We start from the raw sequence: 72,089 nt of genomic DNA, 5'->3' as shown, positions 1-72,089 counted from the left end.
GCAGAGATGTAGTTCCTCTCTCATAATAATCGCAAGTAGGAGCAGCAAGTACATTCATAATATATTCATCAAAATCATCATGTGTGGTGGTAAAACACAACCCATCAATAGAATCCTTAATAAGTGCAAACTTCTCCGATATAGTGTAGTTTGGAGAATTCAAAAAGATAATAGGACTATCATGTGTGGGTGCAATAGCAACAATTTCATTCTTAACATAAGGAACTATAGCATGTTCATCTCCATAAACATAATTCATATTGGCATATTGGCCACAAGCATAGCAAGCATCAAGTTCATCAAAAAGGGATATTTCAAATGAATCAATGGGACCATAACAATTATCATAGCATTCATCCTTCAGTAAGAACGAAGGGGTATTAAACAATGTATGAGTTGGAGGGTTACTCTCATTAGAAGGTGGGCACGGGTAGAAAATCCGTTCTTCCTCCGTTTGTTCTTCGCTCTCCTCGTCGTCTTTTTCATCCAATGAGCTCGCAGTTTCATAAATTTCTTCTTCCATAGACTCCTGCAAAATATTAATCTCTTCTTGGACAGCGGAGGAGTCCCCAATATATGGTTTAACATAGACATTAGAAGCATAATTATCATAACAATATTTAAGTATCGCAAAATTTTCAGATTTGTAAAGAGTAGCATCATACTTTTCAATCAAAGAATCAATTTCATAAGCACCCTTAAAAGCAACAAATTCTTCAATTTGTTCGATGTCAAAGTAATTATAATCACCTTTGGCATAAGAAGATACGATTCCATTATCAATAAACTCACATTGGTAGGGAAGGTGTTTCTTAGGGTCTTTAGAACAACAAGTAACATCATATAATTCACATAAATTCCAAGCATAGCATTGCATAGTATTAATTTGATGCTATAAAAGTTTCCCTTTTCTAGATAAACAATGTCGCACAAAACAAGCATTATCATCTAATAATTTTCCCTCAACTAAGCTAGTTGGGTTTTCAGCACGAGCACAAATGGATCGAAGATGATCCAAGTAGAAAGCTTCAGTAGTATGATATATTTTGGGTGGTTCTTCAACCATTGGTTTAGTAGGTACAACTAATTTTTTTGGTATTTTGCATTTCCTACCCATAAATAAAGATAGAAAACAAGAGCACAAAATAAAAATTACTTAGTGATAAAGCAAACAAGCACACACGAGAATATTCACCCCACGCTATTGCTCCCCGGCAACGGCGCGAGAAAAATGTCTTGATAACCCACAAGTATAGGGGATCATTTGTAGCCTTTTCGATAAATACAAGTGTCGAACCCAACGGGGAGTGAGGGAGTCCTGGATTAGGGGGTCTCCGGACAGCCGGATTATATCCTTTGGCCGGACTATTAGACTATGAAGATACAGGATTGAAGACTTCGTCTCGTGTCCGGATAGGACTCTACTTGGCGTGGAAGGCAAGCTAGGAAATACGGATATGGATATCTCCTCCTTTGTAACCGACCTTGTGTAACCCTAACCCTCTCCAGTGTCTATATAAACCAGAGGGTTTTAGTCCGTAGGACAACATACAATCATACCATAGGCTAGCTTCTAGGGTTTACCCTCTCTGATCTCGTGGTAGATCTACTCTTGTACTACCCATATCATCAATATTAATCAAGCAGGACGTAGGGTTTTACCTCCATCAAGAGGGCCCGAACCTGCGTAAAACATTGTGTCCCCTGCCTCCTGTTACCATCCGGCCTAGACGCACAGTTCGGGACCCCCTACCCGAGATCCGCCGGTTTTGACACCGACATTGGTGCTTTCATTGAGAGTTCCCGAGGCCCACCTCCTTGTCCCCACTCATCGATGTTGATCTCCTCCACTCGTCGATGTTGATCTCCTTGTCCCCGGGGCCCACCTCGACGCCCTCCATGTCGTCATCGCTGTCGCCTTCGACCTCATCATCATAGGAGAGCGTGATAACCTCTCCGCCCTCCGCGCCGCCGTCCTCGCCGCCTTCAACCTCGTCATCGGAGGAGAGCGCGATAACCTCACCGCTCTCCGCGCCGGCAAAGATCGCCTGCTCCACCTCCACGAGCTCCGGGTGCTGCTGGCGGAGCTCTTGCATGTAGGCCTCGGCGGCGGCCTCGGCCTCGAGGCGCTCCCACGCCTCGCGGTCCTCCCGCGCCATAGCCGAGCTCACCACCCCTGGCTCCGGTGGAACGAGGTCGACCGGACATGTGCTGAAGGGGAAATTGAGCCTAACCACCGCGCCGTGGTAGCGGACCTGCCAGCGGTCGTACTCCATGGTCGCGAGCTCTCCCGTGTGGAAGCTACCAAGCCACTAGCGGGTGTGGTCTCTTGATCTGTAATCTCAACGACCCACGTCCCCACCGCCGCTGCCAGACCTAGAGGTAGGACTTGGTCGGCTGCTGGGTCCGGGGGAGGATGGGGAAGTCCTCAAACCGGCGTAGGGGTGCGGTGACGGGTGGATCGGGGGACCGACGACGGCAGATCGGGCTCGCGGAGGACGACGGGGACACCTCGGCAGCCACCTTGCCGGCGTCGGGCGAAAAGGCTGCGATAAACCTCTTTTTGGCCATTGGCTCCTCGAGCTCCCCGGCACACAGGCAGAGGTTGAGGATGGAGGCGCCGGCGATGGCGGCGACCTACCAATGGTTTCGAGGGTTGTGTGTGTCTGTGTGAGCGGAGGTTGTGTTTGAGGAAATACTACGGCAACTGAAAATTTTACTAGGCAGGAGTAACAAGGCAGGGCTACTGAAAATTTGGATCAAGGGCAAGCATATATTTTTGAGATTGCGAGGGATGCAGAGGTGGGAGTAAAATGCTGGGGCTACTGTAAATTTGAATCAAGGGACTGAAGCAGAGCGGGAGTAATAGACATCGCACACGGTCCACACATACTAATCGTGTGCTATAAAACATTAAAACCTTCCAGGCGGTAGATATTTTCGAGATTGCGAGGGATGCAGAGGTGGGAGTTTTGGGGGAGTGAGCTAGTGTGCTTGACATGCCGGCTGTGGACTGTAGCTGATGCACCTTCTCGCGTAAGCCATAGACGTACTATATACACCGACGGTGCTCCAAGATATTTTGTACTACATCTCACATGGTTGGTGATAATAAACTGTGTGGGGTCTACTTGATTTGAATTACAAAATGGGGTCACAGTGGCAATGGACGTTGTTTGAATTGCTAGACCTTTTATCTGTAGTGAACATGCAACTACATGTGTGTCGTAAAAGAATTGGAATTATTCAGGGTTTGTTTGGACATTTTATACATTAAACTGGTTTTCTAGCCATTTCAGGTGCACAATTCAAAATTAAACTATATGCACATACTCCAGTGCATACAAATTGGTTGAAAAATCAAATCTGTGTCCTTCAGTGCATGCTTAGGTCCCATGCAAGAAATGGGAATGAATTTTTCAGGGTTCGTTTGGCCTTTTTATACATTAACTGAGTTTTCTAGGCGTTTTATGTGCATAATTCAAATTTGAACCGCAAGCACATGCTCCAATGCACTACAGTTGGTTGAAAAATCACATGTGTGTCCTTGGGTGAATTTCTAGGTCCCATGCAAGAGATGTGAATGAATTTCAAACACCAGGGCACTGTTGATTGCCGGCAAAACGTTGAGATGCCTGGTTTTTAAATTCTAGTAAATCCAAAACTCGTCTAAAATTCATGAAACTTGGCATGCTATCATGGAGCGGCATCAACATGTCATGGTGAAAATTTTGTCCCATTTGGGGCAGGTTTGGGTATAAGCTTCTCACAAACCAGAGCTTCTCACAACAAGCATGATGGTTTCGATAGGGAACGTACCACCTTTGGGTACGGGACGATATCCGTTGCCTCTTATTTCTTTCCAAAATTTTCTAGTGTCAACATAGAACAACATGAGTGTTGTGTTTAATCTTGGATTTTTTCGGGTTCGTTTGGCCTTTTTATACATTAACTGGGTTTTCTAGGCATTTTATGTGCATAATTCAAATTTGAACTACAAGCACATGCTCCAATGCACCAAAGTTGGTTGAAAAATCACATGTGTGTCCTTGGGTCAATTTCTAGGTCCCATGCAAGAGATGAGAATGAATTTGAAACACCGGGGCACTGTTGATTGCCGAGAAAACGTTGAGATACCTGGTTTTTAAATTCTAGTAAATCCAAAACTTGTCTGAAATTCATGAAACTTGGCATGCTATCATGGAGCGGCATCAACATGCCGTGGTGAAAATTTTGTCCCATTTGGGGCAGGTTTGGGTATAAGCTTCTCAAAAACCAGAGCTTCTCACAACAAGTATGATGGTTTCGATAGGGAACGTACCACCTTTGGGGACGGGACGATATCCGTTACCTCTTATTGTTTTCAAAAAATTTCTAGTGTCAACATAGAACAACAGGAGTGTTGTGTTTAATCCTGGAATTTTTCGAGGTTCGTTTGGCCTTTTTTATACATTAACTGGGTTTTCTAGGCATTTTATGTGCATAATTCAAATTTGAACTACAAGCACATGCTCCAATGCACCAAAGTTGGTTGAAAAATCACATGTGTGTCCTTGGGTCAATTTCTAGGTCCCATGCAAGAGATGAGAATGAATTTGAAACACCGGGGCACTGTTGATTGCCGAGAAAACGTTGAGATACCTGGTTTTTAAATTCTAGTAAATCCAAAACTTGTCTGAAATTCATGAAACTTGGCATGCTATCATGGAGCGGCATCAACATGCCGTGGTGAAAATTTTGTCCCATTTGGGGCAGGTTTGGGTATAAGCTTCTCAAAAACCAGAGCTTCTCACAACAAGTATGATGGTTTCGATAGGGAACGTACCACCTTTGGGGACGGGACGATATCCGTTACCTCTTATTGTTTTCAAAAAATTTCTAGTGTCAACATAGAACAACAGGAGTGTTGTGTTTAATCCTGGAATTTTTCGAGGTTCGTTTGGCCTTTTTTATACATTAACTGGGTTTTCTAGGCATTTTATGTGCATAATTCAAATTTGAACTACAAGCACATGCTCCAATGCACCAAAGTTGGTTGAAAAATCACATGTGTGTCCTTGGGTGAATTTCTAGGTCCCATGCAAGAGATGGGAATGAAATTCAAACACCATGGCACTGTTGATTGCCGGCAAAATGTTGAGATGCCTGGTTTTTAGATTCTAGTAGATCCAAAACTCGTCTGAAGTTCATGAAACTTGGCATGCTATCATGGAGCGGCATCAACATGCCGTGGTAAAAAAATTGTCCCATTTGGGGCAGGTTCGGGTATAGGCTTCTCACGAACCAGAGCTTCTCACAACAAGCATGATGGTTTCGATAGGGAACGTACCACCTTTGGGGATGGGACGATATTCGTTGCCTCTTGTTGCTTTCAAAAAAATTCTAGTGTCAACATAGAACAACAGGAGTATTGTGTTTAATCTTGGAATTTTTTGGGGTTCGTTTGGCCTTTTTTATACATTAACTGTGCTTTCTAGGCATTTTATGTGCATAATTCAAATTTGAACTACAAGCACATGCTCCAATGCACAAAAGTTGGTTGAAAAATCACATGTGTGTCCTTGGATGAATTTCTAGGTCCCATGCAAGAGATGGGAATGAAATTCAAACACCATGGCACTATTGATTGCCGGCAAAACGTTGAGATGCCTGGTTTTTAAATTCTAGTAAATCCAAAACTCGTCTGAAATTCATGAAACTCGGCATGTTATCATGGAGTGGCATCAACATGCCGTGGTAAAACATTTGTCCCATTTGGGGCAGGTTCGGGTATAAGGTTCTCACAAACCAGAGCTTCTCACAACAAGCATGATGGTTTCGATAGGGAATGTGCCACCTTTAGGGACGAGACGATATTCGTTGCCTCTTGTTGCTTTAAAAAAAATTCTAGTGTCAACATAGAACAACAGGAGTATTGTGAATTTTCCGGGGTTCGTTTGGCCTTTTTTATACATTAACTGGGTTTTCTAGGCATTTTATGTGCATAATTCAAATTTGAACTACAGGCATATGCTCCAATGCACCAAAGTTGGTTGAAAAATCACATGTGTGTCCTTGGGTGAATTTCTAGCTTCCATGCAAGAGATGGGAATGAAATTCAAACACCGGGGCACTATTGATTGCCGGCAAAACATTGAGATGTCTGGTTTTTAGATTCTAGTAAATCCAAAACTCGTCTAAAATTCATGAAACTTGGCATGCTATCATGGAGAGGCATCAACATGTCATGGTAAAAATTTTGTCCCATTTGGGGCAGGTTCGGGTATAAGCTTCTCACAAACCAGAGCTTCTCACAACAAGCATGATGGTTTTGATAGGGAACGTCCCACCTCTGGGGACGAAATGGCATCCATTGCCTCTTATTGCTTTCAAAACATTCTAGTGTCAACATAGAACAACATGAGTGTTGTGTCAATTTTTGTGATTTTTCGGGGTTTGTTTGGACATTTTTAGGCATTAACTGGGTTTTCTAGGCATTTTATGTGCATAATTCAAATTTGAACTACAAGCACATGCTCCAATGCACTAAGGTTGGTTGAAAAATCTAATCTGTGTCATTGGGTGAATTTCTAGGTCCCATGCAAGAGATGGGAATGAAATTCAAACACTATGGCATTGTTGATTGCCGGCAAAATGTTGAGATGCCTGTTTTTTAAATTTTAGTAAATCCAAAACTCGTCTGAAATTCATGAAACTTGACATGCTATCATGGAGCGGCATCAAAATGCCGTGTTATAAAATTTGTCCCATTTGGGGCAGGTTCGGGTATATGCTTCTCACAAACCATAGCTTCTCACAACAAGCATGATGGTTTCGGTAGGGAACGTCCCACCTTTGGGGACGAAACGATATCCATTGCCTCTTATTGCTTTCAAAAAATTTCTCGTGTCAACATAGAACAACAGGAGTGTTGTGTCAACTTTTGGGGTTTGTTTGGACATTTTAATGCATTAACTGAGTTTTCAATGAATTTATGTGCATAATTCAAATTTGAACTACATGCACATGCTCTAGTGCATATAAATTGGTTGAAAAGTCAAATTGGTGTCCTTGGGTGCATGCTTAGGTCCCATGCAAAAAATGGGAATGAATTTTAAACACTAGGGCACCGTTGATTGCCGGCAAAACATTGAGATGCCTGGTTTTTAAATTCTAGTAAATCCAAAACTTGTCTGAAATTCATGAAACTTGGCATGCTATCATGGAATGGCACCCGACATGTTGTGGCACTTTTTGTGTCCATTTTGGGAGAAGGCGCACTCGAATAATGACAGCCAACAAAGGCATTTTGAAAAAATAGCTGCCACTTTAATATCTCAAACGTTTGTATAATTCAAACCGTGTGCATTCTGTTAACCATTCACGTGACGCCATGTGTCTTGGTTTTAATGGTTGTAGGAGGTGTTGTGCGGACAACTGCTTGACCTTGACTGAACAGGAGGCGTGCGAGCGCAGTCCGGTCCGCAGGCTGACCGAGAGGCGTGCAAGTTGTCCTCCAATGTGCAGGCACCGGGAAGCGTGCAAGTTGTATGTTGCGCAGGCTCACTGGGAAAGGGGGCCCTTTGACTTCCATGACCGCCCGCCTTCCTCTCCATTAATGGGGCCCGAGCCGCTGTTTAATATGGCTGGCCTTACTGTTCGCCTCCCATTCCCCTCCCTCCCATAGACCTCCACCAACTGAAGGAAATATGCCCTAGAGGCAATAATAAAGTTATTATTTATTTCCTTATATCATGATAAAAGTTTATTATTCATGCTAGAATTGTATTAACCAGAAACATAATACATGTGTGAATACATAGACAAACAGAGTGTCACTAGTATGCCTCTACTAGACTAGCTTGTTAATCAAAGATGGTTATGTTTCCTAACATGGACAAAGAGTTGTCATTTGATTAACAGGATCACATCATTAGTTGAATGATCTGATTGACATGACCCATTCCATTAGCTTAGCACCCGATCGTTTAGTATGTTGCTATTGCTTTCTTCATGACTTATACATGTTCCTATGACTATGAGATTATGCAACTCCCGTTTGCCAGAGGAACACTTTGTGTGCTACCAAACGTCACAACCTAACTGGGTGATTATAAAGGAGCTCTACAGGTGTCTCCAAAGGTACATGTTGGGTTGGCATATTTCGAGATTAGGATTTGTCACTCCGATTGTCAGAGAGGTATCTCTGGGCCCTCTCGGTAATGCACATCACTTAAGCCTTGCAAGCATTGCAACTAATGAGTTGGTTGCGGGATGATGTATTACAGAACGAGTAAAGAGACTTGCCGGTAACGAGATTGAACTAGGTATGGGATACCGACGATCGAATCTCGGGCAAGTAACATACTGATGACAAAGGGAACAACGTATGTTGTTATGCGGTCTGACCGATAAAAGATCTTCGTAGAATATGTAGGAGCCAATATGAGCATCCAGGTTCCGCTATTGGTTATTGACCGGAGACGTGTCTCGGTCATGTCTACATTGTTCTCGAACCCGTAGGGTCCGCACGCTTAAGGTCACGATGACAGTTATATTATGAGTTTATACATTTTGATGTACCGAAGGTTGTTCGGAGTCCCGGATGTGATCACGGACATGACGAGGAGTCTCGAAATGGTCGAGACATAAAGATTGATATATTGGAAGCCTATGTTTGGATATCAGAAGTGTTCCGGGTGAAATCGGGATTTTACAGGAGTACCGGGAGGTTACCAGAACCCCCCGGGAGCTATATGGGCCTAAGTGGGCCTTAGTGGAAAAGAGAAGGGGCAGCCCTAGATGGGCCGCGCGCCCCTCCCCTCCCTTGGTCCGAATAGGACAAGAAGAGGGGGCCGGCCCCCTCTCTCTTTTCCCCCCTCCGTGAATCCTATTCCAACTAGGATTGGGGGGAATCCTACTCCCAGAGGGAGTAGGACTCCTCCTGGCGCGCCTCTCCTAGGCCGGCCGCACCCCCCCTTGAGACTTTATATACGGAGGCAGGGGCACCCCAGAGAAACACAAGTTGATCCACGTGATCATATTGTTAGCCGTGTGCGGTGCCCCCTTCCACCATAGTCCCCGATAATATTGTAGCGGTGCTTAGGCGAAGCCCTGCGACAGTAGTACATCAAGATCGTCACCACGCCGTCGTGCTGACGGAACTCTTCCCCGACACTTTGCTGGATCGGAGTCCGGGGATCATCATCGAGCTGAACGTGTGCTAGAACTCGGAGGTGCCGTAGTTTCGGTGCTTGATCGGTCGGGCCATGAAGACGTACGACTACATCAACCAAACGCTTCCGTTGTCGATCTACAAGGGTACGTAGATCATACTCTCCCCTCTCGTTGCTATGCATCACCATGATCTTGCGTGAGCGTAGGAATTTTTTTGAAATTACTACGAAACCCATCAGTGGCATCCGAGCCTAGGTTTTATATGTTGATGTTATATGCACGAGTAGAACACAAGTGAGTTGTGGGCGATATAAGTCATACTGCTTACCAGCATGTCATACTTTGGTTCGGCGGTATTGTTGGACGAAGCGGCCCAGACCGACATTACGCGTACGCTTACGCGAGACCGGTTCTCCCGACGTGCTTTGCACATAGGTGGCTTGCGGGTGACAGTTTCTCCAACTTTAGTTGAACTGAGTATGGCTACGCCCGGTCCTTGCAAAGGTTAAAACAGCACCAACTTGACAAACTATCGTTGTGGTTTTTGATGCGTAGGTAAGATTGGTTCTTGCTTAAAGCCCGTAGCAGCCACGTAAAACATGCAACATCAAAGTAGAGGACGTCTAACTTGTTTTTGCAGGGCATGTTGTGATGTGATATGGTCAAGACATGATGCTAAATTTTATTGTATGAGATGATCATGTTTTGTAACCGAGTTATCGGCAACTGGCAGGAGCCATATGGTTGTCGCTTTATTGTATGCAATGCAATCGCGCTGTAATGCTTTACTTTATCACTAAGCGATAGCGATAGTCGTGGAAGCATAAGATTGGCGAGACGACAACGATGCTACGATGGAGATCTAGGTGTCGCGCCGGTGACGATGGTGATCATGACGGTGCTTCGGAGATGGAGATCACAAGCACAAGATGATGATGACCATATCATATCACTTATATTGATTGCATGTGATGTTTATCTTTTATGCATCTTATCTTGCTTTGATTGACGGTAGCATTATAAGATGATCTCTCACTAAATTATCAAGAAGTGTTCTCCCTGAGTATGCACCGTTGCGAAAGTTCTTCGTGCTGAGACACCACGTGATGATCGGGTGTGATAGGCTCTATGTTCAAATACAACGGGTGCAAAACAATTGCACACGCGGAATACTCAGGTTATACTTGACGAGCCAAGCATATACAGATATGGCCTCGGAACACGGAGACCGAAAGGTCGAGCGTGAATCATATAGTAGATATGATCAACATAGTGATGTTCACCAATGAAACTACTCCATCTCACGTGATGATCGGACATGGTTTAGTTGATTTGGATCACGTAATCACTTAGAGGATTAGAGGGATATCTATCTAAGTGGGAGTTCTTTAAGTAATATGATTAATTGAACCTAAATTTATCATGAACTTAGTACCTAATAGTATCCTGCTTGTTTATGTATGATTGTAGATAAATGGCCCATGCTGTTGTTCCGTTGAATTTTAATGCGTTCCTTGAGAAAGCAAAGTTGAAAGATGATGGTAGCAATTACACGGACTGGGTCCGTAACTTGAGGATTATCCTCATTGCTGCACAGAAGAATTACGTCCTGGAAGCACCGCTGGGTGCCAGGCCTGCTGCTGGAGCAACACCAGATGTTGTGAACATCTGGCAGAGCAAAGCTGATGACTACTCGATAGTTCAGTGTGCCATGCTTTACGGCTTAGAACCGGGACTTCAACGACGTTTTGAACGTCATGGAGCATATGAGATGTTCCAGGAGTTGAAGTTAATATTTCAAGCAAATGCCCGGATTGAGAGATATGAAGTCTCCAATAAGTTCTATAGCTGCAAGATGGAGGAGAACAGTTCTGTCAGTGAGCATATACTCAAAATGTCTGGGTATAATAATCACTTGATTCAAATGGGAGTTAATCTTCCAGATGATTGCGTAATTGACAGAATTCTCCAATCACTACCACCAAGCTACAAGAGCTTCGTGATGAACTATAATATGCAAGGGATGAATAAGACTATTCCCGAGCTCTTCGCAATGCTGAAAGCTGCGGAGGTAGAAATCAAAAAGGAGCATCAAGTGTTGATGGTCAACAAGACCACTAGTTTCAAGAAAAAGGGCAAAGGGAAGAAGAAGGGGAACTTCAAGAAGAACAGCAAGCAAGTTGCTGCTCAAGAGAAGAAACCCAAGTCTGGACCTAAGCCTGAAACTGAGTGCTTCTACTGCAAGCAGACTGGTCACTGGAAGCGGAACTGCCCCAAGTATTTGGCGGATAAGAAGGATGGCAAGGTGAACAAAGGTATATGTGATATACATGTTATTGATGTGTACCTTACTAATGCTCGCAGTAGTACCTGGGTATTTGATACTGGTTCTGTTGCTAATATTTGCAACTCGAAACAGGGACTACGGATTAAGCGAAGATTGGCTAAGGACGAGGTGACGATGCGCGTGGGAAACGGTTCCAAAGTCGATGTGATCGTAGTCGGCACGCTACCTCTACATCTACCTTCGGGATTAATATTAGACCTAAATAATTGTTATTTGGTGCCAGCGTTAAGCATGAACATTATATCTGGATCTTGTTTGATGCGAGACGGTTATTCATTTAAATCAGAGAATAATGGTTGTTCTATTTATATGAGTAATATCTTTTATGATCATGCACCCTTGAAGAGTGGTCTATTCTTATTAAATCTCGATAGTAGTAACACACATATTCATAATGTTGAAACCAAAAGATGTAGAGCTGATAATGATAGTGCAACTTATTTGTGGCACTGCCGTTTAGGTCATATCGGTGTAAAGCGCATGAAGAAACTCCATACTGATGGACTTTTGGAACCACTTGATTATGAATCACTTGGTACTTGCGAACCGTGCCTCATGGGCAAGATGACTAAAACACCATTCTTCGGTACTATGGAGAGAGAAACAGATTTGTTGGAAATCATACATACAGATGTATGTGGTTCGATGAATATTGAGGCTCGTGGCGGATATCATTATTTTCTCACCTTCACAGATGACTTAAGCAGATATGGGTATATCTACTTAATGAAACATAAGTCTGAGACATTTGAAAAGTTCAAAGAATTTTAGAGTGAAGTTGAAAATCATCGTAACAAGAAAATAAAGTTTCTACGATCTGATCGTGGAGGAGAATATTTGAGTTACGAGTTTGGTGTACATTTGAAACAATGCGGAATAGTTTTGCAACTCACACCACCCGGAACACCACAGCGTAATGGTGTGTCCGAACGTCGTAATCGTACTTTACTAGATATGGTGCGATCTATGATGTATCTTACTGATTTACCGCTATCGTTTTGGGGTTATGCTTTGGAGACGGCCGCATTCACGTTAAATAGGGCACCATCAAAATCCGTTGAGACGACGCCTTATGAACTATGGTTTGGCAAGAAACCAAAGTTGTCGTTTCTGAAAGTTTGGGGCTGCGATGCTTATGTGAAAAAGCTTCAACCTGATAAGCTCGAACCCAAATCAGAGAAATGTGTCTTCATAGGATATCCAAAGGAGACTATTGGATACACCTTCTATCACAGATCCGAAGGCAAGACTTTTATTGCTAAATTCAGAAACTTTCTAGAGAAGGAGTTTCTCTCGAAAGAAGTGAGTGGGAGGAAAGTAGAACTTGACGAGGTAACTGTACCTGCTCCCTTATTGGAAAGTAGTGCATCACAGAAAACTATTCCTGTGACACCTACACCAATTAGTGAGGAAGCTAATGATAATGATCATGAAACTTCAGAACAAGATACTGCTGAACCTCGTAGATCAACCAGAGTAAGATCCGCACCAGAGTGGTACGGTAATCCTGTTCTGGAAGTCATGCTACTAGATCATGATGAACCTACGAACTATGAAGAAGCGATGGTGAGCCCAGATTCCGCGAAATGGCTTGAAGCCATGAAATCTGAGATGGGATCCATGTATGAGAACAAAGTGTGGACTTTGGTTGACTTGCCCAATGATCGGCAAGCAATTGAGAATAAATGGATCTTCAAGAAGAAGACTGACGCCGACGGTAATATTACTGTCTACAAAGCTCGACTTGTCGCAAAAGGGTTTCGGCAAGTTCAAGGGATTGACTACGATGAGACCTTCTCACCCGTAGCGATGCTTAAGTCTGTCCGAATCATGTTAGCAATTGCCGCATTTTATGATTATGAAATTTGGCAGATGGATTCAAAACTGCATTCCTGAATGGATTTCTGGAAGAAGAGTTGTATATGATGCAACCGGAGGGTTTTGTCGATCCAAAGGGAGCTAACAAAGTGTGCAAGCTCCAGCGATCCATTTATGGACTGGTGCAAGCCTCTCGGAGTTGGAATAAACGCTTTGATAGTGTGATCAAAGCATTTGGTTTTATACAGACTTTTGGAGAAGCCTGTATTTACAAGAAAGTGAGTGGGAGCTCTGTAGCATTTCTGATATTATATGTGGATGACATATTACTGATCGGAAATGATATAGAATTTCTGGATAGCATAAAGGGATACTTGAATAAAAGTTTTTCAATGAAAGACCTCGGTGAAGCTGCTTACATATTAGGCATAAAGATCTATAGAGATAGATCAAGACGTTTAATTGGACTTTCACAAAGCACATACCTTGACAAGATTTTGAAGAAGTTCAAAATGGATCAAGCAAAGAAAGGGTTCTTGCCTGTGTTACAAGGTGTGAAGTTGAGTCGGACTCAATGCCCGACCACTGCAGAAGATAGAGAGAAGATGAAAGATGTTCCCTATGCTTCGGCCATAGGCTCTATCATGTATGCAATGCTATGTACCAGACCTGATGTGTGCCTTGCTATAAGTCTAGCAGGGAGGTACCAAAGTAATCCAGGAGTGGATCACTGGACAGCGGTCAAGAACATCCTGAAGTACCTGAAAAGGACTAAGGATATGTTTCTCGTATATGGAGGTGACAAAGAGCTCATTGTAAACGGTTACGTTGATGCAAGCTTTGACACTGATCCGGACGATTCTAAATCGCAAACCAGATACGTGTTTACATTAAACGGTGGAGCTGTCAGTTGGTGCAGTTCTAAACAAAGCGTCGTGGCGGGATCTACGTGTGAAGCGGAATACATAGCTGCTTCGGAAGCAGCAAATGAAGGAGTCTGGATGAAGGAGTTCATATCCGATCTAGGTGTTGTACCTAGTGCATCGGGTCCAATGAAAATCTTGTGACAATACTGGTGCAATTGCCTTGGCGAAGGAATCCAGATTTCACAAGAGAACCAAGCACATCAAGAGACGCTTCAATTCCATCCGGGATCTAGTCCAGGTGGGAGATATAGAGATTTGCAAGATACATACGGATCTGAATGTTGCAGACCCGTTGACTAAGCCTCTTCCACGAGCAAAACATGATCAGCACAAAGGCTCCATGGGTGTTAGAATCATTACTGTGTAATCTAGATTATTGACTCTAGTGCAAGTGGGAGACTGAAGGAAATATGCCCTAGAGGCAATAATAAAGTTATTATTTATTTCCTTATATCATGATAAAAGTTTATTATTCATGCTAGAATTGTATTAACCGGAAACATAATACATGTGTGAATACATAGACAAACAGAGTGTCACTAGTATGCCTCTACTAGACTAGCTTGTTAATCAAAGATGGTTATGTTTCCTAACCATGGACAAAGAGTTGTCATTTGATTAACATGATCACATCATTAGTTGAATGATTTGATTTACATGACCCATTCCATTAGCTTAGCACCCGATCGTTTAGTATGTTGCTATTGCTTTCTTCATGACTTATACATGTTCCTATGACTATGAGATTATGCAACTCCCGTTTGCCAGAGGAACACTTTGTGTGCTACCAAACGTCACAACGTAACTGGGTGATTATAAAGGAGCTCTACAGGTGTCTCCAAAGGTACATGTTGGGTTGGCGTATTTCGAGATTAGGATTTGTCACTCCGATTGTCGGAGAGGTATCTCTGGGCCCTCTCGGTAATGCACATCACTTAAGCCTTGCAAGCATTGCAACTAATGAGTTAGTTGCGGGATGATGTATTACAGAACGAGTAAAGAGACTTGCCGGTAACGAGATTGAACTAGGTATGGGATACCGACGATCGAATCTCGGGCAAGTAACATACCGATGACAAAGGGAACAACGTATGTTGTTATGCGGTCTGACCAATAAAAGATCTTCGTAGAATATGTAGGAGCCAATATGAGCATCCAGGTTCCGCTATTGGTCATTGACCGGAGACGTGTCTCGGTCATGTCTACATTGTTCTCGAACCCGTAGGGTCCGCACGCTTAAGGTTACGATGACAGTTATATTATGAGTTTATACATTTTGATGTACCGAAGGTTGTTCGGAGTCCCGGATGTGATCACGGACATGACGAGGAGTCTCGAAATGGTCGAGACGTAAAGATTGATATATTGGAAGCCTATGTTTGGATATCGGAAGTGTTCCGGGTGAAATCAGGATTTTACCGGAGTACCGGGAGGTTACCGGAACCCCCGGGAGCTATATGGGCCTAAGTGGGCCTTAGTGGAAAAGAGAAGGGGCAGCCCTAGATGGGCCGCGCGCCCCTCCCCTCCCTTGGTCCGAATAGGACAAGAAGAGGGGGCCGGCCCCCCTCTCTCTTTTCCCCCTTCCGCAAATCCTATTCCAACTAGGATTGGGGGGGGAATCCTACTCCCAGAGGGAGTAGGACTCCTCCTGGCGCGCCTCTCCTAGGCCGGCCGCACCCCCCCCCCCTTGAGCCTTTATATACGGAGGCAGGGGCACCCCAGAGAAACACAAGTTGATCCACGTGATCATATTCTTAGCCGTGTGCGGTGCCCCCTTCCACCATAGTCCTCGATAATATTGTAGCGGTGCTTAGGCGAAGCCCTGCGACAGTAGTACATCAAGATCGTCACCACGCCGTCGTGCTGACGGAGCTCTTCCCCGACACTTTGCTAGATCGGAGTCCGGGGATCGTCATCGAGCTGAACGTGTGCTAGAACTCGGAGGTGCCGTAGTTTCGGTGCTTGATCGGTCGGGCCGTGAAGACGTACGACTACATCAACCAAACGCTTCCGTTGTCGATCTACAAGGGTACGTAGATCATACTCTCCCCTCTCGTTGCTATGCATCACCATGATCTTGCGTGAGCGTAGGAAATTTTTTGAAATTACTACGAAACCCATCACCAACGCCATGGCGCAGAATGATCATCTGCCACTAGTGTTCAAGTTTGGTGAAGTCGACTCCGAGTCAAAGGAGAAAGAAAATAAGGAGGAATGGGGCCTCATGGACATGGCCCAGAACGAGCTGGCCATGGCGGTTGCTGCCCCCGCTCCCGTCCCAGCTCCCATCCCCGCGCCCGCGCCAGCGACCATCCCTGTAGCATTGACGAGCTGGTCACCGAGCACTGTTGCAGAGCTGGAAGCCGCGGGCGTCAGCGAGGTCTCCGTGAACCCGCACGACCTCGTGTACATGCTAGTGCCAGCGCCCGTGCCCGTGCCCGTGCGCGCCCCTCCACCCACCGTGGTGTCGGCCCCCTGCGTTTGGCCGCACCCGCCACGCTCAAGCTCCTGCCCGTGCGCGCCCCTCCACCCACCAAGGCGTCGGTCCCCGTGCGTTTGGCTGCACCCGCCGCGCCCGTGCCCGTGCCCGTGCGCGCGCCCCCCTCAGCGGTATGGGATGCTGCCGTCGACCGCTACCTCTCAGCGGCGCCAGTTGCCGTCCTCCCGTGCCCCGCCTGTCGATCGCGCAACGACATGATGTTTGATTTACAAGTGAAGAACATTTTGTGATGCCTTAAAGGCTTCAACAACGGCATCCCGGAGGACGACAACGATAACGACGGCGCAGCACGCCGCCTCCGCCGCCGCCGGAAATAGATTTTTGGGGTTTAATACTATATCTCGAATTCTCAATCATATGAATATAAATTTGCTGTGTGACTGAATGAAAGATATGGTTTGAACGAACTTGCGTTTTTCTCTCTTAATGTACAGACTTATCAAACGATTTTCTTTTGAAAAAATGTCAATGGTTTTTAAATATAAAACACTCATTGCAAACATTTTAGTTAGAACACCTGTCGTGGAATTGTCACGGCAGATGTCCTAGTGTGAGGACTTAGTCGTGGAGCCATCACGATGAGGTTAGCTTAAAGGGGTTAATCAAGACAAAGGACATGAGGAGTTTATACTGGTTCGGCCCCTTGTGGTGAAGGTAAAAGCCTAATCCAGTTGGAGGTGGTATTGCTAGGGTTTCTGCCAGTGCGGATATCTCTGCTTAGACTCAATAAGCACCTCGCTGATGTAGTAAACCCGCCTTTGAACCGGATACTCCTTGCCTGCCTCCTTCCGTTCCACCACAATAGCTACACTAACAGCCCGGGCATTGGCTGTTACGTACAACAATAATGGCTCTTTATCAACAGGAGCAGCCAGAACAGGCGGCTCAACCAACTGCTTCTTCAAGTCCTCAAACGCTGCATTAGCGTCATCACTCCAGACAAAATTATCTGTCTTTTTCATCATCTGATACAGAGGGATGGCCTTCTCTCCCAACAGGCTTAATGCCGCAATACGACCCGCCAGACGTTGCACATCATTGACACACGCCGGTTTAGCTAGAGAAGTGATGGCCTTGATCTTCTTCGGATTAGCTTCAATGCCCCTGTTAGACACCAAAAAGCCCAGGAGCTTGCCTGCCGACACACCAAAAACACACTTCGCCGGGTTAAGCATCATTTTATAAACCCGGAGATTATCAAAGGTTTCCTTCAAATCATCTATCAATGTTTCCTTCTCTCTGGATTTCACCACAATATCATCCACATAAGCATGAACATTGCGCCCAATCTGATCATGAAGGCAATTCTGCACACATCTCTGATAAGTCGCCTGGGCACTCTTGAGCCCAAAAGGCATAGACACGTAGCAGAAAGCTCCAAAGGGAGTTATGAAAGCTGTCCTCTCATGGTCCTTAACTGCCATCTTGATCTGATGATAACCAAAATAAGCATCCAAAAAACTCAAACGCTCACAACCCGCCGTAGCATCGATAATCTGATCAATACGAGGGAGAGCAAAAGGATCAGCCACACAAGCCTTGTGTTAAATCCGTGTAGTCCACACACATACGCCAAGTGTCGTTCTTCTTAAGTACCAGCACCGGGTTAGCCAACCACCCAGGATGAAAAACCTCAATAATAAACCCAGCCGCCAAGAGCCGGGCTACCTCTTCACCAATGGTCTTATGCCTCTCTTTGTTGAAGCGACGAAGAAACTGCTTAACCGGTTTAAACATGGGATCAATATTAAGAGTGTGCTTAGCGAGTTCCCTCGGTACACCTGGCATGTCAGAAGGTTTCCATGCAAAGATGTCTTGGTTCTCACGGATGAACTCGATGAGCGCGCTTTCCTATTTCGGATCCAGGTTAGCATTGATGTTGAACTGCTTGGATGAATCGCCAGGAATAAAGTCAACCATCTTGGTATCATCTGCTGATTTAAACTTCAAGACCGGATCATGCTCTGTAGTTGGTTTTTTCAAAGATGTCATATCTGTCGGATCAACATTGTCCTTATAAAATTTTAACTCCTCTGTTGCACAAACCGACTTAGCATAAGCCGCATCACCTTCTTCGCATTCCAAAGCTATCTTTCGGCTCCCATGCACTGTAATGGTCCCCTTGTAACCTGGCATCTTGAGCTGCAGATAAACATAACAAGGCCGCGCCATGAACTTGGCATAAGTTGGCCGTCCAAACAGAGTGTGATACGGGCTATGAATCTTGACTACTTCAAAGGTCAATGTCTCTGACCTAGAATAATGATCATCTCCAAAAGCAACTTCTAGAGCTATCTTACCAACTGGGTACGCTGACTTACTAGGTACCATGCCATGGAAAACAATGTTTGGCGGCTTAAGATTTTTATCAATCAACCCCATGCGATGGAAAGTTTCATAATAAAGGATATTGATGTTGCTCCCTCCATCCATGAGTACCTTGGTGAACTTATACCCTCCGACCTGAGGTGCGACCACCAAAGCTGATGAGGACATCAATACCATTGTTACACCCACAGCCCCTACTGTTAGATATACTGGACCAATTACTAGAGCTCGCGCACGCCAATTAAATTACCAGGTACTTTCGTTTCTTGGTAATGATTCTAATGTTCATGAGATTATGATGCTGCCTAAATTGGATACATTTGTTTTGCTTACAAATGAAGGGCCTAGCTTGGAGAAGGATGAACATTGGAGCAAGAACACACATGGAGTTGATGGCATGCGCAAGGGGATCAAGAACGGAGTTACAAGTGATGATTTCAGGACTTTAAAGCCGCCATAAGGAGTGCATGAAGCCTTGGACGAAATATACAAGATGCCACTTCATAATATTCGTCCATAGGCTATTCTAGGTGCTGTGTCACCTTATTAATGGGCCAGGCCCACGTAATTTCGAAATACTTAAGTATAGGCTATTTTTAGAGTCCGTATGTGTGGGGAAACAAGAGTTAGGGTTGGTTTCGGACCCCACCCTCAAGGGCCATGAAATTCCCCCCCTCTTCCTCCATATATACAGCCCTTAGGGCGTCGTTTAGACTTTGGGATTTGTTTAGTTAAAAGTTAGCCATTGCAAGTTCGTGTACCTCGTTTGTGTCCAACGACCAGACCAAGACCGCTTACGGATCCCCACCATTATCAATACCTCATATATATTTGCAATATTCAGATTGCTTTATCATATTCTTGCTCATTCTTCAATTGCTTGCAGGAATAGACCTTCGTGGTCAGGCTGACCGTGCTTCCGGCATCGTCAGTAACCTCAGGAGATTGGTTTAGCGATTGCTAAGGTGCAACGTCGTGCATGTTTGTAGTCGGATCGTCAAAGTCGTCTCCACCAAATCGATAGTTATCATCTCATCGAAATATCGGGACACCCTCGCCTCTATCAAGTGGTATCAGATTTCCAGGTTGCTCGGTGAGATTTTACAGTTTTTCGTAGATTAGATCGAGTCTGTTCTTCATACCTACAGTCCACAAAAAAGCCACAAAAAAATTTAGGGTTAGTTCATCATATCCGAACCAATCTGAGCCTTTGCATAATCTTTTTAGGGTTTTTGCTTTGTTGAATTTGCGGTTGCATCGTCGTGTCAAGTTGCTGGTCTTAGAGTCTAGTCTTTTAGAGTTTCGAGTTCTGGTCATAAGTTGTCATGCCGCCGCCGCACCATCATCATCGCCCATCTACCACTTTTGCTTATCCGCCACCGCTCTGAATCCATATCCATATACCACCACCAATCCGTATCCATATACCATCACCAATCTGTATCCATATACCACCACCGCTGCCATATACCACAACCATATATCCACCACCAATCCGAGTTCTTCTCATATTAGGTTTGTTCTTGAGATCAATCTAAATTCTGATTCGTGTTTCCTTGCCTGCGTAGGTCTCGAAAAAAAAAGAGTCTGGAGACCCCGGGCAGTTTTTAGGCCAAAATTTTCACGGGCAAATTTTTTTCCCTATCCTATTTTTAGGCTTTTCTGAGTCTTTTGAGCCACGTGCCATCATGGTGATTTTTTGTCGCACTTTTTCATCGTCGCTGCCCTGATTTCCGAAAAAAAGTGAAAAAAAAAATTCGTGCCCATCCTATCAGTTTGACGAGGGAAGAGTTTTGAGACACTCGCCATTATAGTATTTTTTCGCAAAAAAAAGAGGAGCGCAAAAAAAGGAGCGCAAAAAAAGAGCGAAAAAAAAGAGTTCCAGAGTGTGCTTTTCCCTTATTTACGTGCAGCGCCATGATTTTGTTAGTGTTCTAGGCTCGCGTCTCTAGCACGGTCTAGCCTAGGACCAACACAGTACCGTCGTTGAGCGTTTATTCAACTTTGCATCTCTGAATTGATTATTGCTGACCCTTTTTGCTACCATACTATAAGCCTTCCCAGCTCCACATACATCTGCGTCGTGCGTTTGACTCTCCCTGGCAATCGCTCTATCCAAGCTTTTGAGAGTTTTGACTATAACGGTTGCCGATCACCGCCTGCTGCTGGGTAAGAACTGGTAAGAATTTGAGATTTACTTGACGGATTTGTGACACCCGCCACCACCACCACTTGTTAGTAGTCTGTAGGATCATATTCTTGTGTGTTTCTATTGCTGCTAACCATGCCAGGATCACAAGCCGACGAGGCTGACTGGGAGAACTTGACGAACAAGGAGCTTCATGATACGTTTCAGCAAATGATGAGTGTACAGGTGCAAGATGTGATAAACAGATTTGAAGAGGCCATGGAGAAGATAGATGGCATGGAGAAGACGTTTGAAACAAAGCTCGATAACAAGTTTGCTGAATTGCTTTCGCGTTTTCCACCACCACCACCGGCTGCTCCTGCCGCACCTCTACAACAACAGCAACAACACCGACTACCTCCACGTCGGGAAATAGCCCTCCGCCGAGCGAGCCGTGTCCCTCTTCAGTCGGGCCAAACTGCTGGTGCTGCTGTTGATACTTCTGTGGCTCCTATTGCTGATGTGGAGGAGGATGATTATGTGGGAGATTATGAGGATGAGGTTGATCAAAATCAGAACTACGTGCCACCACCAGCACAGCAACCACCAGGTCGTCCACATGCAAATAATGGCAATGGTAGGGCTCACCCTCAGGTACGAGATCATGACCATCTCCCTAAACTAAAATTGAATATTCCACCATTTGAGGGTAGATATGTTCCTGATATATATCTTACTTGGGAGTTAGAAACTGAACAACGATTTACATGTTTACAATATCCCGAGGAGAGACGTGTTCCTGCTGCTGTTTGTGCATTCACTAGTTTTGCATGTATTTGGTGGTCTGAGCATTGTAGATTATATCCTATTCCGGCTACTTGGGCTGCTTTGAAAACTGCTATGCGTACTCGTTGGGTTCCACTATATTATCAACGTGAATTACTTCAAAAATTGCAGCGCTTAAGACAGGGGGAAAATTCTGTAGAAGAATATTATCAGGAATTACAAACTGGCATGATTAGATGTGGTATTGTTGAGGAGAATGAAGCTATGCTTGCACGTTTTATGGGTGGATTAAATAGAGAGATTCAGACGATTCTAGAGTATAAGGAGTATACTAATATCACTCGTTTATTCCATCTTGCTTGTAAAGCTGAACGTGAAGTGCAGGATCGACAGGCATTGGCGCGGACTAACTTTTCTGCAGGTCGACCTTCATCATGGACACCACGTGCATCATCTACTTCCACACGTTCTGCTACACCGGCGCCTCCGTCGGCTGCCACCTCCAACCGTGATACAATAAAGCAGGCACAATCACCACTATCTGCCAAGAGCACACCTTCTGGGCCTGCAAAGAGCTCTTCTTCATCCATGGCATCAACAGGGCAAACACATGATATTATTTGTCGACGTTGCAAGGGTGGAGGTCATTATGCGAGAGAATGCCCATCTAAGAGTGTGATGATTGTTACTGAGGATGGTGGGTATGAGTCCTCTAGTGACTATGATGAGGAGACTTTGGCTCTTATTACACGTGACGAACACGGTGGAGACGATTCTGATCATGAGACGCAATACATGGCTCCTGAAGATGCTGACGGGTATGAATGTTTAGTTGCTCAACGTGTTTTGAGTGTGCAGGTTACACAAGCTGAGCAAAATCAGAGGCATAATTTGTTCCATACAAAGGGAGTTGTGAAGGAACGTTCTGTTCGCGTGATCATAGATGGAGGGAGCTGCAATAACTTGGCTAGCATGGAGATGGTGGAGAAGCTATCTCTCACCACAAGACCACATCCACATCCTTACTACATCCAATGGTTCAACAACAGCGGCAAGGTTAAGGTAACACGTACTGTTCGTGTGCATTTTAGTATCTCTACATATGCTGATTATGTTGATTGTGATGTGGACCTATGCAAGCATGTTCCTTATTACTTGGTAGACCATGGCAATTTGATAAAAATTCTGTACACCATGGTAGAAACAATCAGTATACTCTTGTTCATAACGATAAAAATATTACTTTGCTTCCTATGACTCCTGATTCCATTTTGAAAGATGATATTAATAGAGCTAATAAAGCGAAACAGGAGACAAATAAGAGTGAAAATCAGATTGTGGCAAAAGAATTTGAGCACCAAATGAAGCCTAATAATAAACCATCTACTGTTGTTTCTGAAATTAAATTGAAAAGTGCATGTTTACTTGCCACCAAATCTGATATTGATGAGCTAGATTTTAGCAAATCTGTTTGCTATGCTTTTGTGTGCAAAGAGGCATTATTTTCATTCGAGGACGTGCCTTCCTCTTTGCCCCTGCTGTCACTAACATTTTGCAGGAGTTCGCTGACGTCTTTCCACAAGACGTGCCACCGGGATTACCACCTATTCGAGGGATTGAGCATCAAATTGACTTAATTCCCGGTGCTTCGCTACCCAACCGTGCACCATACCGTACCAATCCAGAGGAGACGAAGGAGATTATGCGTCAAGTACAAGAACTGCTCGACAAAGGTTATATACGCGAATCCCTTAGTCCTTGTGCTGTTCCTATCATTTTAGTGCCGAAAAAGGATGGTACGTCGCGTATGTGCGTTGATTGTAGAGGCATAAATAATATTACTATTCGTTATCGTCATCCTATTCCTAGGCTAGATGATATGCTTGATGAATTGAGTGGCTCTACAATATTCTCCAAAGTTGATTTGCGTAGTGGATACCATCAAATTCGTATGAAATTGGGAGATGAATGGAAAACAGCATTTAAAACTAAGTTTGGATTATATGAGTGGTTAGTCATGCCTTTTGGGTTAACTAATGCACCTAGTACTTTCATGAGGTTAATGAACGAAGTTTTACGTGCTTTCATTGGACGATTTGTGGTAGTTTACTTTGATGACATATTGATTTATAGCAAATCTTTGGAGGAACATTTGGAACATTTACGTGCTGTTTTTATTGCTCTACGTGATGCACGTTTGTTTGGAAACCTTGGAAAGTGCACCTTTTGCACCGACCGAGTATCTTTTCTTGGCTATGTTGTTACTCCACAGGGAATTGAAGTTGATAAAGCCAAGATTGAAGCTATTGAGAGTTGGCCGCAGCCCAAAACGGTCACACAAGTGAGGAGTTTCCTTGGCCTCGCTGGTTTCTATAGGCGTTTTGTGAGAGATTTCAGCACCATTGCTGCACCTCTCAACGAGCTTACAAAGAAGGATGTGCCTTTTGTTTGGGGTACCGCACAGGAAGAAGCCTTCACGGTATTGAAAGATAAGTTGACACATGCTCCTTTACTCCAACTTCCTAATTTCAATAAGACTTTTGAGCTTGAATGTGATGCTAGTGGAATTGGATTAGGAGGTGTGTTATTACAAGATGGAAAACCTGTTGCATACTTTTCTGAAAAATTGAGTGGGCCTAGTCTGAACTATTCTACTTATGATAAAGAATTATATGCTCTTGTTCGGACCTTAGAAACATGGCAACATTATTTATGGCCCAAGGAATTTGTTATACATTCTGATCATGAATCTTTGAAACACATTAAAAGTCAAGCAAAACTGAACCGTAGACATGCTAAATGGGTTGAATTCATTGAGACTTTCCCTTATGTCATTAAACACAAGAAGGGTAAAGAAAATGTTATTGCCGATGCCTTGTCTCGTCGTTATACTATGCTTTCACAACTTGACTTTAAAATATTTGGTTTGGAGACCATCAAAGATCAATATGTTCATGATGCTGAATTTAAAGATGTATTGCAGAATTGTAAGGAAGGGAGAACTTGGAACAAGTTCGTTCTTAACGATGGATTTGTGTTTCGTGCTAACAAGCTATGCATTCCAGCTAGCTCCGTTCGTCTTTTGTTGTTGCAGGAGGCGCATGGAGGAGGATTAATGGGACACTTTGGCGTCAAGAAGACGGAGGATATACTTGCTACACATTTCTTTTGGCCAAAGATGAGACGGGATGTTGAGCGTTTTGTTGCTCGCTGCACTACATGTCAAAAGCTAAGTCACGACTCAATCCTCATGGTTTATATATGCCTTTGCCTGTACCTAGTGTTCCTTGGGAGGATATATCTATGGACTTTGTTTTAGGTTTACCTCGAACAAAGAAGGGGAGGGATAGCATATTTGTTGTCGTGGATAGGTTCTCGAAAATGGCACACTTTATACCATGTCATAAAAGCGATGATGCTGTTAATGTTGCTGATTTGTTCTTTCGTGAAATTATTCGCTTACATGGTGTGCCAAATACTATTGTTTTAGATCGTGATACTAAATTTCTTAGCCACTTTTGGAGATGTTTATGGGCTAAGTTGGGGACTAAGCTGCTTTTTAGTACTACTTGTCACCCCCAAACTGATGGACAAACTGAAGTAGTCAATAGAACATTGTCTACTATGCTTAGGGCTGTTTTGAAGAATAACAAGAAAATGTGGGAAGAATGCTTGCCTCATATTGAATTTTCTTATAATCGTTCATTGCATTCTACTACTAAGATGTGCCCTTTTGAAATTGTGTATGGTTTCCTACCTCGTGCACCTATTGATTTGTTGCCTCTTCCATCTTCGGAGAAGGTTAATTTTGATGCTAAAGAACGTTCTGAATTGATTTTAAAAATGCATGAGTTAACTAAGGAAAACATTGAGCGTATGAATGCTAAATATAAACTTGCTGGAGATAAGGGTAGAAAACATGTTGTGTTTGCACCTGGAGATCTTGTTTGGTTACATTTGCGTAAAGATAGATTTCCTAACTGCGCAAATCAAAGCTAATGCCACGTGCTGATGGTCCTTTTAAGGTGTTAGAGAAAATAAATGATAATGCATATAAACTTGAGCTACCTGTAGATTTTGGGGTTAGTCCCACTTTTAACATTGCAGATTTGAAGCCTTATTTGGGTGAGGAAGATGCGCTTCCGTCGAGGACGACTTCATTTCAAGAAGGGGAGGATGATGAGGACATCAATACCATTGTTACACCCACAGCCCCTACTGTTACATATACTGGACCAATTACTAGAGCTCGCGCACGCCAATTAAATTACCAGGTACTTTCGTTTCTTGGTAATGATTCTAATGTTCATGAGATTATGATGCTGCCTAAATTGGATACATTTGTTTTGCTTACAAATGAAGGGCCTAGCTTGGAGAAGGATGAACATTGGAGCAAGAACACACATGGAGTTGATGGCATGCGCAAGGGGATCAAGAACGGAGTTACAAGTGATGATTTCAGGACTTTAAAGCCGCCATAAGGAGTGCATGAAGCCTTGGACGAAATATACAAGATGCCACTTCATAATATTCGTCCATAGGCTATTCTAGGTGCTGCGTCACCTTATTAATGGGCCAGGCCCATGTAATTTCGAAATACTTAAGTATAGGCTATTTTTAGAGTCCGTATGTGTGGGGAAACAAGAGTTAGGGTTGGTTTCGGACCCCACCCTCAAGGGCCACGAAATTCCCCTCTCTTTCCTCCATATATACAGCCCTTAGGGCGTCGTTTAGACTTTGGGATTTGTTTAGTTAAAAGTTAGCCATTGCAACTTCGTGTACTTCGTTTGTGTCCAACGACCAGACCAAGACCGCTTACGGATCCCCACCATTATCAATACCTCATATATATTTGCAATATTCAGATTGCTTTATCATATTCTTGCTCGTTCTTCGATTGCTTGCAGGAATAGACCTTCGTGGTCAGGCTGACCGTGCTTCCGGCATCGTCAGTAACCTCAGGAGATTGGTTTAGCGATTGCTAAAGCGCAACGTCGTGCACGTTTGTAGTCGGATCGTCAAAGTCGTCTCCACCAAATCGATAGTTATCATCTCATCGAAAGATCGAGACACCCTCGCCTCTATCAAAAGCCAAGTGACCCAGATTATCAACCTGGGGCGGGTGATCTTCCCGGCTCCACACAATGGGCTGCCCAGACCAGCGCAAGTAATGGGGAATCGCCGGCTCAATAGCATTGACCGCCCTCTTATGAAGCTTCTCGTCACGCTTACATAAGCTAGTGGCGAAGACATGATACTGTCCACTATTCAACTGCTTCGGGTTGCTCTGATAACCAGACTGCTGCTCCTGTTGATTCCCCTGATTACTCTGCTGATTGTAACCACCCTGGTTGCCGTGATTACCTTGATTTCCTTGGAATCCAGAGTTAGAGCCACCACCGCCATAACCTGGCCCGTGAGAGTCGGATCCTGAACCGCCACCTGGCCCATGACTGTCTTGAAAAAGATTGGAATTCTTGTACTCCATCATGATGTAACAATCCTTCCAGAGGTGCCCGGATGGTCTTTCTCGCGTACCATGTCTTGGGCAGGGCTGATTTAGCATCTGTTCAAGATTGAAACCGGATCCTCCAGTCCGTGGGGGTGGTTTACCCTTACGACGCTGACCATTGTTCTGCGTATTGGTGTTCGCCACAAAGTCAAAACTATTATCAGCTTTGCGCTTACTGGTGCCTCCCTAGCTCGCCGGGTTATGCTGTTGCCCCTTGGTGTTGCTGCTCTTCTTTCCCTTTCCCGGCTTTTCATCACCAGACTCGGGGTCCTTGGTACCATCAGAGTCGGCATACTTAACCAACACCGCCATGAGTGTCCCCATGTCATTGAAGTGGCGTTTGAGCCGCCCTAATTTTAGCTTTAGGGGCATGAAACGGCAGTTGTTCTCCAACATCACCACTGCTGAGTCAGCATTGATGCGATCCGACGAGTCAGGATTGTTGAGACCCGGCGCACCCAATGGGTTGTTGACTCACCTTCTTCTTGGACACAGGAGGCTAAATCCACAATTGACATGGGTTGCTTACATGTATCCTTAAAATTCTGGATGAACCGGGCTTTTAACTCGGCCCATGACCCGGTGGAATTGGCAGGGAGCCCCTTCAACCAAGTGCAGGCCGTTCCTTCCAACATCAGGGGGAAATATTTAGCACACACAACATCGCTGACATCTAGCAATTCCATGGCCATCTCATAACTCTCAATCCATGCCTCAGGAGGTAAATTGGCTGTATAGTTAGGCACCTTGCGAGGACCCTTGAAATGCTTGGGCAGACGCTCATTACGTAGAGCCGGCACTAAACATGGCACACCCAAATTCCTGAAGGTCACACCTGGCTCCACAGAAGTAGTTGGACAAACCGGAGTAGGTTGACGGGCCGCATACTGTGCCGCCAGCTCGGCCTCTCGACGTGATCTACCTTGATCCACTACGTTCTAAGCGTCAGCGCCACCGCCCACCGGGTCATGCCCATGAGGCAGGTTATGGTTCCGCCCACTGCTTGACACAACCGGCTCATCGATATGCCTGCTGTAACTCCGGCTCGGGCGAGGGGTGGAATGAATCCTGTCACGACTGTAAGAATAAGCCTGCTGTTGTACCAGTGCTATCTGAAGGAGCTCTCTAGCCCTTCATGTTTCAACCGCCGTCGGTGATTCACCTTCAACCGGGAGAGCCGCCAATCATGACGCCGCAGCGATCATGTTATCCAAAGGGTTAGAGTAATGACCCGGTGGCATCGGCACGTGCTGCGGCGGGTTATTGTTTTATCGAGGCGGGTCCGTCGTGTGTGGCTGAACCGGCGTACCCGTCCCAGGTGCTTTGACCCGGTTTACCGCTGCCGGGTTACTGGTTCCTGCTCCTTGCGTGTTAAAGAGATTTCTTGCCTCGTAAACCGAGGGTAGACGAGTCTGATGCCTCCTCCTCATGACTTCATTTGAAGCGTTCTGATCTAACATGAGCCGGTAAGACCGCGACTGAATCCGTTGCGCCTGAGCATCCAAAGCAGCCCGCTCCTCGGCCATCCTAGTGTTTTCTATGCTCAGCTCCTCCTTGGCCTGCGCTATCTCATCGTGCAATTTTGCGACCGCCGCATTATGCTAAGCCTGATCCGCCAGGTTAACCACTGTTGTTAGCAATGTTATCAGCTTATCCAGTAGGTTAGTTAAGATCTGACCCGGCGGGCGCACCGGGTCTCCTGCCCCAACGGCCGTTGCCGCTGCTGACCCTGAAATCAGCTCTGCTGCCATCGATGAGTGTTGCATGGGCTGTGTACCGGCCATGAAGATTGCAACCCGGTTCGGCGGCTCGCAGGGGGCCAGAATACTGTCGCCATCGGAACAGCCCCCAAGCCAGTCGTCTTGCAATTGATACAATGAATCGATCTCACCAGTGGATGACTCGCCATCAGAGTAAACGACGGTCTCACCACCATATGCTGATCTATCCTCAGGTTTTGCTCCATGGTTAAACCCCACAAAGGTACGATTCATGGTGGGCCGAACCCGGGCGGGTCTCACACGTCGAGTCGTCTCGATGATGTCGGTGCAGATGTCCGGCTCAGGGCCCGGTTCACCAATCTTGCCAATGAAGATGTGAATTCCACCGAAGGGGACCCGATACCCATACTCAGTTGAGCCGGCCTCGGGGCCCCAGCCTGCGTCGTCGATGTAGAGCTTGCCGCGATGACTCTTGGTCATCCGGCCCATGGTGTATCCCTTGATCCCTTCGAAGTTGCCCTCTAAGAACTTGAAACCATCGTGCGATAGCCCCACGATGGGCGCCAACTTTCGTGGAATTGTCACGGCAGATGTCCTAGTGTGAGGACTTAGTCGTGGAGCCATCGCGATGAGGTTCGCTTAAAGGGGTTAATCAGGACAAAGGACATGAGGAGTTTATACTGGTTCGGCCCCTTGCGGTGAAGGTAAAAGCCTAATCCAGTTGGAGGTGGTATTGCTAGGGTTTCGATGAGCAGGGAGCAAATACGCTTAACCTGGCTCTCGATCTGTTGTTTCTTGTCCTAAGTCGTCGCTGGGTCATCCCCTTATATACACGGGTTGATTCCCTTTGGCCTACAGAGTCCCGGACGGCTCATACAACGTATCCGGCTCGGTGACCTTTCTTACATGCCTTATAATACAAGTCTACATACATGGCAGTTTATATCTGTGGGCCTTAAGCCGCCTTCGGGTTTTGGGCCCTTTACTAATCCTATCTATGAACCGCCATTGTTAATATGTTCTTGGGCTTCATTGAGATGAACCGCCATAGGGATGACCCGGCCCCTCCTGGGCGCGTCATACCTGATAGTCATATCCCCAACAACACCCGTATGCAAACTGACAGCTTCCCCAGGAAGCCAAGGGAAAATGTGCCGAGCAGGATTTCTACATCCCTTCAACGCAAACAGTTGTTTTGCATGACCTGTGTGCAAGCACGTACAAACAATTGGGTAAGATTTGCATATCTATCATTTTGGGTATGTTGCCATTTGTCAAACTGGAAAGATTGACATTTGTTTATCTAGTAACATTGCCATTTGTCAACCTTGTAACACTGTGATTTGTCAAAATATGCAGCTAAAAATCACTAGCACTATCTAATTTTTGCAACTAAAATCACTAGCACTGTTCATATGGACACCACTAGCAGGCGTGAGTTGATGGACGCATATGCAAATGTACCATTTATTACATACAACAAGTCATCAACCACAACCACAACGAGGATAGACGTTGGATTATAGATCATTTCCAACAAAACATCCTAGTAAAGTTTTTCTCACACAACAAAAAACAAAGCGATGAAATGAACTTCAGCTCAACCACTCGTCGGCGTTGGAAACGCTTGCTTTGAACCATAAGTGATTCTCTGGGAAGGGCCAGCTACTGTCAATCTCGAGACCAATGCAGGACTGATCATCGAGGCTGAAGCGGCCTATGTCAGGACCCATATTGGGACGGTAGGGAAGCATAGTAATGTCCGAGGTATAGATACAGTTGCTTCTCATAAATGGCAGTAACGTTGTGTCAACAGCAACTGGATCGCCTTCCACCATCATTGGATAGTTTTGTCCAAGGAAGAGCGAGTTTCCTCCAAGACTTTCAATACTGAACCAGGAAGAAGGTGTTGGCGCTAGTACACTAGTATCCATCCCGAATACCCTGCAACGGATGTTGGAATAGGTCCGGAGAGTGCGACCATGTGAGACAACACTTGCTTCCTTATTAACATCAGCAGTGCCCTGTATACAGACAAGAAGAGGTGATCCATCGGAATAAGTTGCCAGGCGCCACTGAGTATATGGGTCCTGCTCGTCCTCATGCTCATAAATTTTTTCAAGTATAGGTGGTGGAATGTTCACAGGACCTTGGAAACACAAGAAGATTAATTAGTAAAGGGAAACTAGCTAACCGCATGCATGTGGATGAAACAATTGTAATTACGGTGGAAGACAAATGTACCGAAAGCATCAAGATTCCATGCAAAATAGTGCCACGAGTGGTGGCAGCAAACACAAGACCCTCGTATTGAATTGCATCACAGTACTCATCTGTGTACAGAAATTGACTTTTAAGCAATATCCATCGAGGCGTGGAAGTAAGGAAGGCAACAAGCTTCTCGAAGATAGCAACAACTTCATAGTTCGTGTAATCCCAAGAGCGGTTGGGAACTCGACAAATTGCTATCTTCCGTAGACGACAGTCAGGATGATCGTATTTGAACTCACGTAGAATACCGGTGTACTCAACCTCTGGGCAGTCGTCTGAGATTTTTGGAAGTGGAACCCGGTGGCGGGTGTACACGTTCACAAGTTCCCACTCGCAGTTGTACCCAATATAAACAACCCAATCTCCATTTGCGCCTGCCCAAGCCTTGCCCTCAAGCGATGGCATCTTAACATCATACGTATCATTATCAAGCGGCATCAACCTACACAAGGTGAGGCTTCCCTCGTCCCCGCGCCAGTCAGCAGGGTCACGGTGAAGAATATAGGGGAGATCAAACCGCTCCTGAACCCTTGGGTTCCTTGTAATGATGTTATTAGTTGAGTCGAGAATGGTCTTGAACGAACCTGCCATGCTAGCCGAGGTGATGATGTCGCACCGATCAATGAGTTCCTCCACCGCATCATCATTCAGATCGGGGCAAGAATAACGGGGTCGTTTCTGGCCTGTTCCCTCCATGGAGAAGACGATCGAACAATGGCAGAAGGAAGGGTGAAGGAAAACGGAGGAGGGAGGAAGAGCTAGCATGAGGCAGCAGTTCCAGATCGAGAGGGGAAGGCGAAGAGTCGGTGGACGATTGCCACGGTACACGAAGAGGCGCCTGGGGAGTGAATGGCTGCCACAGAGGTCACACACTGACGACAAGGTACGAGTGAACCGCATGCGTATATCGCACACACCTTGATCTGGCTGACCGTTTCTTTTGTGTTGCCTAATCACAAACAGTTCATCCGAGTGAACCGTATGTTGTATATCGCACACAACTTCATCTGGCTGCCCGTTTCTTTTGTTGCTCCTCATCACAAACAGTTCATCTGAGTGAACCGTATGTTGTGTATGGCACACGCCTTCATCTGGCTGCCCATTTATTTTGTTCCTCCTCATCGCAAATAGTTAATTGAACTGAACCATATGCCCTTCATAGCACACACAACTAAAATATGAACCGTGTTTGATGCATCCATCATCGCAAACGTTTAATACATTTTTGACGGTTTTCATACACCACCGTTTGCGATTATTGCATCGCACACAGTTTCTCGAAGGGTCTCTGATCGTAGTGTCGCGTTAGCAGCATCTTGCAGTAGTGAAATAAAATTAATTTTGCAAAAGACTATCAATAGGTCCAGGAAGAATTGGTCTAAGAAATTAGATGATGCACTTTGGGCTTATAGAACATCATATAATCCTATGGGTATGTCTCCTTATAAAATGGTTTATGGACAACCTTGTCATTTGCCTCTTGAGTTAGAACATAAAGCATATTGGGCCATCAAAGAGCTCAACTATGATTTCAAACTTGCTGGTGAAAAGAGGTTATTTGATATTAGCTCATTAGATGAATGGAGAACCCAAGCTTATGAAAATGCAAAATTATTCAAAGAAAAAGTTAAACGTGAGTTTAAGGTCGAAGAATATGTTCTTTTGTACAACTCTTGTTTCAGATTCTTTGCAGGAAAAATCCTCTCAAAATGGGAAGGCCCCTACATTATTGAGGAGGTTTATCGGTCTGGAGCCATCAAAATAAATAATACTGAAGGTACTAACCCGAAGGTTGTCAATGGGCAACGAATAAAACATTATATCTCAGATACACGCATTAATGTCGAAAGTAATATTATCCAAACTATGACACCGGAAGAACACATAAAAGAGTCCTTCTGGAACACTCCAGAATCGTGATAATAAGGAGGTACGTGATACGGTAAGTAAACGAACTCCGGAAAATCTGTAAAAATATTTTTTGTCAGTTTTGGAATATTTAGAAAAATAGGAAAATAAGAAATTATCGGGAAGTGTACCCTGGTGGGCACAAGACACCATGGCGCGCTGGCGCGCCCAGGTGGGTTGTGCCCACCTGGGACACCTTCCGGACTCCGTTTTTCTTCCATTTGCTTGTACCCCAAGATAAAAAAATCTATATATACTTCCCGAACCTATTGGCCACCGTATCGCGGAGAAATCCTCTATTCTCTTTTCTTGTTGTTTTTCTTCCAGATCCCATCTACCATGGCCACCTCAAGCTCCTCCAAGGACAAGTTCTTCAAGAACGTCATCAACCCATATCTGCGGGAGGTGGTGCAGCACCCTCAGACCATCGAGATGCATGAGGGGGTGCTTCACCTTCGTGATGTGGCATGTCCCAAGGGGACGGGAACCATGGAGGCCATACTTGACGCTATGGAGCAAGATGTCTTCCGGTGCAAGGGGATGGTGGAGCGTGGGCTCAATGCCAATCACCTCATGATCACGAACCTCTCTCGCGATCTCAAGGTGGATGGCAAGCCCATGAAGGACATTGTCTTCACCCTCAACGAGCAAATCAACTTCCTCCAAAGCCAGATCTATGATCTCCAAAATCAAGTCTTTGAAAATGAGGGAGGTTTAAAGGTATGGGTTTGGCTGCTAGTTGTAGGACCCGTGAGACTCACTCCTCCTCTCATGATGGCAGACCACTGCCATGGAAATCCGAGGACAAGATCTCTTCACCACCACCTTCTTCTTCATCACCAAAGGAGAATTGAGTATCGGGTATGGGCACTCCCCTTGGCTTCCGCCAAGCTTGGGGGAGGTGCCCCGGTATCCTATCATCCCACTATATTTTTTCCTTTATTTATTTTAGTTCAATCTTTTGCTTTAGATGAATAAAAGTTTAGTTCGATCCTTTCTTTTGGAGAGTTTGCTTAGTGATCTATCCTTGTAATCGTGTGCGAGATATATAATGAAATTTAGTTTGATTTTTGCTTTCTTTACTTTCATGTTGCAAGTAAAAGAAAAGTAAAAGAGAAAGGAAATAAATGAAAGAAAGGAAATAAATCAAAAAGATCATATACTAATCTTATGGTAGGTGATGACACCACATAAGGAAAAGTATAAGTAAAATATTTTATTAGAGGTTGACAAACATAGCATTAGTCAATGATGTAACTCATGAAAGAATTAATAAGGGAAGAGAAGATGCACATATAAATATACTATCCTAGAAATCTTTTGTGATTGTAAGCCCTCATCAAAATATTATATGCCAAAATTGTCGACGTTGGACAAGGAAGACAACTTAATGGTTTATGTTTGTTTATATTCACATAGAAGTCATATTGTCATGGATCCTTTAACATGTGGTGCTTGCCCCTATCTTTGATAGCCAAAAATTCCGCACTAAGTAGAGATACTACTTGTGCATCCAAAAACCCTTAAACCCAAATCTTATTTTCAAGTGTCCATGATACCTATCTAGGGATTTAGCAAGATCCCTCAAGTAAGTTGTCATCGGTGCAAAAAGGCAATAAAAATGCTTCTAAAAGTGTGAGATCATTTAGTGTAAGAGAAAATTGAGTGTTGCACGAACTTGTGATGGTGAAGAATAAAAGCGACAGACTGCATAATAAAGATCGCTATCACAAGGGGCAATGCAACGTGACACTTTTGCACTAAGAGGTTGAGCATACAAACAAATAAGCGCATGGCAACCTTTGCTTCCCTCTGCGAAGGGCCTATCTTTTACTTTTATGTATTTAATTTTATGCAAAGAGTCAAAGTTTTCATTCTATTCCTTTTTATTTTCCTCCTTTGGCAAGCATCACATGGTGAGGAAAGATCTAGGCACATATGTCCAGTTGAATATAGATAGCATGAGTTATTATTGTTGACATCACCCTTGAGGTGAATACGTTGGGAGGTGAAACTATAAGCCCCTATCTTTCTATGTGTCCGGATGAAACGTTTTGCTCATGTGTGTGCGGTGAGTGTTAGCAATCATAGAAGACTATATGATGGTTGAGTATGTGGACTTGCCTAAAGGCTCCGATACGTGATCCTTCCTGAAAAGATGATGAATTGTAGGTGCAAAGTTGACTGAGAACATAGTTTGTTGGTTTCTAATAGAGTTTTTGCTTTATACTTCAATAGTGTGATGAATTGTCACTTATTCATGAGAAGTCTATGATAAAAGTTCTATGATATGAGTCTTATGTTTAAGTTTGTTGCTGTTATAATAATGAACATGATGCTTCTATGTCTGTATTTTGTTTTTATCGACACCTCTCTCTCTCTAAGCATGTGGACATATTTTTCGATTTCAGTTTTCGCTTGAGGACAAGCGAGGTCTAACCTACGTGGAGTTGATACGTCCATTTTGCATCATGTTTTCTTACTGTTATTTATGATGTTTTTATCCATAATAATGTTTTTTTGGAGTAATTCTAATGCCTTTTCTCTCATAATATGCAAGGTACACACAAAGAGGGAGAAGTCCGGCAACTGGAAATCTGGACTAGGAAAAGCTACGTCAGGCCACCTATTCTGCACAACTCCAAATAAGATGAAACTTTACAGAGATTTTTTTATCAAATATATGAGGAATATTGGAGCAAGTAACTACCAAAGGGGGCCCACCAGGTGGGCACAACCCACCTGGGCGCGCCCTGGTGGGTTGTGCTCACCAAGGCCCACCTCTGGTGCCCATCTTCTAGTATATAAGTCATCTTGACCTAGAAAAAATCAGGAGAGGACTTTCGGGACGGAGCGCCGTTGTCTCGAGGCGGAACTTGGGCAGGAGCACTTTTGTCCACCGACGGAGCGATTCCGTCGGGGGGACTTCCCTCCCAGAGGGGAAAATCATCGTCATCATCATCACCAACAACTATCCCATCTTGGGGAGGGCAGTCTCCATCAACATCTTCAACAGCACCATCTCATCTCAAACCCTAGTTCATCTCTTGTATTCAATCTTGTTACCGGAACTATAGATTGGTGCTTGTGGGTGACTAGTAGTGTTGATTACATCTTGTAGTTGATGACTATATGGTTTATTTGGTGGAAGATTATATGTTCAGATCCAATATGCTATTTAATACCCCTCTGATCTTGAGCATGATTATCATTTGTGAGTAGTTACTTTTGTTCTTGAGGTCACGGGAGAAATCATGTTGCAAGTAATCATGTGAACTTGATATGTGTTCGATATTTTGATAGTATGTATGTTGTGATTCCCTTAGTGGTGTCATGTGAACGTCGACTACATGACACTTCACCATATTTGGGCCTAAGGGAATGCATTATGGAGTAGCAATTAGATGATGGGTTGCGAGAGTGACAGAAGGTTAAACCCCAGTTTATGCGCCATTCCATACGGGACCGATTGGATCCAAAAGTTTAATGCATGGTTAAAATTTATTCTTAATACTTTTCTCATAGTTGCGGATGCTTGCGGGAGGGTTAATCATAAGTAGGAGGTTTGTTCAAGTAAGAACAACACCTAAGCACCGCTCCACCAACATATCAAATTATCAAAGTACTGAACACGAATTAAGCCAACATGATGAAAGTGACTAGATGAAAACCCCGTGTACCCTCAAGAACGCTTTGCTTATCATAAGAGACCGTTTAGGCTTGTCCTTTGCCTCAAAAGGATTGGGCTACCTTGCTGCACTTTTGGTACTACTATCGTTACTTGCTCGTTATGAATTATCTTGCTATCAAACTACTTTGTTACTTACAATTTCAGCACTTGCAGACATCACCTTGCTGAAAACCACTTGTCATTTCCTTCTGCTCCTCATTGGGTTAGACACTCTTACTTATCGAAAAGAGCTACAATTGATCCCCTATACTTGTGGGTCATCAAAGGGCGGTCCGCAGGATCATCATCAACGGTTCGAGGGACTTCAAGTATGATCTACACTAACTCGTCTACTTCCGCTGCACTCCGGAGTCGGTAAAGATCGTTGATCCAAACCCTATATGCATATTCATATTGTTCCTGGGTGTTCGTAGGGTGATCTTTTTTGTTTTCTACTACCTTTCCCAACAATTTGGGCCTAGGGAAAGGCATGGAATTAGTTTGTAGATGATGGGTTGCAGGAGTGACGGAAACCTAAACTCCATTTTATGAGTTATTTCGTAACGGGTTGTTTCGGATCCTTTTGTTTAATGCTATGGTTAGATTTATCTTAATTCTTCTCTTGTAGTTGCAGATGCTTACGAGGGGGAGGGGTAATCATAAGTTGATAGTTTGTTCAAGTAAGAACATAACATTATCTCTGGTCCACCCACATAACAACTTATCTAAGTAGTAAATGCGAGTCAACGAATCATGGTGAAAGTAACTAGATGAAATTCCAGTGTGTCCTCAAGAATGTTTAAATCACTATAAGAAGTACTTCCGGCTTGTCCTTAGCAATAATAAGGATTGGGCCACCTTGCGGCACCTTTCTACTTTGGTTAGTTGTTACTTGCTACAAATTATTTTACTCTCAAACTATCTTTCACAATTGTCTTACAACACTTGCAGAGAATACCTTACTGAAAACCGCTTATTGATTCCTTTTGCTCCTCGTTGGGTTCGACACTCTTACTTATCGAAAGGACTACAATTGATCCCCTATACTTGTATGTCATTAGCGCACCACTTGGCCACCGACCGTTTAGTTATTTCAAATGGCCGCAATACTTGCTCACAGCCTCTTGGATGGCGTACCATCGATGGTTGAGCGACTTAGTCCCAGGACTGCGGATGAGTTCGTTGTGGCAGACGAAATTCTCGTGCTCATGGAACCAAGTATGAATGTTAGCCCAAAATGTTGCGCCCTTTTGCTCCGTGCCATGGCCCGAATCGATGCTAGGGGTGAATGACGCCAGTCGCACAACTCATCCTCCCGCATGTTGAAGCTTTCTTCTCTACCCCTCTTATTTGGACGACCACAAAATCCTCCGGAACAAGGTCGTCATGCCGTCCTGATCCTGCCTGGTCAGTGTATGAATCCGGCTAGTTGGTGTGCATGCCCGACAAGGTGTACGTGCCTGGTTGTTGGGCGTGCACCTTTGGCTTCGAGTCATCCACATGCTCATCCTTGAAGCAGCCTCCGGCTTGGTCGCTGATCATGCCCATCATCTCACTGCTCGCGTCGTCGTACGTTGGCTCCCTTGGTTGAGACATACCAAAACATAGAGAGCGGGCACCAAGATGCTCCACACCAGCGTTCATGATCGGACAAGTTGCGGCGATGCAGACTTGCGCGAAACGGAGCGACGTCGCGTTGACGTTGACGTAATAAGGCATGTGCCTGCCAGCGGATGGCAGAGACTGATTGCCGAGCTGTTGGGCGGTGTAGAAGTAGGGAGGCTGGTATTGTTCCTGCTAGGACGGCGTGTGCATGGACAACGGTGCCCACTTCCCAGGCCCTATCACCCTCCTACACCCCGTCTACGGCCACGCTCGCAGCCCACGCCGCCCTTATTTTTGTCGGCCGCCTCTTTATCCTTTACCTTCTTTTTGCGGCGACATGCCTGCCGTGTCGTCGAGTTGATCTTCCAGGCAACCGCCTCGCTGAATTCTCCACATTCGTCGTCTCCGGTAGCTTTTCGTACAGGTCCGTGCGGTGGCAGTGACGACGAAAAAGGGAAGGAATTGGGTGGGGAGCTACGAGATGGTAGCGGAGAGCTGAAGATTGCGAAAACAGTGCCCAACTCCAAATAAGTAGGCTCTGCCTCGTTTTTGGGTGGGCCGACGCTGTCTGAGTCCTACGTGGCGGGTGTTCGAACTCCTGCAAGCCTCTTGGTTTGCTTTTGGTTTGTGAGAAAACGGACACCCGGACTAATCTGCGAACAAATACAAGATAATTGGATGGATTGTAGCGTCTGGACAACTCTGGGTGTGCGTTGAAGATTCCCTTATGCCACTTATACGGAAACACTAAAAATCCAACATCATATTTTTAGGCATAACAAATCTAACATTTTTCATGACAATTTACATTGGCGCGAAGATGACAAATTTAGCTTGCAAGCACAACATTTTTTAATAGAAAAATGAACTGAGGTAGATTTGTCATATTTGCCAACTAAACTTGTCCTCGGATAACATAATTTGCCATGAATGTTCGATTTGACATGGTTCAAAATCCGAGGTCAGATTTGCACTGGAGTCCATTTATTACGCGTTGGGTTTGGGGAGGTGCTGTGTTCAGTTCATTCAATTCTATAATAGTACAAGGATTGTTTTGTAAATGTAGCATTAGCACATCTCGTCTCTTCGTTCCTCACGCAGTGGCCAACGAGTCCTTGGTTAGCAGGTGCACAGGATACGTTCTCCCCCCTCTCCGTTCCGCAGCGCAGGGCCGCCTATCTCCTCGTTTTTCAGGAAACGGTGCTGCCTCCGGCCCCACGGGATGGCCTCCGGAACCTCGGCAGGTCGCGAGCCGTACGACGAGGAGGCCGCGAGCCGCCGCCCGCTCGAGCTCGGCGTCCGCGACTCCGCCCCCGCTTCCGCCTCCGACCACCGGTCTGGTGAGCTCCCTATTCTCTCCTAGTACTTAGGAAGGTTCGCCTATATGCAAGGATCCGGTGCGACAATGCATCGAGGGGTGTTGGAATTGGGGAAACCCGAATGGGGCGTAGTTTCTTGTTGCGTGGTAGAAGTGGGGATCAAGTTGAATTGTGATGAGCAAGGGCTAACATAAAGCGTAATTGACTGTATTAGCAAATTCGACTTCTCAGTGTTAGCATTGTTCGTGCTCGTGCGCTCCCGTGCGTTAGTTGGTGAAAATGTGCAATGCAGCTGATGTGTGCAGCTGCAATAGTTAAATTACAGCTAGGTAAGCCTTCGGGTAGCTGTCTTGTTTTTCTTGCCAATAGTGCCTAAGGGCAACTCCAACGCGGATCACCTATTGGCAGTGGTGGATCCAGGAATTGAACCTAGCCGGGGCGAAACATTTGAGGTCTATATTTTGGAAGGTATAAATGCAAGTCCACTCAACCAAACTCATGAAATTGAACTACTAAAAACATGATGAAATGACATAAAAAGGTCTTAAAAACTACCGGCATAGACTCTTGCCGCTTGACATGCTCACTTGATGCCACAATTCAACTTCATAATACCAAGCGACACCTACAACATGTGACCCAATTTTCAATGACAGCAGCAGCAGCAGCAACAACAACAACAACAACAAAGCCTTTAGTCCCAAACAAGTTGGGGTAGTCTAGAGCTGAAACACGCAAAATCTCGCAACCAAGCAAGCTTCCACGCTCCTGTCCATGGCTAGTTCTTTGGTGATATTTGGTGATATTGCAGTCCTTCAGATCTCTATTTACGGACTCCTCCCATGTCAAGTTCGGTCTACCCCGACCTCTCTTGACATTATCAGCACGCTTTAGCCGTCTGCTATGCGTTGGAGCTTCTGGAGGCCTGTGCTGAATATGCCCAAACCATCTCAGACGATGTTGGACACGCTTCTCTTCAATCGGTGCTACCCCATCTCTTATCTCGTACGTCATCATTCTGGACCCGGTCCTTGTGTGGCCACACATCCATCTCAACATGCCCATCTCCGCCACACCTAACCGCTGAACATGCCACCTTTTAGTCGGGCAACACTCAACACAAAACAACATTGCAGGTTGAATCGCCGTCCTATAGAACCTGCCTTTAGCTTTTGTGGCACTCTCTTGTCATAGAGAACGCCAGAAGCTTGGCGCCACTTCATCCATCCGGCTTTGATTCGATGGTTCACATCTTCATTGATATCCCCATCCTTATGCAACATTGACCCCAAATATCGGAAGGTGTCTTTCTGATGCACCACCCGCCCATCAAGGCTAACCTCCTCCTCATGCCTAGTAGTACTGAAACCACATCTCATGTACTCGGTTTTAGTTCTACTAAGTCTAAAACCTTTCAATTCCAAGGATTCCAAGGTTTGTCTCCATAGCTCTAACTTCCTATCGACCCCCGTCCGACTATCATTGACTAGCACCACGTCATCCGCAAAGAGCATACACCATGGCATATCTCCTTGTATATCCCTTGTGACCTCATCCATCACCAAAGCAAAAAGATAAGGGCTCAAAGCTGACCCCTGGTGTAGTCCTATTTTAATTGGAAAGTCATCAGTGTCGCCATCACTTGTTCGAACATTTGTCACAATATTATCGTACATGTCCTTGATGAGGGTAATCACCCAAATTTTTAATTATGAATGTAAATCTCAGCAAAAGTGTCTTCTAATTTTTTGATACTATACGTTTCAAATTCATACATAGTGTGGCATAAAAAAATGTAAACAGAGGATGAGCCCTTGAACAGGGGGAAGGAAGACCTTCTGATGTTGATCATTACCGCTATCGCGTGCGCTTGCAGTTGGTTGCAATGCAGGTAGGTCTCGTGCCGCCGTCACCGAAATTCCTACTTTCTCCGCCTCCTCCCCAATCCATCGCCATCGGCCGGAGTAGAGAGCAGCTGAGCAGGGAGTAGGTCCAGTGAGGGAGCCTCCAACAGAGTTGTGGAGGAGGAGCCGAGCAGTGTCCAACGAACGGCGACGACAACGTGAAAGAGGAGGCTTCCTAGTCCAGGAGAGGAGGTGTGGGGAGGAGCCTCGAGGAGGCATCCATCGGCGGCGCTAGGAATTGCATCGATCATCTAGGTCTCTTGCACTCGTCCCTCCTCGCTCGGTGAAGCCTCTCATCTTGGCTGGACTATAGCTTGCATGCAGTGAGTCTACGCGAGCTTTTCACTTAAGCCCACTTCTTTCTACCGTTATCTCCTTGTGCCCCTTCGACGTGAAATAACAACATGAGGCTGGAGCTTGGTCACAGACATGGCGATCTGGAGGCTAAAGGCCAACCTAAAGGATGGGGGCTGACAGGGGGTACTCAACTCCATCATTGGTGACCTGGGGCAGCTCCCTCTGTAGATCCGCCGTTGCCCATTGAACATCATCAAATGTCCGCGGACACGTCTGAATGTGTCCGCAGACAGCCGGCGGGGCACCGACCATCCAACTGTAGTCACCACTCACCAAATGTCCTCCCCTTGTTCAAAGTCCTCCCTTTGAAAAATTTATCTAGATCAATAACAATTTAATCATACGTTTAAATAGTTGCAAACAGATGCAACTACAACAGAATGCATCGGATGTTCATCAAGTTTTGTACATCCATTGATCTCAAATCCCCCAGTCCGTCTGTCCGTGCCAAAGACCTCAAGTTTTGGCCTACTTTTCACCTTCCTTTTGCGTGAAGCGTTTGTACATGCTAGCACGGTACTCTTGAACAAACTTGGCCGCATCAGGCTCCAGGTCCGCTGCCTTCACGAACAACAACTTTGCGCCTCGGCTTCGGCCTTGATAGCAATCTTTTGCTCCTTGAGCTTAAGCTTCTTGTTTTGCCTCTCGATGAACATGTCAAACCTCACTGCTTTCTTTTCCTCCTTCACCTCATTGTGCTTGGCAGCTGCCTCCTCCTTTGCCATGATGACCTCAAACTTCTCCATCATCTTGGCGATGGTCGTGGTCTTGACGGAATTGGCAATGGCCGCCCACTTGTTTTGCCCATCCAACTTCATCCAACAATGCATCAACATGATGGGCTTCTTCTCACCTTCTTGTACAAAGTGCATGCGCATTCGGGCTATGATATAGCCACGGCTAATGTCAGTGTTTTCAATGTCCATCAAACTTTTCCGCTCATCGATGGTTTAGAGGCCTGTATATGTACCAAAATACATTAGCTTTGGTGAGAAGTGCCGGAAGGAGGTTGGAGCTCTAGTTGAAGTTACGTGCATGCATGTTGGTGCCTTGCATGGCTTAGGTACAGATCAAGCAGAGAAGGATTGGCTGATACATGCATGTCGGTCAGCTAGGGATTAATTAGCACCTATCGAACAATGTACGCGCATGAAAGAAATGGCTTGTACACTAGCATGTTTGATATCTGGAAGAGGAGAGATAATATTGTCATGGTTATTCAGCATGTAAGCATCGGTCTGGCTAGCAAGGAAAGAGTTGGCTTCATTCAGATATTTTACCAGAGGGAACAAGATATGAAGGGTCCATCCTGGTTTAAAAAAGAGACAATGAAGATTAAGTTTCTATTTTTGTTCTTGCCTTGCAAGGGAAATATCAGTGTGATCAGGATGGCCAAACTATGGGATTTCCTTTGCTTATGTGCGAGATGTTGGGGTCCACCACAAGTTAACAAATCTACAGAGAGAAGGCACAACATCCAATTAATATTAGTTAGTTTGTTTTTAGATATGGTAACTCCAAGATGTAAAAGTAGTCATGTTTTTTTGTGTGCGTGTGAGGGCCTTAAGTCAAGTTATAAAAGCCAGGGTGTGTCATTATAAAGACTCCGATTATGTTTTCGATAATAAACACGATGTGCTGTTAGGGTAGAAACCTGAATTGAGTTTTGGGGGAAGCTGTCTAAATGTCCCTAAGTTTTGGAGGAGGCTTTAGAAAACATCAGTGTTGCGATTTCTACATAGAAATTGTCGTGTGTGTGAGTTGCTATCGTCCAGATTGGTGCTCTCGTGCTGAACCACAAGGTTCAAATCCTCTATTTCGTGTACATCGTGTGCACGGCTGAGAGGTTACTGCTGCTGAAGATGGAGTGTCATGAAAGATCGGATCGCAACAACATATAAAATCTCGCCTTGAGGTTTGTTCCTTATTAGGTGGTATCAGAGCGAAGGTTATCACGACACTACGGAGGAGATGATCGAAGCTAAGCTATGGATTTCAATTGGAGGAGGAAGGTTGATGGGATGGGCTTTTTCATACTTGAGTTGTGGCACACGAGAGATCATTTGTCATGACGATTGACCACATGAGTTTAATCAACGTTGCAATCATTGAGATGCTCAAGAAGCTGGGTCTACTGACAACACTATGATAGCGACCGTACTCGCTGCCTTGGGGTCATGATGAGCTCACCATCACACAACAGACCAAGATATTGTTTTTGTTGGGAAAAATTCTTTTGCGAGGTTTTGTGCGACATGATTCTTGACACCGATGGTTTCATGTCATTTATTGTTGGACGAGCCATGGTATAAAGAGCACAATGTTGCGTATGATTGTCACACACAAAGATATACCGTTGAGAAGGGTAAGAAGTACAACCTTGTGCCCATGGCTGAGGAGCATTTCATCACGTGGAGGAAAAACACCAAGAGAAGATGAAAGAGCAGGAAGATGCCAACATGAAGGTCAAAAGTACTAAAATCTAGGGGGAAGAGATCAACGAAGACATGAAAATATTGATGAAGAGATCGACTCGAAACGAGGGACGATTTCGTTTCAAGGGGGAGAGGATGATACAGCCACGACTAGTGTCAGTGTTTTCAATGTTCATCAAACTTCTCCGCACGTTGATGGTTTGGAGGCCAGAGACATGTACATATCTAAATTCATTAGCTTTGGTGGGAAGTGCCAGAAGAGGTTGCAGCTCTAGTTGAAGTTACGTGCATGCATGTTGGTACCTTGTATGGCTTAGGTACAAATCAAGCAGAAAACGATCGGCTGCATGCATGCCTGCCTGTCAGCCAAGGATTAATTAGCAACTACTCCCTCTGTTTCATATTTCTTGTGGTTTTCACTAAAAGCATGACAAGGATTATGGAACTGAGGGAGTACCAAACTATTTGTGTGCATGAAAGAAATGACGTGTACACTAGCACGTTTGATATATGGAAGAGGAGATATGTTCTCATGGTTATTCAATGTGTAAGCATCAGACTTAGCAAGGATAGCGTTGGCTTCGTTCGGATATTTTACCAGAGGGAACCATATATGAAGGGTCCATCCTGGTTTAAAAAAGAGACAATGAAGATTAAGTTTCTATTTTTGTTCTTTCCTCGCAAGGAAAATATCGACTGATCTAGATGGCCAAACCGTGGGATTTTCTTTGCTTATGTGTGGGGTAGGTTGGGGTCCACCGTCAGTTAACAAATCAATAAAGAGAAGGCGCAACATTCAATTAATGTTAGTTTAGTTAGTTTGTTTCAAGATATGGTAACTCCCAAGATGTAAAAGGAGTCCTGTTTTTGTGTGCGTGCGTGAGGCCCTTAGGCGAAGTTATAAAAGCCAGGGTGCGTCGTTGTAAAGACTCAGGTTATGTTTTTGATAATAAACATGATGTGTTTTTTTAGGGTAGACACCCGTATCAAGTTTTGGGGAAAGCTATCTAAAAATCCCTAAGTTTTCGAGAAAGCTTTAGAAAACCTACGTGTTGCGTTTTCTACATAGAAATTGTCGTGCGCATGAGTTGCCCTCACCTAAATTAGTTCTCTCGTGCTAATTCTCAAGGTTCAAACCCTCTATTTCGTGTACATCGCGTGCACTGGCGAGAGGTTACTGCTTCTGAAGGTGGAGTGTCGTGAAAGATCTGGCCGCAACAACAGATCAAATCTCGCCTTTAGGTGCGCCTGATTCGCCGTCGTCTAGATTGGTTTTCTCATGCTGAACCAGAAGGTTCTAACCCTCTATTTCGTGTACATCGTGTGCACGGGTGAGAAATTATTGCTGTTGGAGGTAAGAGTGTCGTGAAAGATCGGGCCGCAACATCAAATCTTGCCTTGAGGTTCTTTCCTTATCAGGCTAGCAATGCGAGACAATGACATGATGAATAAATTGCAGCACTGAGCAAATCAATCAAATGACCAACACAAAGAGCAACAAGCCGCAAAACTTAACGAGCTGGAGGAGTGACGCGCCACTTGGCCGTTGGTTTTTTGCTTGTTTATACGCGCCACAATACTTGTTGACCTGCAAGTGAATGGTGTACCATGGATGGGCTATTGACTTTGGAAACCAATCGTGCACACTCTGCGAAAAAGCCGAGCCCTATTGCCCCGTGAATTGAAATGGATCCACACTAGTCGCCAACCATGCCAAACACACCAATTCATCCTCCTTGTCATTGTGCACGTTGCCCCTCTTCTTCTTTACGTCGCCATCCGGCTGCTCGGTGTCCGGGTGCAGCTCTTGTTCCGGCATTGGCGAGTAGAGGTCCTTGACTTGTCTGACTTTGCGTCTGCCACCACCGTGGATCATGTTCATCATAGCCTTGTCAGTGGCGTCGTCGGGGGAGGCATTCTGCCGAGTAGTGACCGCACAACGACGAACAAGGGCTCCTCAAACGGAACCGGTCAGTCGACAAGCATCAGGTGAGTCGACAAGCATCAATGAGTCCATGAACACGTAGTCTGTGTTGAGGCCGACGATGTACGGTGGAGGGTGGCCGAAGGAGGCGGCGGAGTGCTGCGGTGTGCGCGCCTGGCTGACCCTTTAGATGGCCGGCGTAGTAGTACGGTGGACCGGTGGCTTGAACTAGGGGAGGGGAGCAGGGTTGGCGACGTCGGTACCTTCTTTGCAGGACGAACCCTGACCGCCGACGCCTTCTCCTCCCTCGCCTTTACGCGCTGGCATTGCCGTTCTGTGGATGCGGCTGTGTAACGCCCTCGATGCGGCTATATCTCCCACGTGTCGAAGCACGACTTAGAGGCATAACCGCATTGAAAGCAATGTCGCAAGTGAGGTAATCTTCACACAACCCATGTAATACATAAGGGACAGAGATACATAGTTGGCTTACAATCGCCACTTCACACAATACAAGAATAAAGCATTACATCATTCAGATACAATCAAGGTCCGACTACGGAACCAAAATAAAAGAAGACTACCCCAAAAGCTACACAGATCCCCGATCGTCCCAACTGGGCTCCACTACTGATCAACTGGAAAACGGAACAACATAAAGAACATGATCTTCATAGAGCTCCTCCTTGAGCTTGGTTGCGTCACCTGCTCGGTAACATCGGCACCTGCAAACTGGTTTTGGAAGTAACTGTGAGTCACGGGGACTCAGCAATCTCACACCCTCGCGATCAAGACTATTTAAGCTTATAGGAAGGGTAAAAGGTATGAGGTGGAGCTGCAGCAAGCGACTAGCATATATGGTGGCTAAACATACGCAAATGAGAGCGAGAAGAGAAGGCAAAGCACGTTCGAGAAATATATGATCAATAAGTGATCCTAGAACAACCTACGTCAAGTATAACTCCAACACCGTGTTCACTTCCCGGGCTACGCCGGAAAGAGACCATCACGGCAACACACGCGGTTGATGTATTTTAGTTAAGATCAACTTCAGGTTTTCTACAACCGGACATTAACAAATTCCCATCTGCCCATAATCGCGGGCACGGCTTTCGAAAGTTCAAATCCCTGTAGGGGTGTCCCAACTTAGCCCATCACAAGCTCTCACGGTCAACGAAGGATATTCCTTCTAGCGGGAAGACCCGATCAGACTCGGAATCCCGGTTACAAGACATTTCGACAATGGTAAAACAAGACCAGCAAAGCCACCCAGATGTGCCGACAAATCCCGATAGGAGCTGCACATATCTCGTTCTCAGGGCACACTGGATGAGCCAGACGTTGGGTGGGCCAGCCCAGGGTTGCCCTGGTAGCTCCGGACATCGCTCAGTTTAGACCAACACTTAGACAAGCACTGGCCCGGGGGGTTAAAATAAAGATGACCCTTGAGTCTACAGAACCCAAGGGAAAGAAAAGGCTAGGTGGCGAATGGTAAAACCAATGTTGGGCCATGCTGGAGGAGTTTTATTCAAGGCGAACTGTCAAGGGGTTCCCATTATAACCCAACCGCGTAAGGAACGCAAAATCCGGGAATATAACACCGATATGGCGGAAACTAGGGCGGCAAGAGTGGAACAAAACACCAGGCATAAGGCCGAGCCTTCCACCCTTTACCAAGTATATAGATGCATTAAGTAAATAAGAGATATTGTGATATCCCAATAAAATAACCATGTTCCAACAAGGAACAAACTCCAATCTTCACCTGCAACTAAACAACGCTATAAGAGGGGCTGAGCAAAGCGGCAACATAGCCAAACAACGGTTTGCTAGGACAAGGTGGGTTAGAGGCTTGTCTCAACAATATGGGAGGCATAATAAGCAAGTGGTAGGTATCGCGGCATAGGCATAGCAAAAGAGCGAGCAACTAGCAAGCAAAGATAGAAGTGATTTCGAGGGTATGGTCATCTTGCTTGAAATCCCGCAAGGAAGAAGAACGAGTCCATGAAGAAGACAAACGGACGTAGTCGAACGGATCCTCACAAACGCGACGTTATCGGAACCAACCCGAAGAAGCAACACCGGAAAGAAGCAAACAATATAGTAAACGACCACGACATAGCATGGCACGATGCACAACCAAATATGATGCATGTCCGGATTAATGAGGCATGGCATGGCAAAGTGCACAAGCAATTCTACAAATTAAGTGGAGATCAATATGCAACAAGTGCATATTGATGAAACACCACAACAAGTTATTTAGTTCGATCTCGCTTATGTACTCAACAATATTCAATGTTGTTTAGCATGGCAAGGGGTGAAGCAAAACAAAACTACCTATCTAGGCAAGTTTAAATGAGGCCGGAAACAACGAACAACAATTCCGGTAAATCCCCATGTGCATATATTAGGTTTGGTCCTGTTCTGCCCTAAACACAATTTTAGGGTTGTTAAACATGCAAAGTGAGTACACCATGTTAAACTAGGCATTTTTCTACCCCATTTGCATATAAAGTTTGTTACAAACCGAGTTACGGTTATTTAGTTATGAAATAAAGCATTTTAGCATGTCATATGAGTAAATTTAATCAAACAGCATTTTAAACATTTCGAACATGGATGAAAGTGGCATATTATGAAACTAGACAAGATTCTAAGCAACTTTCATATATAAAGTTTTTACATGTGATGCATGGTTATAAAGTTATTAAATGCATGGATTTGAAGGGCTTTTCTGTAAAACTGGTAAATCTCTGGATAAAAGACAAAATTGCAGCAGGGAAAAAAACACACTGGGCCGAAACACAACAGGCTGGCTGACCCAACAAGAGGGAAAGAGAAAAAAAAGAGGGGCGCGGGGTGCCCTTACCACGCTGGGCCGGATCTGGCGGTTGGGCCTTGCTGGACTGGAAGCGCGCTGGGACGGGGTCAACACGGGCGAGCGAGGCAGCGGTTCCTCTGTTCGAAAGGAAGAAGACAGAGGGGAACGCGGGCGGCTTCAGACGATGCAGGGGAAGCAGTGGCGCGCACAGGAGGTCAAGGATGGACGGGTTCGTGGCGAGGCGGCGAGATCCAGCGGGGAAGCAAACTTGGCGGCGCCGGGCTTGGGAGGAGGCCGTCGGCGGAAACGGCGTGGACGGAGCAAGGCGGCGGCGACTCGGTACATGATGCGCAGGGGCGAAGCAGAAAATGCCGGCGCACGGGCTTGGCGGGTCGAGCTGCGGAACTTGGCGGGTCACTGGAGCGTTCGACGCGGGGCGGCGTACTCATCCAAGGTTCGACAGAAGCGGGGCTCGGTAGCCGCAGGAAGATGCGCTCGGGATGATGCAGGGGAGCGGTGGCGGTGACGGTGACTTGGCGCTGTCGTCCTCATCCTCCTCACTCGCACACAGGAGCAGGGAAGGCAGCGGCACCACTCAGGTGGCTTGGTCACCGGCAGCGTGACGGACGAGGACGGCTGGGTTCGGGCGACATGGGAATTTTGAACGCCGGTGGAGGCAGAACAACGCGGCGGCAAGCTCCTGTCCATGGCAACAGAAACGAGAGAGAGGAATGAGAGAAAGAAAACAGAGGAAGGAGAAGAAGGGAGAGAGGGGCGCGAGGGACTCATCTCCGGCACGGCGGCGCTCCAAACGGCGGCGGTGGCACTCGTTCTGGTTGGAGGAGGAACTCGGGTCAGCTGGGGTCTCAGGCGCGAGGGCGAGGCAGAGTCGAGGGGAGCCACGGGAGGGCTCTGACTGGGTGGCGCTGAAATCAGGGTAGAGGCGCTCGGGTGGATCTGGATCGGGAGGATCCCGAGGTGGAGAGAAGGCAGGTAGGTGGCGGCGGGCAGGAGGATGGATGGGACAAATGGCCTAAAAACTAGGGTTTTGCCTAGGGGATTGGTCTATATATATAGCACTGGATTTTGGTTAGGGGCTATTCCGTCCCTCCGATCGTAATCGAACGGTCAGAAAAAAATAGGCTAAGGAGCCCAAATAAGAAAACAGAGACGTTTTGTAGACGTTTGGGGATGATCCGGATCCAACGGTGACGACTGCCCGGGTCGGGTCCGGGACAGCTTTTCGGACGCGCGCGAGGAGGGCCGCGGGCTGACGAGAGGGGTTAGGTTGGGCCTGGCGGTAGTTATCCGTTGGGGCATCAAACGGACTCCGAATGCGATGAAACTTGGCAGGCGGTCTACTGACAACAAAACAACACCGCACGCCAACTTTCAACCCATTCCGAGAACATTTTCCGGCCACTTACAAAATACTATTTCGGACATGCCGCGGGCGCGTGCAAGTGTGGTTGGGTTCAGAACGGACAACGGACGGAACTGGGGGAACCCGGACGGATGCAGGTTTTGAAAACATGATGATGCAATGCACATGATGACATGACAAGATGCAGCACGCAAGCAAAGACAACGAAATAATTGGAAGACACCTGGCACATCGGTCTCGGGGCGTTACAGGCTGGGCGCATGACCGCCTTTGTGTAAGGGTCCGGGGGGACCACAAACCTCTCAAAGGGCTCTTGCGGATCCATCGCAGTGGCGGAGGATGGTGAAACGAGCGTTGGAAGATCGGGCGGAGAGGGTGTGCTTTTGCGCGGGAATAATGAGCGAAGTTGGGTGAGCCGGGGGTATTGGAGTCTAACGTGGTGGATGTTCGGACCCCCCTCCCCATCCCCCACCCTGATTTGGTGCCGGTATGTGGGATTTTGGACATACTAACTGGTCGGGACAGATTTTGTGGTTAAGCTTCATGCACTAGCCAACTCAACCAAAAGTCTGAACTGATGGAGAGAGCTAGGCAATCCACATATACACTTCAACACCCCCTCTCACGTGTGACGCGGGAAGTCAACACATGAATAGACTCAGAGGTATGGCTCAAGACGTGAGGGGGAGTGTTGGAGTATATTTTTGTTCCCTCTCCCATACCGAGGACAGATTGATGAGTGAATTGATTAGGTGCATACAACTTACAACCAAGAGGTTCAGGGTTCAAAACGTAGTAAATGCATTAAATAATTGTGGCCTGCCTCCGCTTCCGATGCCCAAATCATAACTTCAAAGGATAATAGACGTGAGGGGGGAGTATTGGAGTATAGTGTCCCGCCCTCTCCCATAGTTCGGACTGATGGGTGAACTAGTTAGGTGCATACAACTTACACCAAGAGGTTCATGGTTCAAAACCCAATAACCGCAATAAATAATTGCGGCCTGCCCCTGCTTTTGCTGCCCACGTCATAACTCCAAAGGAGCATAGACGTTGAAGGGGAGTGTTGGAGTGTAATGTCCGACACTCCCATAGTTTGGATTTTTGATTGCGTTGGTTAGTTGAAGCTTAATATTTGTGAGGTGCGTTGGATTGCTAGAAGTGTCCGGACTGTCTGGTCTGGACATTTGCGGGCGATTTGATGATCCGCGTTGGAGTTGCCTTAATGTGTAGGAAGGAGCGTAGTCAGAGAGTATGCCAGAAAGAGAGGAACCGAGAGGGGAAAGCTATCATGTACAATATGTATCACTGGGCACTAGTGGCAGAATAGTTGCCATGTTAATACCAAGTTCTGTATGCGAGGCTTCCTCACCTCCCCTGTCCTTGTGTGTGCAATAATCATCACTATTTTGTACTACAGCTTGTAAATAACTATGTTTTCGCCAATAGGCCACTTTTAGTATCTTAAGCTTACCAATTTGCTCCATGTGTTTTGTTACAGAATAAACTTCTTATTTATTTTCATGTGTTGTATTGTCTTGTTAAGCTCTTCTGTACACTTGCTGCATTGGCTGTCACTTATTTGAGAAAGACACTGATGTTTACAGGATAGTGTGATGTCAATTTTCAGTGCTGCAGTTAATTGTGCTTTGATTCCTTGGGTTTTGTGATGTGCAATCATAGATACTTTGGTTTCTACGAGTTGAAAATTAAGAGCCGAATATTTTGCCCCGTGTTTCTCAAGTGGAAGCATAAAATTATTATTTTTTCTTCGAAAAGAAGGTTAAACGTGATGCACACATCCATTCTTATTAATTATTGAGTGGAGTACAGAACAAATGCAACCATTACAAGATATGAAAAAACACCTTCGACTAAGTCGACTTCTTCCACAACATCGCCTTCAATACGGATATAAGCGCCCTCACGCCGCCGTTGCCAGTTCGGCCAAAGACGACCAAGACAAGGATTTTCATCCTGATTGCCGAGACCGGCTACTGAAGGTCAGCACATCAGCAAGGAGACAACACTTTCAACAAGTTAACGACGGAAGTTGTCGTTGTTGAGCCCAACCAATTAGGTCAGAACAAGAGTTTTCACCCTGAAGATGGATCTTTCGGTAGTCACGCTAGTCTGTACTCCACGCCAGGCCGAAAAGGCGCTAGTGATTAGGTGGGACATCTCCCCACCTTAGACACTGCTAGTACTACACTATCTGTCTATCTCCATAAACCTGTTCAAGGAAAGGTTCCCACGTGTGTAGCATTTTTGCAAGTAGAAATCTAAGAACATAGTATTACCATCCTCCACACCCAAGTCTCATCTTTCTCAAGGTTGTAGACCATATTGTTCTGTATTTGAAGTTACAACATCAAAGGATGAAGTATAATGGATATTAGGTGATTTTATGTCCGCTTGTGTGTCCAAATGGTCTATCTTCTCACAAATTTTCTGCATAAAACACAAATAACAGACATACACCTATGCCCAATCCTCTCTTGTGCCACATAGGCTTATAGGTTTGTTCAGTGTTCTCTACTTTGTGCCACATTTAGTTGTACAACTCGCAAGGATGTACCTAGAAATTCGGTGCTCAGTGCAAACCGCAATTTAGGCCCCGTGTATAAAAAATGCAAAAAAAAATCAGTAATCATAGCGGTAGTCTCATGTTTTGAAGGGAACACTTGAATGGAAGAATCAGTAGAGAAACATCTAATATGTAAAGCCCTCGAAGGAGAATCAAGAGAGGAGATGAGGACTAAATTTGCAGCGATTTAATTGCTGTGATTTGCCGCTAAGCACTGGAAAAAGAGCGTGGGCTGTTTATCCGCCTGTCATTCGCGAGTTTCCTTGTGAGGATGTGAGAAAAAATTTAGAGGGAAGAGGAAGACGAAGACAGATGGGAGAGATGTGAGTTGGGCCATGAGTTTGGAGTTGTTATCAAAGAGTATGCAGTAATGATGGAATTGGTAAATCAAATCCATGGTTTAACAACAAACTGTGTTAACCGATCATTAGTCTCCAATCGTTAGTGAAATTCCTATAGATAGAAATGCTTCTATCGCTGGCTTGGACTCCTTTTCTCTTAGTTTTTAACCGATCATTAGTCTCCAGTCCTTAGATTAGTTCTGGGCTTAGAGTTGTGCTGCCCACCACATGGGATGTGCACTAGCATCTATTTGATGTCTGAAACCACCTCCTAGGAGGATTGTAATTACAAACTCTCTTTTCAATGGAATGAAACGCATGGGTCCCCTGCGTTTTCTTGAAAAATAAGTCCTTAGATTAGTAATAATTAGTACAGTTAAAAAATCTGGGGCACTCAAGGGTTTTGGTACCCTGTGTAACTGCTCCAGTTGCACCTGTCTATATACGGCCCTGACGACTTGCATATTGGATCTGTTACAACATCACCCTTTCAACCTTTCTTCCGCATTCTCTCTTTCCCCACATTTTCCCCATGATATTTCCGTTACGTCAACCAAAATATTCTGCAAAATTGGACGACATTAATACAGCATGAAGAATTTAGATACTCATTCCCGTCATGGTACCTACTGTAGGAAATATTGTGCCTAGATATCAGGTGGGGTGTACTAAAGCTGATACAAGTAAGAGATACTTGGAGGGATGGCATAAGAAGCAATCTAGTACAGATGATGTACGCAAGAGCAAGTCAGGATACTTCACGGCATTCGGGGTGGACCTATCTCCTGATAATATGGCAGTTGCCATTGTATATTTTGTGCAAGGGGTCTTAGGCCTTGCCCGACTTGCTGTGAGCTTTTACTTAAAAGACGATCTTCACCTTGATCCAGCTGAGGTACCTGGTCTTTTTCCCTTCGTTGTCTTTGTGGTCCTGATATTATTTAGAGATTTGGTCTTGCTACATGCATGTGATAATTTACCTTGCAAGCAATACTTCCTCCGTTCCAAAATATTTGTCTTTTTAGTGATTTCAAATGGCTACCACATACGGATGTATATAGACATATTTTAGAGTGTAGATTCACTCATTTTGCTCCGTATGTAGTCACTTGTTAAAATCTCTAGAAAGACAAATATTTAGGAACGGAGGGAGTAGATGTTAATAAGTGACTAATATGGTTTATGTTATATAGACTGCAGTTATATCTGGCTTCTCATCCTTGCCCTGGTTGATCAAGCCAATCTATGGCTTTATCAGGTCTTGTGAAAGTTCCCCATACATTCCTTTCTGCTGTATGTATATGTGCATTTGATGGCACTGACTCCACTGCTCTTGCCTTCCAGTGATTCTATTCCACTATATGGGTATCGAAGAAGATCCTATCTTATTCTGTCAGGATTTCTTGGAACACTTTCATGGAGTCTGATGGCTACAGTAGTGAACAGTAAATATGGTGCAGGATTCTCTATTCTTCTTGGATCACTTTCTGTTGCCTTCTCAGATGTTGTAAGTATGAGCTAAGTATTCTGCAAGAAAGTAATCTTTTCCAACTTTTCAGATCGAGTGTTAATTTCGAGTGACATATTTTATTTGTACAGTCTTTAGCATTTATTTAAGTGCTGATGCTCTTGTGTCATTGGGATCACCTTCCATCATACAGAAAGGCAGACACTAATAACATCAACTTGCTAGAAATAATTATTAGTTCACATCAAGCACTTTCCTCTAGAGTTCCAAATTTATATACGGAGTACATGCCTATGTGCAGACCTTATCTTACAACATGTTGGGACTGCCTTCTTGAAGCTATTAAATATAATTAAAGTTATTGATAGGCATCAACAATCCTTAATGTAGGAACAAAATTATCTACCAGAGAGGGGGGGGGGGGTGGCGGGGGGGATGGGAGATTATTACAAATTCTTCGAAAACACGAAATATTTTGGTAAATAGAAGAATAATTGGATAGCAGTAAAGCAGTTCAGAGGCAATCTAGTAGAAGAACTAAATAAACTAGAGGACATGCAACAGTGTTACAAGGTAAACAAAACAATGGAAAACATGCTATCACAGAAACAATATACAAACAGGCTAAGATGTGAGTAAATCTAACAGTCTAAGCATAGACAAAGTTTTCACAGCGTGCACCACTTAGTGAAAATCTAAGCAGTGGAAGAGAATCAAAGTACTGAAAAGTCTTCGCAACAATCACAGAGAAATGAAAGGTGAAATTGTTCGGAACTCAGAGGAATACAATAAGTAAAGAGTTGCAAGGAAATAGAACCCGTTGCTTGACGAAGACACAGAGATTTGTTTACCCCAGTTCAAACTGCTGCCACAGTTCTACATCTGGGTTGGAGAGGCTGAGCCATAACTCTGAAGACATATAAGTCTTCGCCTTATTCTCCTCAGCCGACCATCCGCAGCCATCCGATGCAGAGTGGCCGCAATCCAGGCTTCATAACTCCGTGAAGCGGTACGAGCATCCGTGGAGCGTCAGATCTTAGATGGACGGCTCTGGGCACTTCGCTCCAATCTATTTGAATTCAAACTTAATTGAATCTCGTTTCAGGTGTTCTGCTCGTCAGAAGATCGTTGCTTCAGTCCGGACAAAAGGCTACGTACAATAGACCCAAAATGCTCGGACCCTTCTCCAGTTGTTATTAATCATCCAAAATCCACAAGGGGGCACTAGATGCACTTACTCTTAACCAAAATGTTGCTTAGTTTACAGTTATATCATGCATGCTACAACACAACCAATGAACAAGTGGTCACTACCTCAAAACCAATGCAAAAGACAAGCTCTTTATTCCCTACTTCCTCATCAGTCAGTTCAAAATTTTCCTAGATTGTTTTTTCAAGAAAACGCAAAAGAGCTTGCGTTTCATTGTATTGAAAAGAGGGGGGGGGGGTTAATAGTTACAATCCTCCTGGGAGGTGGTTACAATTCGGGGTGAAGATAGTCGATGGACATCCCAGGTTTGCGTGATGATGGCTCTAAGCCCTAACGCGCCAGCGGCAGCCCAAAGGGCGGTTCCTCCTTGATCTTTGCGAGCAAGTCAGCAATGGGGGGGGGTGGGCATGATTGAAGACGCAGTTGTTGCAGTGCTTCCAAAGCATCCAGGGGACTAGCAGGACCGCATAAGCGACGCCTTTGCGCATGAGCTTGGGCGCGAGCTGTCTTGCGGATTGCCACCATTCGTTGAGGGATGGCTCATGAGCAGGCGGGGGGCATGGGGCCCGGAGCCAACTGAACACCTCATGCCAGGTCTGCTGGGCGAAGGGACAGACAAGGAGGAGGTGGTTCATGGTTTCGGGTGCCTGGTCGCAAAGGGGGCAACGCGCGGGGTGCGGCAAGCCGCGGCGGGTGAGGCAGTCGGCGGTCCAGCAGCGATCCAGGTGAGCTAGCCAGTGGAAGAACCTGACACGCAGGGGCACCCAGCACTTCCAGGTGAGCTTCCACGCGTCGCAGGTGATGGAGCCGTGGAAAGTGGCGAGGTAGGCAGATTTGGCTGAGTAGGTGACGTTCGCGCTCCACTTCCAGGTTAGGCGGTCTGGCTCCACGGAGAGAGTAGTGTGCTCGATCTTATGCCATAGCTGCTGGTACTGCCCAATCTCCTGGAGCCCCACGACGCCTTGGATATCTTGCGCCCATCGGTTGGCGAGGAGGCCGTCCGCCACGGTACGGAGCTTGCGTAGAGGTGGTTCATCGTTTGGGGACGCACGCGTAGAGGTGAGGCGTGATCTCGCGGACGGAGCGCCCATCAAACCATCGGTCTTCCCAAAACAGGGCGTGCATGCCGTTCCCAAGAGACATGGTGGTAGAGGCGAAGAAGAACGCGCGATCGTCGTCGCTGAACTGCAGGTCCAGCCCGGCCCAAGCCCTGCCTTGGTCAGTGCGGCTGAACCACAACCATCGCGTGCGGAGCGCGAGGCCCGTGCGCACCAGGTCGCGGATGCCCAGCCTGCCGAGAGCGATCGGCCTGGCGACGCGCTGCCAGTTGACGTGGCAGCAGTTGCCGCCGTTAGCCTCCGCTCGCCCGGCCCAGAGAAGCCTCACCGGTTCTTCTCAAGCGCCTTCAGTGTCTTCTTTGGGGTGGGGGGGGGGGGTAAGCACGAGCAGCTGATGGATGGGGATCGCCGCCAGGATCGCCTTGACAAACGCGAGGCGGCCCGCCTTGTTCATGAGGTGCGCCTTCCAGCAAGGTAGCATGCCAGCGGCTTTGCCTACGACGGGCTGAAGCTGGGTAGCAGTGGGTCGTCGCAGCGTGAGCGGGATGCCCAGATAGGTGATCGGCATCTCCACCATGGGGTAGCCCAGCAGGTCAAGGGCCGGCGCGGCGTCCTCCGCGTTGCCACGGATCAGGGTGGCGGAGCTCTTCGAGAAGTTGACGTGGAAGCCAGAGGCGCGCCCAAAGAGCTGCAAGATGCTCCTGACGGTGGATGTGTCGCCCAATGTGGGGTGACAAAACAGGACCACATCGCCCGCGTATAGCGAGACGGATGGGATCGGGCGCCGGGGTTGGAGCTGCTGCAGGATGCGCATCTCAGTGGCGCGGCGGAGCAGGCGGCCTAGCGTGTCCACAGCGAGGACGAAGAGTTGGGGTGACATAGGGTCACCTTGTCGTAGTCCTTGGCGGTGCCAAATGGGTGGGCCTGGCTCGCCGTTCATGATCACCTTGGTGCTGGCCGACGAGAGCAAGATCGCGAGCCAGCCCAGGAATCTGGTGCCAAACCTATAGTGTCGCAGGACGTCGAAGAGGAACGGCCAGCTGATCGAGTCGAAAGCGTGAGTCAAGTCCAGCTTGAGCAGAACGCGTGGCGCGCCTAGTTGATGTAGCAGGCGCGCAGACTGCCGCACGAGGACGAAGTTGTCATGCAGGCTTCTTCCCAGGATGAATGCATTTTGGCTGGTGCTGACGAGATCGTTAAGCTTGGGCGCAAGGCGGAGCGAGAGGACCTTGGCAAAGATCTTGGCGACGAGGTGGATGAGGCTTATGGGCTTGTAGTCGCCGAGGCCCCTGGCATCCGCGCACTTCGGGAGCAACGTGAGGAGCGCCTGGTTGAGGTAGCTGAATCCGCGCCCTCGCAGCTCGTAGAGTTGCTGGAAGACAACAATGAAATCCTGCCGAACTATGGGCCAACATGCGCGGAGAAACTCGGCGGTGAAGCCGTCGGGGCCGAGGGCCTTGCGTGCGGGCAGGAGCTTAACGATGTTCCAAATCTCCTCGCCGTCGAAGGGAGCCTCGAGGTCGTCCAAGTTAACAGGCGTGATCAGCGCCTCAATCTCCAGAGCGCACTCACGGGGTGGCGCAAAGCCCAGGAGACCATCGAAGTGCGCATACGCCGCCGCGGCCATGTCGCAGGGGTCCGTGACCACACGTCCGCCGACCACAAGGCTGTGGATCCTGTTCTTCCGCCGCCTATATGTGCACTGCCGGTGGAAGAAGGACGTGTTGGCATCCCCGTCCTTGAGCGAGGCGAGGCGGGAGCGCTGCCGGGCAATGGTTCGCTCGAGTGAGGCGAGGCTGAGGTAGGATGCCTTGAGGTGCCGGCGCAGCTAGTCCTCGTGAGGAGACAAGGCTCAGTAGTCTTGCGCGGTGTCAAACTTTGAGGAGCTCTCGAGAGATTGCGAGCTTTAGGCGCACATTACCCATTGTTTTGGCGCTCCAACTTGTGAGCCCGCGCGCCGTTGCTTGCATGCGCAGCATGAGGTGGCGGAAGGGGTCGGCGTCGCTCACGGACTGCCAAGCGGCCTCCACGGTGTCATGAAACCCGTCCATGTGCGTCCAGAAGTCCGCGAAGCGGAAGCGGCAATGTGCCGGCGCCATCGGCAAGCAGTCGAGCAGCAAGGGGCTGTGGTCGGAGACGACCGAGGCGAGGCACCGGAGGTGGCACTCACCATGCAACTCCTCCCAGTCGGCGGTGCAAAGGACACGGTCAAGGTGGACCAATGTCGGGGGCGACTACTCGTTGGACCACGTGTAGCGGCGACCGTTGAGGTAAACCTCCTTGAGTGCCAAGTCGTTGATGGTGCGCCGGAAGCGGCCCATCATGCGTCGGTTGACGTTCCGGTTGTTCTTATCTTCGTCGCGATATATGAGGTTGAAATCCCCACAAATCATCCAAGGCCCGGAGCAGTCCATGCGTATGTCGCGGAGCTCCTGCAGGAAGGCGATCTTGGCCTCGTCCGGTTGCGCTCCGTAGACCACGGTGATCCACCACGGAGTGCGAGCGCCGGAGGGGGTGGAAAAACGGGCGGTCAAGGCGTTGGCGGTGAATAGGGGATCAGAGATGACTATCTCCCTACTCTTCCAGGCCAACAGGATGCCGCCACGGGTTCCTTGCACGGGCAGGTACACATAGTCATCGAACTCCGAGCCGAGGGCTTCGAGGACAGTCGACGAGCAGATCAAAGCCATCTTAGTTTCTTGCAAACAGACGAGGGATGCATTGGCGGTTACAACAAGCGACCTGACAGCAGTGCGACGTGCACGCTCGTTGAGGCCGCGCACGTTCCATATCAAGACTCTAGGGTTTTGCTCCATGGGGATGAGGTCGACGAGGGGGGCGAGGGCGAAGCTAGGCCTCGATCGGGCTGCCCGCAACCACCGTGGTGATAGGCGCGACGGCAGGATCCGCGGGGAGCTCGCGATCCACCAGAGCGGCGATGGCCGATAGGACCGACAAGGGGATGGGTGCGGCAAAGAGGTCGCCGTACGCCTTCATCTCCGCGGCTGTGATCTTCTGGTTGACACCAACGACCCCAAGGGTGCGCAAGATGTGGACTTGGGCACGTCGCTCGGCCGTGGGAGGGGCGACGGACTTGCGGGCTGCGGTCGCGGCTGATCGCCCGCGGCGTGGGGAGAAGTTGGGCGGGCAGCGCCTTGGTCGTTTGCCAGGGACCGGGAGAGCTGCATCGATCTGTTTGGTGGCCGCCGCGAGGAAGTCGCCAAGGGTCCACGTCGTAGTTGCAGCCGCGCGGGGGCGGGACCGTCGCATCGTGATGGGAGGCGAGGCGAAGCGCATGGCCGGGCTGGGAGTGGCGGGGCACGCCGTGTGGGCGGCGCCATCCACGAGCGCGCCATGTTGGGCCTCCAGCCCCACCTCGTCATGCGGGTCCTCATGCTGGGCCGTGGGGGGTTGGGCCGCGAGGGGGGCCGAGGGAGCATCCTTGCGCAGCACGTCACCACAGGCGGGATCCCCAGGGCAGGCTCGGTCGTGGGCGGCATGCTGGGTGGGCTCCAGCGAGGGGATCTCTCCGTGGACCGGTCAGCTGGTGACGCGGGGCGGCCAGGAGGGGGCGAGGGCGGGGCTCCGCTTTGGCCCGACAGCGGATCAGGCACGGGAACCGAGGCCAGGGAATCCGGGACCTCGCTCTCCAGCGACAGGCGATCCGTGGAGCCATCCCAATCCACATGCGCGCTGGGATTGGCCACTTCTGGCGCAGCCGCAGCATGGGCGAGGTCATCCATGCAGCGCGATGGGGGCGGCCTGGATGGTGCTACAGTGTCGGGGCGCGCAGCCAATGAGCCAGAGCCAGCAGGCGTCATGATGCGCGTGTCGGGGCACGCGGGGGGGGGGGGGGGGGGGGGGGGGGGGGACACTCGGCGGGGAAGTCGTAGGAGGCGCAGTTCTAGTAGTACTGGACGCTCCTGTCGCCTTTCGATGCCTTCCGCCCCGCTTTCCCCTTTTGGAAAAGCGACGAGGCCGGCTTTGCCTGTTGGCAGAGGGCCAGGGGTCCATGGAACGGCTCCCAGGGCGCCTCGACGCCGGCGCCGCGGTGACCGTACGGGGACGGGAGGCGGCCCAGCCTTTGTCGACGGCGACACCATCAGCCCGGTGGCGGGGGACGGGGGCGCGCCAGCCAGTGGAGTCCATGGCCATGCCATCGGCACGGCCATCGTGGTCGCCGGGTCCGTCGTCGCTTGCGGCCGCGGCCGCGGCCGCGGCTGCGGCTCGCATCATGCCCGCGTCTAGCATCCCCATCGCGCTCACCAGGTGCGTCGTCGCTTGGGCCGCGGTCGCGGCGGGCAGGGGGCTGCCACGACAGCGAGGGCAGCGCGCAAAACGCCCTTGTGGTACTTCTTGCAGTCGCGTGAGCCATGGCTGGGGTAGAGGCAGCGATGGCAGCGGATGTCGTTGGTGCAGTCGCGCACGGGGTGGCTCGGGTCGAGGCAGCGAAAGCAGAGGCCGGCAGACGCCACCGGGGACGGGCTGCGGTTGGGCGCACGGGGCGGCGGCGCGCTGCGCGCCACGGTGTCGATTCCTGCGGCGCGGGAGTTGGAAGCCATCCGCATCCACCACCGGAGCGCCATTGACGTGGTGGACCTCGGAACGGGGTCCCAGGTGGGATGCGGTGGGGGCGCGCCGGGAGGGCGTGGCCGGTCCGCGCGTCGCCGACGCCGTGGCCGCAGCAGGGGCGGGCACGGCGGGAGCGGGGGGGGGGGGGGGGGGGGGGGGTCCGGGCCACGTCGCTATAAAACCTCGTCGAGGATTCGCCGTCGGAGTCCATCCAACGTTGCGGGCTGGAGTCGAGATCGAGGTCGCTGGAGCTGCCGCTTGGGGGCGCCATGGCAGGGGAGGGGGGGGGGGGGGGGGGGGGGCTACCTGGGTGCTCGCCGGCGGCGGGGTTGGCGGGAGGTGCTGCGCTAGGCTAGAGGGAGCACGGGAGCGGAACGGAGCGGATACCGAGGGATATTGGCTAGTTTTAATAAGTTAACTTAAAATGTTCTAATTGATGGTTGTCCGACATGTATTGGATCACGGTATCCGTGCGCTTTTGTTGTAGCTAATTGCTGATCGATGATGTGAGACTGTAATGCCATTTTTTCTTGAGGAGAGGATATTGCGATTACTGAACATTTATCTATCTCCAGTTGAATTTGGCAATGCGATTGATAGATTGTATACATATTTCCTGTGTTATTTGAAGTTGCCAAACTATTTTAGGCCACGCCAGTCTCTAAATTGAGGACATCAAGCCAATGCTGCCGTTGTGCATTGAAAATAATCAAATATATCTAAATGAAGATTATCTTTTAAATAAAAAATCAAAACCTCATCTTACCACATCGTAGAGTTATTCCCGACATAAATTAGGACAAGATTACTATTATTTAAATACAATGTTGCTTCCTAGATTTGTTTCTACAAACACCTGTGAAAATAATGCAGGTCGTAGATTCTATGGTAGTTGAGAGAGCTCGTGGCGAATCACAAAGTACATCTGGATCTCTCCAGTCTCTATGTTGGGGGTCCTCGGCATTTGGTGGAATTGTGAGCGCATATTTCAGTGGTTCGCTTGTGGATGCATATGGAGTAAGGTTCGTCACATAGCTGCCTGTAACCTACTGAAGCTCCACATGTTCTCTGGTGCAGTACACTGATGAAAATATTTCTGTAAACACAGATTTGTCTTTGGTATTACGGCATTTTTACCATTGATGACATCTGCTGTTGCAGTTCTTGTAAATGAACATCGCCTGACTCCTGGAGAACATGCTATGTCAGTCTCTGGTTCAGGATTCATTGAGAGCTCAATACAGCACATCAAGCAGCTATGGACTTCTGTAAAGCAACCTAACATTTTCTTGCCGACCTTGTTTATATTCCTCTGGCAAGCAACACCACACTCAGAGTCAGCCATGTTTTTCTTCATGTATGTATCAGGTTGCCACAATTTAACACAAGTCTGCGATTACAGTATCTCTGATGGCGTACATGATTATTGTTTACTGTTGTGTGGGAGCTAGTTTTAAATGCCGTACAGTAGTTCTATGAAATATAAATTACAGCAGGTTACTAGATCCTTCCTCTAGCTCATCCTTAATTGGGTCAATTTGATTACATAGGTTTGACGTTTGAGGTACAACAAAACATCAACTAGAGAAATTGCCACAAGAAATTGATGATCGTAGTTAAGCTCTACATTGTTATATCTAGGTTGCGTTTTAGCAGGCTGGTTAGCGTATGCATAACTTTCCATTATGTATTTCAAAATGTATGATTACTGTTTATCTTTGTAATGTTTCTTAGTTGATTGAACTTTCATGCTCCCTTATTGTTGATCTCAGCACAAATAAGCTTGGATTCACTCCAGAGTTTCTAGGGCGTGTAAAACTCGTTACTTCCATTGCATCCTTGCTCGGTGTCGGAATTTATAACTATTTTCTGAAGGCAGTTCATCTGAGGAAAATATTTCTTGTGACAACCATCATAGGTTCAGCCCTTGGAATGACACAGGTGTTCATTTTGCTTTTATTTCAGTGCAGCGGCAGTTATTTTGCATCCTTCCAAGTTAAAACCTTAGTGTGTTGTATGTCCTCCAGGTTCTTCTTGTCACTGGGCTTAATAGGCAGTTTGGGATCAGTGATGAGTGGTTCTCCATTGGAGATTCGTTAATCATCACGGTCCTTGGCCAGGTATGTAACACGACTACTTTTGCTGAATGGCAAACTCTTATTTATTTGGTATTACTACATTTACTGCAGGACGTGAAAATTTTAGTTCATTGCATAATAATAGTGACATGAAGTCTAGTTGCTCTTCATATGCCTGAAAATAAGCCTGGCCAATTTGAACTTTCACAAGTTGTAATTCTCAGCATTACAACCACTCCGAGGAAAGCATTCTCCTGTCCCAATGTAGTTACATCATATCATTACTTAAGTTTTGGCGTCAACTTATCTGGCTTTGAACTGTTCTTACAAGGCTTCCTTGTGCCTTGAGTTCTCCTTGCATGTAACTGTATATAACCTGGATTATGTTGCAGGCTGCATTTATGCCAGTTTTGGTGTTAGCTGCAAAATTGTGCCCTCCAGGAATGGAGGCGACTTTGTTTGCCACTTTGATGTCCATTTCTAATGCTGGAAGTGTTACGGGTGGTCTTGTCGGTGCTGGTCTAACAAAGATTTTTGGAGTCACTAGGGAAAGCTTCGGAAATCTACCTCTGTTGATTATTGTATGCAATCTCAGTTCCTTGCTGCCCTTGCCTCTTCTAGGTCTCCTTCCAGACGAAACAGGAGATTCAGATAATGAAGAAACAAAACACAGCTGATTGAGGTTGTCTTTTATAATGTGTTCAAATTCTCAAGTATAGTATGGCTTAGCCCCATTTCAACTGAGGTAATAGACATGGCTGTTCCCCAGTACTAGTTCAGCAAATCAGTAGGGAAATATGATATACTACAGTTTTCACTGCTGTCATGAAAACACCAAGATCAATCATCTTGATTTGGTTATCAGAAAATGGAACCCGATGCTATGGAGCACAGGTACTTCTCTTTCTTTTATGTAGCCAACATGTAACAAGACAATGTGATCTCTATGTAACTAATGTAACCCCATGAAAAGGTTGAATAGTAACCTAACTCCCTTACCGATTTTGGATATTTTACCCTGTGGGAGCTGTACTATGGAAAGTATAGATTATGAAGAAACAAATTATTTCAAAAAATAAAATAAAATTATGAAGAAACAAACACATCTCCATACCGTGGATTGTGATACAATACCAGGTCTTCTTTTAACATTATATTTCCATCTGGATGCATCCCATTAAGGTGAGGAACAAATAGGAACTGCAAGCACATATGGAGTAGTAAAGAAAAATAACACAAATTTGCATTATACTTGTAGTTTCTGTGGAGTTTGCGACAGGAACATGCGACGCGTTTGGTTGGGACACAGGTAACGTATTCAGTGTTGTAATGAGAATACGATGTATTAGATCGTGGTTTCAGCGATTACACGATGTGTTTGGTTCAGGAAGGGAAAGGAAATGGGTAGCCTACTGATGCCGGCCCTGTAGAAGATGCTGGATGACGGATGTGAAGGGAAATCCTCTCACGACGGCGCTGCTGCTCAAAGTGGCGAAGGGAAATCGGCGGTGCTGCTACGTGACGGCAGCAACGGGAGATCGACGGCGCGCCGCTGCTCACGGTGGAGGGAGATCGCCTGCTTCGTTGTCCATGGCGGAGAAGGGAGAGGGCCGGCCGGCTTCGTTGTCCACGGCGGAGAAGGGAGAGGGCCGGCCGCCGGCGTTGTTGCTGACGGAGGCGAAGGAAGATCTCCGGCGCTGCTGAATGCTGCTCGTGCTCGTGGTGAAGAAAATATCGACTAGCGGTGAACAGAGAGACGCGATCGATACCGGGCGAGAGGTGTTATTCCATACCACTGCATCCGGGCTGTTTTCGATTTTGCGAAGAGCCGTTTCCGATTACATGGGATCTGAAACCGGCCCGACTCAAACAAACGCACGTAACATAATCAGAAGCCGATGTAATGAGAAGACGGGGAAAAAGTCGCAAACCAAACGCGTCGATGTACTCTTTGTAAGCGCAGACCCCTGGTGTGCCCTGAGGTCATCTTTGAAGCATGATTCTAGTTTCTCCACACATGAAATCACAAATAATGAAGCTGTGGTTCCAATATCCTGCGGAAAGGTATGTTTCCCATTAGTGGACTTTGGAAAACAACTTAGCCTTGACTTCATGGACGGCAAGAGGCCGGACAGGCAAAGTCCTTTGCGACCCCATCAGGTCCCACTGCCTAAAGAATGAAACACGCAAGCACTCGTCCCTCGACTGAAAGCACTCTAGCCGACCAGAGGCCGTGACGGCAAGAGCCTCCGACTAAAAGTAGAACAAAGAAGTCAAGTGGGCGACCAAGAAGCCAAGCAACTTATGTACATCATGCTTTGATATTGCGCCTTTGTTTGCCCTCTATTTATTAGTGACAGATAATTGTGAAAATTATAGCGAGCCCAAACCGGACTATTACCACCTACAGCCAAAGGGCGTAAAAACAAATTTAATCAATAACTTAGGGAACTAATTGAAGGATATTTTTTATGAATTATCCACAAGTGATTATGTTTGCAATTGTGGTTGTATTTACCAACGACACACACAAAGATGATCGTTGCCTATGTCTTTTTTTTAAAGGTTTGCCTATATCTTTTTTTGGCGATACATAAACTGTTTGCTCGAAATCACTAATTAAGGAGTACTCGTTGCAAAGAACACTCCACTTTCCCGGGTCGCGACAAGTGGCGCACATACAGCGTGCCACTTGTCGCAACCCGGGAGTTTTCTCTTTTTCGTAGATCCGTTTATTCGAAACGTTTTATCTCTTAAACCGTGCGTTCAAATCCCGAACTGTTTTCACCATTGGATTCCTCACGTCGAGATCTTCACCATTGGATTCCTTTCCGAAAGAGACACCCCCGTGCCTCTCGCGAAATCACAACCGTGCCTCTCGTGGAAGCAAAACCGTGACTCTCGTGGAAGGAAAAAAAACAGAAAACATATTTTTTTCCGTTTTCGAGAGGCACGGCCGTGACTCTCGCGAAAGCACAACAAATTATAATTTCATAAAACAATGAATTAAAATTGTTCAAAAGGTTGTAAGTATTCCCTAACCAATTAACAAACATCAAGCAACATTATTGGGAATGTTGATAGGCCTTTACGATATTTAAAACACGAGCAAACAACCTTTAAATTAACCATTTAAAAATAAACAAATATTTATCCTTTTCAAAATGTTTTGAAACTTTGCGTGCAGCCCCCTTATATGACCCAGTATTTATGTGGCAAGTTTGGTATTCAACAAAATTTATTTGATAGCTGGGACTAAATAGAAAACAGAAAATTAAATAAATGAAAAAGAAAATACCAAGCAGAAAACAAAAAAAAAAGAAAAAGGAAAACTCCCCCCACTGGGCTCCGGCCCAGCAGGCCACAGCCCCACTGGGCCACCCCCCGGCCCAACCGGCCAACCCACCCCCACTCCTTATCCCCTCACCCCCGTAACTCACTCCACCGACACCCACTCCCCCCACGGAAATATCTCCCCCTCCCTCCCGATTGGATCGGGAGGAGGTCGCCGCAACGCCCCGACCCCGCCGCCCGGAACCCCCTCGTCGGCCTGCATCCGCTATGCCCGGTCGTCCCCATCACCCCCCCTCGACCCCCGCTGCCATCGCCCTACCGCCTCAGTGAGTCGCCGCCTTCTCCCTCCCCCATTCCTCTGCAGCACGCTGTCCCTGTCACCGCGCGCCGGCTGCTCCTATAGCCATGCCCGCGCACCGCGCCCGCCCGCACGCACTGCTCGCCGTCCTCACCCGCAGCCTCGATCCCGCGCTCACCACACCGACGACCGCGCCCCGGCGCCCCTGAACGCGCCCGTGGTCGCGCCCCCGCGCCCCTCCTCTCTTTCCCTCGCCCGCGACGGTGCTGGTCTCGCCGTGCGCCGCGTGTGCCCCGCCTCGCCCCTCTCTGCCGCGGCCACAGCCGCGGCCCCGCTCGCCCACGTCCCACGCGCTCGCCTGCGCGCTCCAGCCACCGCTGCTCTCCCTCCGCCCCTGCCGCCGCTGCTGTGCTGCTGCCGTGCCCGTCGCCGTGAGCCCCGCCTCACTCGCTCGCCCCTGCTACCTTCGCCGTTGCCGCATCATCCATGGTCTCGTCCGCCGCTCACGTACGCGCACGCGCGCGCTCGCCGCCCGCCCCGCACTGCTCCACGCCCGTGCAGTCGCTTGCCGGCTGCGTTCCGGCCGCCGCAGCCCCCTCTTGCTCGCCGGCCGGTGCCCGCCCGCCCTTGCAGTGGCCGTTGTCACGGCCCTGGGCGTGCGCCCGTGCGGTCGGGGGCGCTCCCCTGTGCCCGCGCCCGTAAACCCGTCGCCCGCATGCCCGCTAGGCCTCCCCAGGCCAATGACAGCGAGTGCCCACCCCAGAACAGTTAAAAAAATAAAATATAAAATAAAAAATAAATGAATAATAAAAATAATCAAATAATTAAAGAATTAATTAATTTTGATTAAGTAAACTAAAGAATTAATTAAGTTAATTAATTATAACTAGATTAATCTAATCACTAATTAACCTAATTAACTCTTAGTTAACTAAACAGAGTATGACGAACGGGACCCACCTGTCAGGTTGACCAGGTCAACTTCTGACGTCGTGCTGACGTCATGATGACGTCAGCAGACACTATTCTGGATAATGTTGATTTAATTAAGTAAATAAATCCTAAAAATGATTTAAATCTTTGAAAATTAATATAAAATAAACCGTAGCTCGGATGGTAAAACTTTGTACATGAAAGTTACTCAGAACGACGAGATGAATCCGGATATGCAGTCCGTTCGCCCGCCATGCATCCCTAGCATAGCGAACACACAACTTTCCCCCTCCGATTCATCTGTCCGAAAACGCGAAACACCGGGGATATTTTCCCAGATGTTTCCCCCATTCACCGGTATCACCTCGTACCACGTTAGGGCACCCCTAGCACCGCTACTTGTCTTGTCATGCATTGCTATGCATCTGTTTGCATTATATTCATTATTTCTTCCCCCTCTTCTCTCCGGTAGACTACGAGGCTGACGCCGCTGCTGGTGCCCCGATCGACTACACTGTTTACGACCCCTCTCTTGCCAGTGCAACCAGGCAAGCCCCCCTCCTTGATCACCAGATATCGCCTATTCTTCTCTATACTGCTTGCATTAGAGTAGTGTAGCATGTTACTGCTTTCGTTAATCCTATCCTGATGCATAGCCTGTCATTGTTGCTATAGTTATTGATACCTTTACCTGCTATCCTAATGTTTAGTATATGATGCTAGTGTTCCTTCAGTGGCCCTACACTCTTGTCCGTCTTCCATGCTATACTACTGGGCCGTGATCACTTCGGGAGGTGATCACGGGTATATACTATATACTTTACACTGTTACATTACCTGTGGTACTGTTCGGAGTTGGGGGCTGAAGGGGCAGGTGGCTCCATCCCGGTAGAGGTGGGCCTGGGTTCTCGACGGCCCCCGACGGTTACTTTGTGGCGGAACGACAGGGTAGGTTGAGACCACCTAGGAGAGAGGTGGGCTTGGCCCTGGTCGGCGTTCATGGATACTTAACACGTTTAACGAGATCTTGGTATTTGATCTGAGTCTGGCCACTGGCCTATACACACCAACCATCTACGGGGGGACAGTTATGGGCACTCGACATCGTGGTATCAGCCGAAGCCTTCATGACGTCAGCGACTGAGCGGCACGCGCCGGATTGGAACGTAAGCCTTCTCTTGTATTAAGGGGGCTAGTTCTGCTTCCGGCCGCCCTCGCAACGTGCAGGTGTGCAATGGGCGATGGGCCCAGACCCCTGCGCCATAGGATTTAGACCGGCGTGCTGACCTCTCTGTTGTGCCTAGGTAGGGCTGCGACGTGTTGATCTTCCGAGGCCGGGCATGACCCAAGAAAGTGTGTCCGACCAAATGGGATCGAGCGTGTTGGGTTATGTGGTGCACCCCCGCAGGGAAGTTAATCTATTCGAATAGCCGTGATCTTCGGTAACAGGATGACTTGGAGTCGTACCTTGACCTTATGACAACTAGAACTGGATACTTAATAAAACACACCCTTCCAAGTGCCAGATACAATCGGTGATTGCTCTCTCATAGGGCGACGAGGGGAGGATCATCGGTTAGGATTATGCTATGCGATGTTACTTGGTGAACTTACCATCTACTCTCTTCTACATGCTGCAAGATGGAGGTGGCCAGAAGCGTAGTCTTCGACAGGACTAGCTATCCCCCTCTTATTCCGGCATTCTGCAGTTCAGTCCACATATGATACCCTTATTCCATTTGATACCAATGCATACATATGTAGTGTAGCTCCTTGCTTGCGAGTACTTTGGATGAGTACTCACGGTTGCTTTGCTCCCTCCCTTCCCCCTTTCTATACCCGATTGCTGCGACCAGACGATGGAGCCCAGGAGCCATACGCCACTGTCGATGACGACTACTACTACTCGGGAGGTGCCTACTACTACGTGCAACCCGCTGACGACGACCAAGAGTAGTTTAGGAGGATCCCAGGCAGGAGGCCTGCGCCTCTTTCGATCTGTATCCCAGTTTGTGCTAGCCTTCTTAAGGCAAACTTGTTTAACTTATGTCTGTACTCAGATATTGTTGCTTCCGCTGACTCGTCTATGATCGAGCTCTGGTATTCAAGCCCTCGAGGCCCCTGGCTTGTAATATGATGCTTGTACGACTTATTTTATTTGTAGAGTTGTGTTGTGATATCTTCCCGTGAGTCCCTGATCTTGATCGTACACGTTTGCGTGTATGATTAGTGTACGGTTAAATTGGGGGCGTGACAAGTTGGTATCAGAGCCGACTGCCTGTAGGAACCCCCCTTCCACACTCCTTGGCCGAAGTCTAGTCTAGACATTACAAAACCTTTTACTAACATGGCTGTGTGCCTTACGGGCCCACGTCGCCATTTAGGTGGTATTAGGATCTTTTACTCCTCGATCCTTACTCTGGGACTCTGAACTCTCTTCTACTCGGGTTAAACGACTTTACTAACTCTAACATTAGGATCCCGTGAACTTGTGCGCATTGCGTTTGCAATGCCCTTCCACCGTCAACCCCTATAAATTACTACATGCACTTGCCATTCTTATCTTAGTCCCCAGTTTCTCTTGTTATTACAAGATACCCCAAAATACTCGTTGTTGTTCCGAGAATCCTTGTGCCTACTGCCTTGCAGTTCCTTGTCACCTGAATACCCCTACAAATTAATCCTCACACACATCGAGGATTTGTGTCTCCCTAGTTGTTCATGTGTTTCACCGAAGACTTTGAAATACTATTTGATCTTCCGAAAATCCTCAGCAGCTTATTGTTCTTGAAATTCTTGCTTGCTTGCATTATGATTAACTTCATAAGTCCGGTAATCTTATTGGCATCCTTAGCCATTATCAGTTTGAGTCTGTTGAATCAATATCTTGCGAATTCTCGTATTCCTTAATCAGATCCTTCGTTTTGTCCTTCTGGCTCAGACGTCATTTTAAACATGAGCTGGATCTCGACCAATTAAATTTTGCCATCGATTGTATCCCTAAGGCTATTCAACTTATCAATCCGTAATCAGAGCATTGCTTCTGATCTCTTGTCTTGGAATTGATAATTCCTTTGCATTTGAACTTAGAGTTAGTCAGTTGTTTCTATAAACTGATCTCCTTGCATTCCTTCTTTCCCTGGTTGAGTACCGGTGCTCACATCATATCCCTTGTGGACCATCAGATCATTTGTTAGATTTTATCCGACAATGTCCTTCATATTCTATCACTTTGGAAGTTCTTAACTCTGATATATAATGCCATTGGTAAATCCTATTCTCTGATTGGCCAACCATGCTCTGCTTTTGAGCTGGAGATATTTACTCTTGAAACTTGTGGTATATGTTTCTAAGAAGCCCCTATGGGTTGAACCTATGCCTTCCTTAACCTGTGTGATCCCGAAAGATTTCATGTTTCATACTTATC

The 72,089-nt window shown here is 46.9% G+C and overlaps 1 protein-coding gene across 2 annotated transcripts; it reads left to right on the top strand.

The window, feature by feature from the left end:
• The first annotated feature begins 39,775 nt into the window (after positions 1–39,775).
• Positions 39,776–66,192, top strand: LOC125537066 (folate-biopterin transporter 1, chloroplastic-like). Of its 2 annotated transcripts, none has more exons than XM_048700359.1 (11): positions 39,776–40,016; positions 54,387–54,646; positions 54,945–55,009; positions 55,096–55,258; positions 62,933–63,081; positions 63,168–63,416; positions 63,832–64,000; positions 64,087–64,179; positions 64,530–65,031; positions 65,396–65,446; positions 65,525–66,192. In XM_048700359.1, exons 1-9 carry the CDS (start codon positions 39,899–39,901, stop codon positions 64,812–64,814), a joined length of 1,551 nt encoding a protein of 516 aa, XP_048556316.1. In that variant the 5' UTR covers positions 39,776–39,898; the 3' UTR covers positions 64,815–65,031; positions 65,396–65,446; positions 65,525–66,192. The 2 variants fall into 2 exon arrangements, with proteins under 2 accessions (XP_048556316.1, XP_048556315.1); XM_048700358.1 differs by having other exon boundaries at positions 64,530–65,319.
• The last annotated feature ends 5,897 nt before the right edge of the window (positions 66,193–72,089 follow it).

Source organism: Triticum urartu, chromosome 2 (genome assembly GCF_003073215.2).
Source record: "Triticum urartu cultivar G1812 chromosome 2, Tu2.1, whole genome shotgun sequence".
NCBI lineage: Eukaryota > Viridiplantae > Streptophyta > Magnoliopsida > Poales > Poaceae > Triticum > Triticum urartu.
Note: the sequence above shows the minus strand (reverse complement) of the source record. Positions and strands in the feature narration are given on the sequence as shown.

Coding starts and splice junctions, on each gene's coding strand:
- LOC125537066 (XM_048700359.1), top strand. CDS start 39,899: ATGGCCTCCGGAACCTCGGCAGGTCGCGAGCCGTACGACGAGGAGGCC. Junction 63,417..63,831: donor TCAGCCATGTTTTTCTTCAT/GTATGTATCAGG, acceptor TGTTGATCTCAG/CACAAATAAGCTTGGATTCA. Junction 64,180..64,529: donor TCATCACGGTCCTTGGCCAG/GTATGTAACACG, acceptor ATTATGTTGCAG/GCTGCATTTATGCCAGTTTT.